Source organism: Carassius gibelio, chromosome A20 (genome assembly GCF_023724105.1).
Source record: "Carassius gibelio isolate Cgi1373 ecotype wild population from Czech Republic chromosome A20, carGib1.2-hapl.c, whole genome shotgun sequence".
NCBI lineage: Eukaryota > Metazoa > Chordata > Actinopteri > Cypriniformes > Cyprinidae > Carassius > Carassius gibelio.
In genome coordinates, this window is record NC_068390.1 from 4,163,493 (window position 1) to 4,235,581 (window position 72,089).

Here is a 72,089-nt window from a genome sequence, read left to right on the forward strand (position 1 = left end):
ATACCTAAAAGGACCACATGGAAATGACAAAAAAGCCTAAACCAACCACCTTCTGACTTCATATATCTACTACAGTACACGGATCCATTCAGAACTACTCAACACAGCAAAATACACATGACAAATCAAAACATTATCTTGAATATGTGTGTAAACGGAGAATGTACGGAAATATCTGTGCCTGTGCATAAATACAATGTGCGATCAGTGTGTCAAGAGCACTCAGACATGCATTATTATAACAGTGCATACTGTACGACTCCTGTATGCCACAGCAGTTGTCTTTACCTTGATTGCAGTCTTCATCCATCAGAACTTTACTAGTGAGAGTGATTATCCAGTCGAGAAAACGTAGTTTGTGTCTCATCTGGCCATACAAAGGTGGGATGTGTCGATAATCCGTTCGGTCTGTACTTCACACAGCACGACGTGTGAGGGCCTGTGCTCTTCAGAGGCAATGACAGAATATGACAGAGCTCATGTTTAAAAGCAAAACACACTGGAATTGATAATTCACTGAAAACGCCTTTTATATTAGCACTGATTGTTTGAATGCATCTGCTTACTGTATCATTGGACCAAAAACTTGCCTGGAGTTTAGCAGCTTAAAATGATTTGATCGCTAGCAGAGAAGCAAAATTGGGTAGAAGAATAGAAATCATGCTTCAGTAATTTTGCTTTAATTGGGTAAATTATTTGAATGCATTAAGGATTTTAAAATTAATCACATGCATTAACGTGTTAACGTTCACAGCCCTAACGTGTATGTATGTATGTATGTATGTATGTGTATATATATTAGAGGTGGGCATAGATTTATTTTTTTAATCTAGATTAATCTCACTGTGATCTTGAAATGAATCTAGATTAATCTAGATTAAAATGGCTCATTCGAATTCTGCCGAAGGCATTCAGAATATGTGTGTTACCCAAATAAAATTGACAAACAGTAAGTCTTTGAGAAGGGGTTTATCAAGCTAGGTGGTGCATTAGAAAAGGGGCTCATCTCCTGTTTCCAAAATGTATCACAAAGTGCTTGGAAAAGCTGTAAACTAATTCCACATTGCACAAGGTGCAAACAACATTATGCCTATTTCACACCAATGTTTAAGTTTTTTTCAAGTTTGTTGGTGTCAAGGTACAGAAACCAAATAATTAAATGTAAAATAGCACTGGATAGTATTCAATGTAAGAATTAAATATATAATCAAACCTACATTTATAACCTACAAATTATACCTGGTGTCTGAATAATTTTTGGTTTGACTGTTAAAACTACAAAGTAATTCAGTCAAGAGCAGTGAGTGATTTTCTCTCATTTTCTTGGATTAACATTACAGCAGCCAGTAGCTAAATTAGACGCGGTCACTTTAAGAGAAGATGAACGCATCCAATATAATACACATCACATTTTTTCCTCAACTGTTTACTGTCACTTAAGAAATAACTGACAGTTTTTTCGAGCATAATTTCCAAGGTGGATATTTTGACATATTTTGTATGTATTTGTCGGCACAAGAGCAAAAATAAGCAGATTCGATGTTCAAGTGATTTGAGACGTCTTTCTCTTCGCAGAAGAGAGCTCGGTTCAGTGTCGCGGCCTGTGACACGCTGCTCTCTCTCTCTCTCTCTCTCTCTCTCTCTCTCTCTCTCTCGTGTGATTAACGGCGATATTTTTTATATCGCCCGATAAGAGTCTCGCGTTAACGCAGCACGTTAACGGCGATAACGGCCCACTACTAATATATATATATATATATATATATATATATATATATATATATATATATACATATATACATACACACACACACACACACACTGTAAACAGAAATGCAAGGAGGTAAAAAAAGTGTTTTAATGGCATTTACATGCCTGTTTCCCAAATTAAACAAAAGAGCTGTTGGTTGTGAGTGATTTGTGTAATGTAGAGAACTGCTTAGTTTTGCAAAAAGTTAGTTTTACAATAGCAAACTGAGTTCAAAGCACAGAATTATACATGTATTTTTGCAGACTCGGTCTAAAGATAAGGTATATGAGTGAATGGTTTTACTGTGTGGGCCTCAAGAACCATTTTTTGTGTCTAAGCAATTTAAAAACAATTGTTTTTATTTTTAACTCTGGAGTCTCATTTCTGTCTAATCTGGAGATTAGTAATAATGATAGCATTTTTTTTCCTACAATAGCAGAATGGTGCAAAAACGGTGCAGTATGGTAAAGAATTAAGTTCATTTGTTGACAAAGGGAAAACAACCTTTATTAATGTTATTTGGAAATTTTACCTCTGAATTGCCTTTTTTTCTTTTATCCATCTTGTAAGCCAAAGTGCAAATATTCACGTAGTGTCTGAAATCAAGCCTAGTATTCATTGTTGTTTTTTCATTTCTGTGGGCTCCAGATGTAATGTGCATGCCAGTTTTCGGTGTTACTTTATACTGCATATTTATATTTGTTTTAGCCTATACCCTACACAGGCTGTGTGACACAGCTGTCTAATACTGAACTATTTACTCAAATCAGTTGATGACTGTATATCCCTGTGTTATCTATATTCCAACCAGAGTTTTAATATCTTACCAGTATCTCAGTGGTTCCTCCTCATAAAGACATATTTTTGTCTTAATATAAATTGTACATTTACCTGTTCCTATTCTTTGTTTCTTATTCTAAAATGTACTTTTAGCATATACAACAGTTGTTTTTAGTTGTAGTGTTGTAATTCTTTTAGACACCATAATGGTTCATTTCTGGCTTATAGATATTAGCCATAAATATTGTCGTATTCCTAATTTTTGTAATCATTTAATTTCACTATATGTTCCAAAGCATTGTCTGCAGTAACCCGTGTCCTCCTCTAGGGTGATGCCTTGAGTAGGGCGTAATGATGCTCATTTTACTATGGAATTGACCCCTTCTCTCTGTTTCTCTCAGAGCTGACTCTAGAGCAGGCTTTGCACCAGTCTGTGTTCATGCCGTGTTCCAGCCCATCTCCCAGCATGCCTCACTGCTGGGATCAGCACAGCAAGCTGCTTCCAACAGTGGCAGGCATCACGGCCAGTAAAGTGGCAGTGTGGAGCGTGGATGAGGTACACAGTGAATCTGCATATTAAATTCAAGACCGTTTTTATTAGATCAGTTGATCAGTTTTGGATTCAGTTAAGTTCAGCTGTTGTCCCTCCTCTAATCCTCATTGTTATTCTGTAGGTGATTGAGTTTATCCAAGGACTTCCAGGCTGCAAGGAGCAAGTGCGCACCTTCAGAGAGGAGGTAAAGTATTCCTTTTAATCATGAGTGAAATCAGAACGACTGAATCCTCTGGGAAATATTTAACTAGTCCTCTATCATGAGGTTTGGCAGCCGAGTAACTGAAGCATTTTAGGAACAGAATATAAATCATAAGGAAGAGAGCATGGGGCATGTTGGGATATGTGAGGAGAACTCAATGAAACCATTTATAGGCATGTCAAGTCATCCCACGATACAGCATTATGCATGTTTACTACTAACAAGAAAGTAAAAGAGGCCGGAGGGATGCTGCTTTAAATAATTCTGCTCTCGGAGCTGCTGTCTGTCTGCTCTTCTGCTCTTATCTTCCATCTCTCTCTCCTCATGTTTACTTTGTCTTGTCCTGTGTTTTCTAATTTTATGTGCAAATGGGAACTGGGTTAATGAGTCCTGTCATACAGTGGGGTGTAAAAGTTAGCATGTTTTACTCAAACTTCACCATGCCGTTAGAGCTGCTACACTGTTGTCACTTGCAAAATCAAAATGTCGGCACCATGGGTATAAACTTACAGATTAGGGGGTGGTAATATTATAATGAGATCCCTTTGCAGCATCACTGGGGAGCACACTCTTTCTCAAACGCTTGCAGAAAAAAGGCTTACCTAAGCAAAGTGACTGGGTTAATCTTTTTCACATTTCCTTGGTTGGTAGATGCACCAGGGACCTGATTATAACACCTAAAACCTGGAAAAGTCAGATTTCCATGATGTCACCTTTAAATTATACAAGATACTAATATCAAATGTAAGGCCATAAAAAGTCTTAAATGGTACAAGAAAGTCTTAATTATGCTTAATTAAGAGGTTTTATATTGGGGGATAGATTAAGCTTCAAACGGCAATGATTTCATCAAATAAACATGAGCAGTGCAGGTTTCAAAGCTTTGTGTACAGTACTGTGACCAGGAAAACTGCCGCTCCAAAAGCTCCTCCTGCTGGCAGAGAATGAATGTGCATTTTCAATCAGCCCTTCTGTTTTTGTTCTGACCAAAGTGAAAATGTACCCATATTTTTACGCACCAAACACTCAGAATGGTACATTTTAACAAGTGCATAGACAAAAGGCTAATGCTAATACACTTTAAAACTCTAAACTATTAACACATTAAGAAATGGGTAGTTCATCATTTTACAAGACTTTTTTCTTGTGTGAAAACCTGTAACTGAACTGTAAACCATGCTTTTTAGACATTACCCTACCCCACTTATATGTTATTTATTTTATTTGTTTAGGTCTTAAATTTGAGTTTTGAGAATTTTGAGTTGATTACCTGCAGCCAATCCATTTCTCACACACACACACACACACACACACACACACACACACAGCTGATTGTGATAATGTTTTCAATGCATACAACCTTTTAAAAAATATATATATATATAAAATTAACATAACAGTTTGAGTTTAAAATTGAATTAAAAAAAAACAAATCTTAGTATTTGTTATGTGCCCTTTTTTAATCAGCAAAAAAGCAGCAGCTCTCAAAACTGCATAGACATTTGATTTGCAGAATCGTTCGTTTTCTCTTAATTTTATGGTATAACCATTATTTGTTTTCAGACTGTAAAGTTTCTAAAATGTTGTTTATCTCCAGGCCTCAAACTTGCGTCTTACACTTTTGAACCCCATGAACATTTATCTGAAAAGATCTTATAAGATGACAGCAGCTTTGGATTTACTGAGATTGCACTTGTCTCACATAATCACCCATTCCATTCAGTCACTGTGCTGTGATCTCGTTAGATTTATTGCAGTGGTCTATCTAGTAATATGTTTGTTCCTCTCAACTGAACCTTTAAGTTGAAACAACTGCTTAAATCTTCATTTGAAACACTGCGTCTGTGTTGAAAGTGACCAACATAGCATTGTGATGCAGCAGCTGGATGTTGTCTACACTGGATGTGTCAAAGTCAGAATATGTACTTAAAACTATCCTGCCTTATAACACGGTGATGTGGAATACTTGATTCTAATTGGTCAGTCGCGACATTCCAAGGTCTGTTATCCCTCGATAACAACCAGTAAAAGCCGATAACACAGGCTCACCTGGGTAACTGATGCTATACTCTTGATAGGAACAGGGTTTTTTTGGTAGAAGCTTTATGTTTGGTTTGCTAACTAAATATTAAAACTTCATTCTGGTATCTGACTCGCTCTCTCGTTTCATACAAACATAGCTGCTGCCATTTTGCAATGATTGTTTTGTACACTGTAATGTATAACTTAAAATAACTTGTCTAATTATTTACTAATGTAGCAAGTAGATGTTTAATAAGCGGGATAAAGTACAGTACATCCAGCTGGTTGTTATCGCAGAATAACCCCCTTCAGTGTGATTCAAGTGCTGATCACCCTGTCGGGGGATACCCCTCATATATTATTATATTATCCCTTGCTGAAGTCATAGTTAATTTTTAGTTGAAATCCAAGGGTGTAAAAATGGTGCAACAAGACACTTCCGGAGGAAACAGATCTGCTTATTATAATGAGAGGATGTGGATTTTCATTGTAAGGAACAGATGCAATGTGTCACTAATTATAGGCTAATACAAGGGTTCCACTGTTTGCATAGTTTCAACGTCATTGGCACCTGGAGTACATTACCACATCATCTCACACACTTCACTTTCACACAGTACAGTACATCCCATGCAGTGCAGATATGTGTGAGCTGCTAGAGATTCTGCCGTGCCGTTGATACTGCGGTACATGTATCTGCATGGAGTGCTGCTGCTGCTGTGTGTCAAACCCCATAAGACTAATTCACCATGGGTTACCTTCAGATCTTCCTATGGGTTTGTATAATGGGTTTTACAATTTTTAAATAAAACAAGGTCTGTGGTAAATATAAATAATATGATAACTTTGAGTTTCACCATACAACATCAATTATACACACCCATACTGAAACACAAATTTTGATTTGGAAGTTATACAATTATTTTTAAAAACATGTTTATAATAAGTAACTGGGACTACATGTGAACGTTTTGGGGCAGGAGCAGTCGCGTTTCCACTGTCACTTCCGGGGCTTGATCGTGCCTCGCCGGGGCTTCCTCGGGAATAAGTTGATATCAAAACTCACTCTTAGTCAGCAGCAAGTGTTTGAAATTACTTGATCAAATGTGGATTATGATCACCCATACAAGGCAGAAATATTTAAAAGCGATGTAAAAGACTATGCACGATAAACATTAACATTACCATAGTAAACATGGTAATTTCTTTAGTAAGAGAACTACATAGTGATCACTAAATTTTATACAATACCAAATGTCTGTTTGTGAACAGAAACAGTTTTTTCTATTGCATGAATTTCAGGAAGCATTTGTTTAGGACATTTTGTTGTAGAGCAAAACACCTTGAAATTACACCGAATCAAAGAATTCCACAAGCAATGCATCTTCTGCACTGACAGCTGTGTATGATTATCAGCTAATTTATTGTTGTTTGGTTTCAGCAAATTGATGGCGAGGCCTTCCTGTTATTGACTCAGGTGGACCTGGTGAAGATCCTCAGCATTAAACTAGGGCCGGCTCTAAAAATATATAACTCTATTCTAATGTTTAAAACAACAGAGAACTCTGCCTGCAACGAACTCTGACCAGACGGCCAAGAGAGTTCAGAACTGCTTCAGTCAAAGGGCTCGTCATGGAGATTCATACAGTACACACCACACTATCATACATCATCAACACAATCTAGTTTATTTCCCAAATCTAATGATCTTTCATTGTAATGTTGTCTGTTAGAATGTATATTTACTGAGGGGTTAGCGGAGAACTAGCACTTTTCTAAATTCAGGTGATAATTGAATTCAGCTACATGCACTGAAGAGCCGCACAATGTCTACTTATGACTCATTGTTTCTTTTAAAACTCATATTGATATTACTCCTTTACTTCATAGCTGTAGATAATTTTAGTGTTTGGAAAGAGTTCCGGATGGAGGACTTGTAGAAGGGGGTTGAATATCAGAGCATTAGATGAACACATGGATCCTCTTTGATATTCTTGTTTCCAGTGTGCTGTGATGTCATATTAATGCATCATGCCACATTTCTTCATTACGGTTAGGGTCATTGAATGTCCTTATTTTCTTTCTTTCTTTGTTTTGATATAATGGATGTAGGAATGGAGAATTGAGGGTAAAGCTACACTCAAGGCACAATAATAATAGTGAGAGCCATATTTGGTTATTTTGTAATAGAATGTAATAATACTCAGAATGCCTTCATGTGCACAGTGTACGAAGAAAAAAAAGTGCAATACGTATTGAAACATATTAATTTTATTTCGATTGCTGATGTATTGCAGCATTAAAATACATGAAATTTCACATCTATTTATTGAAGTTTAATACTTTGATTATATAAATAAAAATGTGCTTATATGTCATTGTGGATATGTATGTTAACAAACCAAAACAATTTGTGTTGCTGTTTTTACTCGCTTTTTAAAATGAGTAAACATGGTGCTCAGCTGTATGATTTCCCATTTTCAGAACTCATTTATCATGTAAATTTTCTTTTCATGCCATGAAAGTGTATAATGAACAGGTAGATTGGGGCTTTCAAATTTAAATATAAAATGTGTAAATAAGCAGTGGTTTAGTGTCAAAGTGCAGCACTGTTGAATGGACTACTGAAAGTCAATGTTATTCATTTGAAAATAAACTTGGGTCTTTTCAACACAATGGTCTTTTTAATGATTGCATGATTAGTATTGTAATGTGCCATTTATTTTACTGGTGGTTTATTTATTTGATAACATTTGCATATGATACTGCATTATACCTTTTTTAAATTATTTCTTAAAATGACACCTGTTACAAATTAGTAGATAATGATTTAAACATTGGCTGTGTTCAGAATAGCATTCTTCTCATATTTACAGTGCAGTTTGTACTTATACTGTTTGTACTGTACTACATTTGCAGTGTGCACCATTTAACACGGTATCCCACAATGCAATGCACCTGATTTAGTATTTCCAGTGTGATAAACAAACATGAAGGTCATATCAGCAGTAGTGTTCTCCTGAACCCATGATTTAATTGGACTGCATAGACTATACAAAACTGGCTAAAAACAGGTACTGGTAGAATAGATATCATAGGTAAAATATTGAGAAGAAATACCAATACTGCCACAAATGTTTACTATATATATGAGAACATGTGACCCACTGATCTGATTATAGACCAGATTGGATTGTTTGGTTTTGTCAACACTAAACCTACCCTAAAATAGCTTTATACTAAAGAAAGGAAGATCTAATTTTTTGATGCAAAGTTGCATAATGGCATTGTGTAACATTGCAAGAACCTACTGCTTGCACCATACTCTTATTATACTTATGTAGCCTACACAATATCATTATTTTACACTGTATTTTACACCTTTTATTGTTAATATTTGGCATGTTTGAGTGCTGCTGCGTGTTCCTGTGTGTAATAAGCAAAGTAATGCATTGTGGACCCAGCCAGAGGCGCATTTTTTACAAACGCACTCTTTAAATAACAAAACAAATATTGCACCATTGACGTTAGACTTTAGACCAGGTTTGAGTAGGTCTATGGCGCAGTTTATTTTCTGTTCCTCAAAACAGTAATGTGCCTGAACACACCTCTTTTTTTATACAAGCACGGCCATGGGCGCACAAATGCATTTGCTATTTAAACAACGTGGTTTATGACGGGAAAATGAGAACTACATATTGGGTTGAAACTAGCAAAAACAGTTGTGCTGCGCCTTGTGCTGCATTGTGCCGGGTGTATGATTGGGCCCTAAGTATGGATGCCGGCTCAGACGAAGACTTTGTTGCCATGGCTTTTTTGCTTCGTTCAATAAAGTCTAATTGAAGTCATTTACTACATTGAGAAAACCATTGTTTGCTCCACGGGGGAATTTTCCACTGGGTACAGTACCTGGTACCTGGTTCTTTTTTTTGTACCACCTCGGTTGAGGTTCCAACTTGGAACTTCCACCTGGAACTTCCAAGTGAACTGTACCATTACCAAAACCTGACGCGTAAACTCTGCTCAAAAAGGATTGGCCAAAGAGAATCATCACTACCTGCGTCACTGAACACAAAACACAACAGAACCGCTAGATTTAAATCAGCACAGCCAGCGAAGGATCAAACCGAGTTTTGAACAAATGCACTTTTTTTTAACTAACACAAAGTGGTTGTTTCGTTGTCTGTTGAGGAAGTACAGATGTTCCTCTCATGGATAGCAGAGGAGCGGATCCAGTGAGAGCTTGATGGAGTGACATGGAATGAAAACGTTTTTCAGGAGTTGCGGCAGTAGAGGCGGCACAATTATAATGAATGTGAATAATCCTACCCACTCTTAAGTGATTCTAAACTGCAGTGGAAACGCAAACTAAGCTGTGCCGTGCTGAACTGTACCGAGCCGAGTCGAAAGTCATTTTATTAAAGTAATGCTTTTGTGCTTGATTTGTTTTTCTAAAAGCTTGACATTTATTTTAATTCCTCATTACTTTTGACATTGTAAAGGAATTGGCACTTATAATTCCATAAGTGAGCCAGAGTTGCCATGCCATAATTTTCCTGCTACTCCAGTAATAAGTCACGTGGCATTTAGAGCTCAGGAACCCATGAAGAAAAGATGAAAGATTCCAAATATCAATCTTCCATTGGGTTCCTTTCCATTCCTGTGCTACTGCAGCAATTGCCTTTGAGATGGATGTGAATCTTAACAGACCGCTTTCTCTCAGTGGCATAACCAGGGGCTTTTTGTTAAGCCAAAAATCTAAGCATCAATTCAGATTGTAATAGACAGCTCAAAACAACATAATGTCCTTTAGTTTGAATATATTTGCTCCATTTAGGGGTTTATTGACAATCAGCATTGTACTATTAAGTGACATAAGAATTTAAGCTATGTGGCCCATTTATGAGCTGGACACTGCACAATCCCAAACACAACATTATTTAAAAATACTGATTTCATTTAAACTAGCTAGGGCTAATTCATCATTCTTATGATTACAATCATGACAGAAAGCAAGTAGACAGCACATAGTAGCTGCAGAAAAGACTGTACGAGTTCAAATCATGTTTCCTCTGTCTGAACTTGTTTCCCTTCTTCAGCGTCACGGCAACATGCATCAGCGTCACCATGGAAACCTCACATTCTAAATCTTAGTGTTCTGAAACTGCTGGTGACATTCTGTGTGCTCAAGCATATTCAGATATTAACTGCAGGTCTTTTTTATTGCTGTATAATTTGTTATTTTCTACATAGTAAACTTTAGACAAGTTTTTTTGTCATTTTGGCAACTGTATTTTGTCATTTAAATATTTAAATATACCATTTTGTCAACACTATTAGTTTTTTTTTTTTCAACTGCTTACATTTTCAAAACTTGCCTCTTTTTAAAAAAAAAAAAAAAACGAATCCAAGAATTACACGCACAAAATGCCTCACATCTCTCGCAAAATAAAGTACTGTTTTCAAAATATCACAAACACATCTCAAAAGCAAACATTTGTCTTGCGTTGCAAACACCTTTGCCATAATATTTCATTTACACACAGTTATTCAAAACCTAGTTCTTCTAGGTTTCTTCTAAGTTCTTCTTTCATGTGCTCCTATGTACATTTCTTTTCAAGATTGAAAGTAATTGGCAGTGAGATGTTGAAAATTCATGGTAAACACAAAAGCATGTTTGAAACCAAACTTTTTACTGTAACCATTTTTGGTTGGGAATACAGTTACACAGTACAAAAGAAAAGAAATAGATCAACCATGTGTATTTATAGGCCCATTCTAATGCCATGATTGCTTGGTTTTTCAGTAAATCGATGAGTGTTTGAACATGTGAGGAGTTTGTGTTAGGCACTGATGAATTTGTGTGACATTTTGACTGGTTGTATTTGAAAAAGGAAATCTCAAAACTTCCTAATAGATTTTTGTGTGTTATAGAGAATTGTGTGTTGTTGTATTTTATGAAATTTAAAACTGAGTCAAAGGCTGCAAATTAGTGTATGGGTTTGCAGATTTGTTGTGTGTTTCTTGTGTTACAAGTAAAGATTTTGTAAGTATTTGAAAAAAACTGTAAGTGCAAAGTAAAGGTTAAACCTAACTGTAACCCGTGACACAAAGCAAAGGGAACAATGGAAGGCTACACAATGACTTAACAAGTTTCAGCAAATGTTGCCAATAATAAGAGGCTAATACCAGGGTAGTGTCGTGGACTAGACGTCAGAAGGTATTACGCCTGTTGTCTAAAGAGTCTGGAAATTTATTTAAAATAATGGTGCACCATGTTTGCAACCTTACATTGTCAGAGATCATTTCTTCTTTTAAAAACCACTTTATGATCTCAGTACCTTGTAAACAGGACTTCCAGGTGGAGGTTTCCAGGTGGACTGATTAAAAACATGTGGGTGCCAGTTATTTAAAACAATCCAATCAGATTAAGCAGGGCCACTGTCCAGCAGTGTTTAGGATTACTTTTTGAAATTATAGACAGAAGATATAAATTAAATAAATTAAATAGTAAATGTAATGCCTTATAGGACAAAATAATAATAACAATAATGATAATAGTAATTTATCATTAATTTTAAACAACTGAAAAATATGACACATTTTTATCATAAAACATATGTTAGAAACAGATTTTTACAATATTGTACAGAAAGATTTTTACATATTATTGTCTTTCAAAATATGAATGTTGTTCTAAATTAGGAGTTAGATGCTGGTTTGGGGTGAGCTAAGCACTGTGTTCCTATTAAAGAAGCCAGGGTCATGTAGACATGATATGTAGCTTTAATGAGTGCTCTGATGGACAGTTTTTTTGTCCGTCACTTATACAGTTGTAACTCCCACATCACTTCCTCATTCATCTTCTGCCTATCAGCAATTCCCATCACTTAGGGATTTAACGATGTACTCAACTCACGATTTTTCAATTCACAATTATTATTTTTTTACAAAATGAATTTTAAGATAAATTAAAAATTAAACGTGTCCTTTTATTATTGCTTGAACAAAATACTGCACGTTTCTTTGTGAAAATGAAATATAACACTATAACACTTATAGTATAGCACAACAAAATAAGGCTCAGTCTGTGTTCTTTGCATTTAACGGTAGAGGCAACCACTTCTTTTTAATCATGATCCAAACAAAGATGCTGCATACAAGCAACATGAGCCATTTTTAATCTAAATTAGATTGTGAAATTATACAACTTCAATTATACAACTGGTTTGACTTCAGTTTTGTAAAACTAAACATAAAATATATCTGCACGAGATGCATATTCACTCTCTTCCAGCAGGTGGCGCTTAAAGCGTTTCCTTGGTTACTGCTGTAAACAAAGCAGCGCTACACTTATGAACTTTAATATGCATTATACAGATGAAAGGAAAAAAACTCCTACCCCTAATTGGATTACAACCAATTTGAATTGTCACAGTTTGAATCCATTTTCAACCAGCTCACAGCTAATCGTTACATCCCTACCATCACTTAGTTTTCTACCTTGTGGCGAAGTCCCTGTGAAATCTAGCACTTGTTATGGATAAGGAAGATATATTGCACCCCTATACAGTGGGAAAAGAGAAGAATCAGCCCCTATATTCCTATTTTAAAATTCCTATTTTAGTCGTATTATTGAAGTGCAGAATAGACATGTACACAACTTTTCACAACTTTTAGGACTTTTCACCTCATTTGACAACAAACAAACGAATGACGGCAAACAAAAGAATGGCTTCAACAATGCATTGTCTGTTTGCATGTATACCATGCACTGGAACCTTTCAGTAAATTAAAACAGAAACACCCGAAGCTGTATATAGCATCATAATGAAGATTAACTATATGTTTATATGTGAAATTCTGGAGGGGACGTCAGATAGTGTCATGTAGTGACGTAATGACATGTGCCATTAATCGATCTACAAACTATAACATGTAAAACGGAACCATGAAAGTTTTTTTTCTTAAAGCAACTCATGCAAACACCTTAAATGTATTATTTTCTTATTCAGAATAAGGTAAATAATTTGATTAATGATGTCCATGTAAACATAGTCAATGACACACAAAGCCATTTGAGTTGATCAGCTGTGCTCATTTTGATGAGCTCAGCATGAAATGAACTTACCTGGAGCATTTCAGGCTCTAGTAGAGCAACTCAAGCAATCAACTATGAGTGGCAAGGCACTGTCAAAAGATCTCCAGGATAAAGTTGTGGACACACTCAAGTCAGGAGATGGATACAAAAACATTTCAAAGGCTTTATCAATGCCTAGAAGCACAGTGGAGTTTATTATTAAGAAGTGGAAGGTACTTGATAAAACACAGATCCTCCCTGGATCAGGACGTCACTCCAAACTGATGAAAGAGCTGGAGAAATCTGGTCAGAGAGGCGACCGAGACCTACAGCAACTCTGAAGCAGCTGCAGGTATTTATGTAAAGAGTCTTGTGTGCATGTGACAACAATATGACAAATTCTCCACAAATGTGGCTTGTTTGGGAGGGCTGCAAGATAAAACCACTCCTCAAGACAGACAACATTCAGTCAGACTGAGCCTTGCCAAAATACACCATGAAGATTCTGAGGCAGATGAGACTAAAATTGAATTATCTGGCCTCAGCATCAAACAATATGTCTGGCAGAAATTAAATACATCTCAATATCCAAATAACAGCATTCTTCCAGTAAATGATGGAGGTGGTGATATACTTCTTCTGATGTTTCTCTGCAGCAGGGACTGGAGCATTTCTCAGGATAGAAGGAAAATTAATGGGGCAAAATACCATCAAATTCTTGAGGAAAATCTGCTTCCCGCAGAAAGTTGTCAATGGGAAGAAGGTTTACATTCCAACATGACAATGACCCAGAGCACACAGCAGAACTACACACAGTGGTGAAAGGAGAAAAAGGTGAATGTCCTTGCATGGCCTCGTCAGAGACAAACAATCACCATCAAATTTAACTGAACTTGAGCAGTTCTGCAGAGAAGTCTGGATGTACAACATCAGCATACACAAATCCCAACAGAATAAAGGTTGTAATTAAAGACAAATGAAGCTGCACTGAGTAAATACAACTGGATAAATCAAAAACTGTGTCCGTCTTCATTTCAGGCTGCAAAGCAACATAATGTGATTATTCTAAAGGAGTTGATTCTTATGAAGAGTAAATCTCCTCAGTTTCATTCAGGCCTTTGGGTAACACTGAATGCGTGCACACAGCTCATGGGCTTTCTTGTTGTTTGCCGTTTCTTCCATTGGTTTACCTTGTGTAACTTTCACCAACCTGCAAAATAAAACTTGCAGTTGCTCCTGTATTCTAGAGTATAGAAGATTCATTACAATAATCTCTCACCAAATACGATAAATTAACTTGAAATTAACAAATGAACAGGATTATGTCCCATTTTATCCTTTTTTTCTTTACTTCTTTAAACTAATATTTTAACAGTTCCGTTGTAGCATCCAATCAGACAAATATGCAAATATATTTAACAAATAATATCTAACGCCCCCTCATCTAACCAAAGGGTCTATTCCCCTGAAATGCAACTATTGCCTCAAAAAAGGCAGAATAGGCCTCTGGTTCCATAGCAACACATAATGCACATTAAAAGGGACTTTTCTCTATTAGGTTCAAAAGAAGACCTCTCTTTGAATGATCACACATATCCTTCAGGTCAATGTGTATATTATTGCTGCTCTGGTATATTTTCTGTTGAATTTGACTGTTTTATGCATGCTTATGATAGAACCACTCATTTATGTAATCGTACCATGTTTAGTATCTATGAATTCGTCTTCTGATGATCTAAACAAGAGTGTATATTATACATTGGTACATAAGCAATATATTAGTATTCTAAGAATCTTGAGGGTTCATCAAGCCCATCGTGAGAGGCGTGAACCATCTCAGACCTTAAAGGCCTCACATCAGTGACTCGCCTTCAGTCTCCAGATCTTTTAGATCCTAACGGAATGAGGAGGATGAGAACTCTCTTGGACCCTAAGTCTGCGCAGGCCTTGTGCCTTGACTTTCCATTCACCAAATATCTTAGGATCTCAGCTGATGTCTTTCTTAGCTCTTTCCACCTTCCACTGGGAAGAGACGCCCAATCACCATCGAGTCAGGAATTCATCACTCTGGTATCTTCCATCAAGTCTCAAGTGCCCTTTCCCCTGTATGAGTGATTGCATGTTTGTTTGTTAGACTAGTTTGCATTAGTGTTTAGTTAGAGTAATAAAACTCTTGTGCACAAATTACATGAGTTTCTGATTACGTCTTACAAATCAATGTCCCTTTATGATTTCGATTTTGCTACATGCTCTATTGCATTAATAATAAACAATTATGCTAAATGTTCGCTGGACAAACAGATTAGTGATGTCAATTACATTTTGCTACAGTTAATATTGGCAGCCCTTAAAATAATTGTAATTAATCATAATTAATTGTAATTATTTTTATACATTTCCCTTTTAAGCTTAAATTTACTACACCTTGTTAGTATTTTTTTCTATTAGGTTAACATTTGTAAATGACTGCAGTTGTCAGTGTCTCCAACTGTTTGTTAAATGCATATGGAAGAAATGACTTGCCTTTTGGATTGGAAACAGATGCTATTCCATGTTTGGTGTTCTGCTGGAGCAAAATATGTTTTGAGGAGAAATATCCCAATGCCTTAACATTAGACACAGATGCACATGTGCTGTGATGAGATGGACACACTGCCTGAGACCAGCTTCATCCATTCACACTGCAGTCCAAATATCTCAGCCAACAAAGAAAAGAATGAAAAGAATACATTAGAAAGGAGATATTTCACCCTATCACATCTACAGTAAATTATATGTAGATGTCATTATGTAGATCAGTTTTACATGTTGACTTCATTCATTTTTTTCTTCATTAGCACTTCACGAGCCTCTCATCTGAACCATAATCGCCACACTCGAAAAACTATTGCATTGTATAACTTTATTGTCCACCAGAGTAGAAAGAAACAATTCAATCTGCCGGTTATTAAGCCTCTCTTTAAGAAACCACAACTAGATCCTAGTGAACTGGTGAATTACAGACCCATTTCAAATCTTCCATTTGTGTCTTAAATTTTAGAAATAGTTGTGTCTGCTCAACTGTTCTCCTTCAGGCAAAAAAAAAACAAAAACAAAAAAAAAATGGATCTCTATGAAGAATTAGTTAGTTAAGATTAGTTTCCACTGTTATGCTGATGATATTCAGTTATATATCTCAACGAGACCAGATGAAACTTCTCAATTATCTAAGCTAACAGAGCGTGTTAAAAATGTAAAAGATTGTCTCCAGTTAAATTCGGATAAGACAGAGATACTAATTATTGGACCAAAAAACACTACACAGAATCTTGTAGATTACAATCTGCAACTAGACGGATGTACTGTTACTTCCTCTACAGTCAGAAATCTGGGTGTTATATTAGACAGCAATTTGTCTTTTGAAAATCATATTTCCAATGTTACAAAAACCGCATTCTTCCATCTTAGAAACATTGCCAAGCTACGAAACATGTTATCTGTTTCTGATGCAGAAAAGCTAGTTCATGCATTCATGACCTCTAGACTGGACTATTGTAATGCACTTCTAGGTGGTTGTCCTGCTTCTTCAATAAACAAGCTACAGGAAGTCCAAAATACAGCAGCTAGAGTCCTTACGAGGTCAAGAAAATATGATCATATTACCCCAATTTTACAGTCTCTGCACTGGCTACCTATTAAGTTCCGTATCAGTTACAAATTATCATTACTTACCTATAAGGCCCTAAATGGTTTAGCTCCTGCGTACCTAACTAGCCTTCTACCACGTTACAACCCATCACGCACCCTAAGGTCACAAAACGCTGGACTTTTGGTCGTTCCTAGGATAGCAAAGTCCACTAAAGGAGGTAGGGCTTTCTCTCATTTGGCTCCCAAACTCTGGAATAGTCTTCCTGATAATGTTCGGGGTTCAGACACACTCTCTCTGTTTAAATCTAGATTAAAAACACATCTCTTTCGCCAAGCATACAAATAATGCATCTCATAATCTTGTACTGCAGTTATATCTGATCAAATGCACATTATTATTCTTTAGCTTGGGTTAAACTAATTAATTTTGCTTGGTTGGAACAGCAGCTATGCTAATTATGTCTCTATTTGTTTCAGTGTTTTCTGGATTGGAAGCACAGATTTATACCAAAAATATCCCTCATCACCTGTAGAAAACATAAAACTAAACAAAATACGTTTAATGATAATAAAAAATAAGTTTAGAAATACTCCTACAATGAGAAAGCACTAATTATATATTTTCCTTAACCTTAACTGTTATAGTTATTAGGTTTTTGGCCAAACATGGCCATCTGTTATTACCACTGTTTAATTCAGAAAGAGTCGTAGGTATAGGTGGTTCAAACTACCTAAAAAACTGTAACAAACACTATATTCCAATGGCTAAGGATCGGTGTGATAACCCTGTAGGTGTTTGTTTAGCCAGTGTCTTCTGGTTGTGTTTATGCAGTGACTATTCACCAATAAGCTCCCAACAAACACCTTTCTGAGGGTTTTATATGTGTCTGTCAACTTCCCTGTGTTGGCACATAACATAAGATACTGTGTATGTACATGCTGGTGTGATAGATGAAGGGTAATCCATGTGTGGTCTGAATTTCCCTGATCTGTACTCATACATTATGTAACAGAAAATTATGGGAACAGTATTCAACACTGTCAACATGTTATAATGCTTCCACCTTACATAATCATGCTAAAAATTAGTTAAAAACTGAATGACTGTATGTGTGGTTCTCTGTGACATGCTAATGTAAGAAGCATGCATGCATTCCTCCACAGTGAACACATATCTAGGATTCATGACAGCATCAGGCTTTCCTCAGCTTTCTCTTAAGATGATTGTCTTTTCATGAATAATGAAATGAGAGAGCAACCAACAAAATCCTGCGTTAATGCAATGGTGGGATTATTCATTTTTTCCCCCAGTATGTGCAGAAATGCACTTATTAATTGAAAAACGTTTCTATTCTTAGACTCTCTTTGACTATATTGTTCACACCTACGCTGTCTGCCGTGCTAGATTCATCCTCCATTGCTCTTAAGACTCACATCTCTATCCACCTCCTCTGTGATGCTGGCTCAATTACACGCTTGTGGAGGAGATGAAGATGTTGTAAGATGCTCATGATGAGCACTCTGCCAGCGTAAGGCTTTGTACACATTTTACTGATAATTCAATCTATCATCTGGTCTTAACACATTTACAAAGAATTTTTCTGGAGCCATTCAGTTAAGAAATTTAAATAATCCACGTTACTTCAAATTTATCAATCAACTTTCTTTCTTTCCACGGAGCACAAAAGGAGATGTTAGGCAGAATGTCTAAGCTGCTATTTTCCATGCAACAAAAGTGGATGATTTATACCTCCAAGCTACAAAACTGATTAAAATAAAAGCACAATAGAAGTATCATAAATATCAAAATTATCACAGTTGTGTAACTTTTTGCTACTGACTGAAACTGTATTTCTCCACTATAGCTCTCAAATGTTATGCTCACATCCAATTTTGCATATTCAAACTTGGCAAGTCATGTTTGTTTGTGAGCTGGGTGGGAAAATTATCACCGTCGCCAGCCAAATGTGGATCATTTTTCACAGGGGCGGGTAATTTTGTCTTAATTACCAGCCGGATGTGTCAGAAGACTTGTGTTCGAATGGCCTTTGACAATAAAATGCATTCTTGTTGAAGTAATGTGTTTTAGCCTGTCACTAGCAAAAACAGAATCTGGTTCTTGGTCACTTCACTTAATTATCTTTAAGTGGAGTTTAAAGTTAAAGTTTTTAAAGTAAAAAAAATAAAAATAATAAAAAAATAAATCCACAAGATTTAATGCTCTGTACAGTTATTCATATATTTGGTAAATTGTGTTATTTAAATTCTAAATTCTAGATTAAAAATGTTTGGCAAATGTTTGGTAACTGGCATGATGTAAATAAGTTTATGTGTGAGTGAGATTTTAGAGGAAGATTATCAGTGAGCAACAAATTCAAGTTATTCTACCAAACGCCATTGTATTAGAAAGGCTTTTTATAGTGCGGTTTGAAACATCGCCATTTACATTCTGCATATTTTTTGTTTCATGGAAGAAAATAACATGGGAACTGAAAAGCAGAAATTTCATTTTAGATTAACTATTCTCTTTAAATAATGTGATTTTAGGCTAGCCATTCTCCAGCTTTGAGTGTAACGTCGAGAGTAGTCAACGCTATCTCACGACCAGTTCGTACGTATTTTACAAGGTGGCTTATTCGTACGATTTTATACGATTTGTCTAAACCCCAGTGACGGTTAGGTTTAGGGGCGGGGAATTGTGCAACTCGTAAAATACTGTACGTACGATTTGGCAAAAATCGAATGAATTTGTACGAGTATGGTCGTACGAATTTGTTCGAATAAGCCACCTCGTGAAAAATTTACGAATTGCTGTGAGATCGGGTTAGAGTAGTACCAAGGTGAGAAGAGGCGCATAATAACCATATGAAAGTGGCAAACTGGCAGCTCTAGTAGTAAGATTAAAGGATTTATCTTGGACTCTGTCATGAAAATTATGTATAAACCCTTATTTAATTGAAACCCTTGTTTGATTAATTACAATTAATTTATAACTGTATCATATTATGCTGTACGCCGTGGACAAGCGCTTTGTAAAATGAATGGATAGATGATTCAGCATTGGGCACTATCTTCTGGTGAGACATGGGAAATCATTTGGCGTGCAACTCTCACAGTGCATTATGGGTATTCTCTTGAGCATGCTAAAAACACGTTATGAAACTTTACACAGAGAGCTGCTGTCTGCTGGTTAAAATGCTCAAGCTCAATAAAGCAGAGTGGATTCTGACTGACTTTGAGTGGTTGTATGATTCATCAGCTTACAATCGTTTCTGTGTCGTTATTGTTATTGTTGTGTTGTGAACTTCCCCAGTCCCAAAGAATTAGAATGACAATTAAAACATGATAGTTATCATCCTTGTTGTAAACAGCCCATGAGACTGTGAGAATATGTGTGGATGTCGTGTACTCGCCTGAAACATCTGTCGTGATGACAACACTGAAATACACATTAATACAGCAGGAATATGTTGTAGTGCACTACACAAGCTCGCAGCTGCCATGCTCCGCTTGAATGAAATATTCATTAGACAGACTACACAGGCTATGCAATCTTGCTCATGACTTCAATTTTGAGTAGATTCCAGCTATGCTTTCAGGAATACCAAAATTACTTATAAAAAATTCTAGAGAGGAAACCAAAGAAAACTCATTCCTGTTAGGTGAGATGTATGCATGCATGTACAGATGCTAGAAGAGAGGACAAAACATCATTTTAACACGATTAAACTGTCAGATCTGCTCCAGCCAGTAGGTTTATTAGACATGCCTCCCTCTTGCTGTATAACAATGCTTTATTTCCTAAAAGCTCATTGCATTCCTGTTAACCACAGTGTCAGCTAAATAAACAAGGATCTCAGAGAGCTGTGTGTGGGGAGGGTGAATAGCAGCAAAGAGTGTCACCTCTCCACAGCAGGAAGACACACGCAGACAATAACTCTTTATGTATAATTAAAATTAAAATAGTTAAGGGTGGGAGTTTACAGCTTCATGGGCAGATCTCTTGTTTCACTTTGCTTGCTGTCAATTATCTGTATGTTTTCTCCCAATTAAGTAGTTTGTCTGATGCCACTGTTTCTGGGTCAAAACTCTCCCTCAGATGCCAAAAACCAACAATAAACCATGCTCATCTATATCATTTAGTTTTAAAAGCTCAGCTTAAAGTTGTGCTATACATGAACAGTGGTCATAAATGGCTGTGGAGATGTTTTCACTTCAGTATTTGATACGTCACAACAACAAATGAACTAAAAAACAAATCTTTAAAAACCATTCAAGAATAACAAAACATATATTCACAAGAAAAGGGTGCAACATTTAAAAAGAAGAAAAATAGCATGTTGTCATAAAAGCCCTTGTTAAGAGAGTGAGAGAAAGAAAGAGCGAGGAGAGAGAAAGATTATATATTCATGTGTGTGTGAGAGAAAAAGCCTTGTGAACTCAGTTATGCACAACATAAACACAGGAAACCAGAGAGATGCCGACATCTGTACTCTTTTAGATAAAACATTTTAGTACATTAACTCTTTAGCTGCCATGTGGAGAAGAAAATCTGCCTTAGGTATCCCTGGGCAGACTATAAAATAAGAAAAGCATTAGTCTAATTCAATGACGTAAACAAGCGTAAACATGCAACCCCAGCCTAGATGAGAAGTAACACAAAAGTAACTAACACAATTAGTTAACTTTTTGGGAGTAATGCGATATTGTAATACATTAATTTTAAAATTAACTTTCCCAAACAATGTGTATAATTAATAAAATATATATATATAATATTCTGCACCTAGTCGCTAGTAGGCCTAGTAGGGAAATTTACAGGGTATGTTTCTAAAAAGTGCATGTACAACATTAGTATGACTGCAACATTAAGCTTAGAGTTGATGTATTGAGATTAAATTAAACATGAATTGTTGGTGTGTCCTTGTTCCAGCCCATATCATCCAAATCTCACTCCAGCCAGCTAATCCTTATTTCTATATAATATAGAAAGTGACAGGGTTGTCAGCTTTTGCAAAAGAGTTTATCTTCTGAAATAAAAGATTTTAATGACAGTAGGTGTGGTTAAGTACCCTCTGCAAATAGCCAACAGAAATATTTACATCCAAGAAATTATCATGTCAGCTTTGTTTTGCTAACTCGTAGCTTGTTTGCAAGGTTTTTTTCAGTTCCACGCAAATCATCAAAATTCGCAGCGCTCTCTCTCTCTCTGTCTCTCTCTCTCTCCCTCACTCACACTCTCTCACTTTCTCTCAATCTCAATTTAAGTGTGCTTTATTGGCAAAAACTATTCATCTGTATTGCCAAAGAAATTGCAGCTGAGTTGCTTACAAATAGTGCACATGTATAAACAGACAGAAAAAGAGAATCTCTCTCTCTCTCTCAGTCACTCACTCGCTGTCAATGTGCGTCATCTGGAATGGCGTCACGTGGGAGTACAAAGACAACGCTCGCGCTCTGCCCGTTACAAACGCTTCGCGTCTGGGTCTCGAGCACTCCGTCTATGAGGATATACTTCTCAAAGAACATCGGTATTTGTTATTTATTAAATTATACAATTAAATATGAGCGACTTTTACTTTTTGTCGACGCGAAATCGTCTGTTTGTTAGGATTATTCAAATATCTGAGTGAAATCGTGGAAATAACGGTCTTTCTTTGTACTGTTTATTATGAATTCATAGACTGGAAAGGGGAGCTGAAAGAAAACAAAGGAAAGGGGGAAAAACAGACAAACTTCCGTTTAGAGATATTCTCATCCACACATATTTTCTTTCTTAAGAATCGTGGAGTTTGTCTCGAGCGCGCGCGCGCTGGGCTGAGATGGAGGACATGAGCGCGCTCAGATGGAAGTTTTCTCTCCAGACAACCAAGCAAAGATCATCTCATCGACTGGATCACGAAACTACAGAAAAACAGCTTTCAAAGCAAAGTATTAGCGAAAGTGTCTTCCCCTGTGAAGCGGAAATATGATGCTGCGCGTGACATCTTCTTGTGCGTAATGGACACATAACATCAGGAGGAGGATCTCAGCAGACAGGTGTGTGTTATCGCTCAATTACACTTTATGTTAGGCTTTATCATTCACTGAACAGCAAACCAGTAAAAATGTACGTGGATATAGTGAAGTGTCTTTAGATCACAACAAACACGTTTTCGTCAGTACGCACAGATTTCACATTTATTACTTCACTTCTGCCATTTTCTCACAGTTATTATTATCTACTTGCATTAGAAGTGGTTCTCTTCATCTGTATGATGCTGTAAAGGAAATGTTCAGCAGGTTTCTTAAAGGTCAGTATCTCTCCATCCGACAGATGAACAGATGAAAACAAGACCAATATTGGAGAACATATGATCGATATGACTGGGCCACAGAGGACTTTATTACTTCTGCCTCCCACACACACACACACACACACACACACACATAATGATCTGAGCTTATGAACAACAGATGATCGTGGGTAGTCATATATATTCATACAAGAATCTAGTCAGCCTTAAGACAATCTCTCAATTTATTTATTTATTTTTCAAAACAAAATGAATAAGAAACATATGTACTTGTACATCATACATGTGCACACACATACACATGTTGTGGGGATGGTTTAATAAAGTCCTAAATCCATAGAAATATATATTCCATGGTTTAACACAGAAAGATTAGATTAGATAAGTAACTGTTTTCTCTTTTTATTCATTTAAGTTTTTAGTATCAAATGAAAATTGTCCGTCTACTTTCTTAATCCAAGGTTTGAGGCTTCCTGTAGGATTCTGCAGGGTTTTGTGATCATTTAGACAGTGTTACTGATTATAGCAGGCAGTGGAGGCTCTGGGAGAACTGCTGTTAAAGCTCAGGGCCATCCTGAAGTTTCTCAGCACTGTCTCGACCAAGACCAGATCTGCATGCCTAAATACAGCCCTGAGAAAGCTTAAGAAACCACTCAAGTGTTACAGTACTAGAACAAGGCCAACAGCTCACTGGCAAAACTACAAAACTTGTTAAATGCTTTAGCTTTCTGTCCACAAATGTTTTTTGAAATGAACTAAGTTGTCGCACTTTAAAGGATCACCTGCAAAGTGTTTACTGTGAAATGAGCCACCTAAAACAGTTAATTATGAGCCACATCTTTTGGGCTGCATCTTCACAATGCGTGAACACGTTCGGTTTGAGATTAAACGTGAAACGCTCTCTACCCACAGACCAATGCAGAAAACACATGGCTTAGACTTCTCTCTAAACCAACATTTTGATATTGGATATCTATCCCAATAGCTAATTTTTCATTTGTTTCTCAGCCTTAAAAACTAGCAGGAATTGTATGGCCTTGTCCCCTTAGCGTTGAGTGTTTGGCAGGTCCATTGACTCTAGACTCAAACCCAGGGAATGGTTCATTTTTCAGACTTATAGCCATGATGCAATGAAGGCTTTTTAAACTTTTTAATAAGATTGGAGTGCCTTGGACTATTATTAACATTATCTTTGCATATGAATTTAGCATTACATGTGGAGCTCTCCATTAGAAACTTTTACTGTATTTTTACTAAAACAGCCACCAAGATGATAATCTTGAAAATTGTGGATTACAGCATTGTATTTAGAGCAACTCCTGATGTATCAAAGTTTACAGATCTGCACTGTAGCTGAACATGTCTACTGAACACATGATGCTCACAATGATCTCCTTAATGCATTATGATTTCTGCACTCTCACAAATACTGTAATCATAAATAACACAGTGAAAACACATTGCATCTGTGCATGAGTTATTACACATCACACCCATCACAGATAATATTTATATAGTGTTTCTCAGGGTTAGTTTATAAAGTTAGCAAAAGTTATTTCGGTCTCTAACAGCAGTATTGATATTGTGATTGATGGACAGATGTGAGTTGCTCAGAACACTCCTTGATTACAGATGATGATGACACGTGTTCAGAGGATGTCAAGGGGAGATTTTGTTGTCACGATGGCCCCGATTTCAAAACAGGGTGTTTCAGAGGAGTAGAAAAGTATAATTCATACTTTAAACTGCAGTTAGTTTTAGGTTTAAAACCTGCATTGTATGTTTTTATTGTAGAATAATAACTTATATGTATAAATGTCAAGAGTGTTTTGATTCTTAATTTCAGGACCCCTATAGGTCATCCATTATTAAACTGGTTCAGCTGTGTTGGCACTAAACTCAGCAAGACAGCAGTTCTCCACAAGCAGGGTTTAAGTTTCAAAGAATTGATTTTGACCATGAATTTGTACTGATGTGTTCGACACATGCACAGCTATGACTGCTTTGTAATATTTCACTAGACTCGGCAGAGGACCATGTAGAGTTTCTTCATCTTCACACTAATTTAAACTCTAATTGTACAAATGTGGGTAACTTCTGACCCCCTTCCAGATCCAGTAGATTTGTCTTCTGTTGTTTTTATTGGCATTTTCTTCCACTACTAGTAGTAGTTATGCCTGTTTCACATTGCAAGTGCCACATATTTTTCATGCTGCTCATAGTATTGCCATATTGCAGAGCTGTTAAATTAACATTTAAGTATTCATTGATTTTAAAATATAAAAAAGCACATTCAAGTGCATGATAGTATCAGTTTTGCCAAGATGTATTTCTGACATACATTGTCCATCTCCTCAGTGTCATTTCTGATAAAAAGGGAAGTTAACAAAAGTTAGTTTTCTTATACTTCAGATTTTATTACAAAGATGAGACGAATATGCACATCATGAATGTAATTAAACTATTTGATTAAAACATACTGTTGATTAAAACTTTTTGAGAAGAAACAAATAACACCACAATATTTTTGAATAAAAATACCCTGAAAAGAATAGAATACTGAGCTACTGCAATAATGTGTGTAATTTTTCAGCTATGATAATAGTCCTGCTACTGTTTAGTTCAGTGGCTCTCAGCCAGGGGTCTCTCAGCTGACTTCCAAGGGCTCCTCAAGATGACCTTAAAATCATTTGAATAATAGTAAAGGCAAAACAAGCATTAAAATAATAAAATAAGCATTAAAATTTAATTTCACCTTTTCAACAACCTTGTTTCTTTTTCTTTGTAGAACCACTCTACCCACCGTCTTGTAAAACCTGGATATTAGAGGTAGCCTAATTTTCTAAATGTGATATAGCTAATTCAGTAAATCTGGGGCAGGGAATGAGAGGAATGTGTTTAGTGTTTAGAGCAGAGTATCATTTCTGCAAACATGGTTGCTAGGTGTGACATGCCCTGCGAAAATGTAGCTTTGAAACCCCTTGCCTGAAATAAAATATGCATACAGAGATAACAAGCAATGAATGTCTTTTGCAGTCGGTGGAACACAGAGTTACAGATCAGATGTTTGAAGCTGCTGATAAGCACACAGGCAATACGTAACGGCTCATAGGGAGTTAAAGCATTCTTTAGTTTAGAGCAAAGTGCCTGTTTTCTAGACTGTAGCAGACAATAGATAACTGCTGGCTATGATCTCATAATGTGTGCTTTTGTTCTCATGTTTGTTTATATAATCTCCACCTCTTCTATTCTGAAGAACTGAAGCCTCCAACTCTTTTAACATTCTGTGGCTTCATGGCTTTGTTTCCTTTAGTAGAATAATAACTGTGTATGTGCACCACTCGCCTTGTGTCATACATCAGCAGTCATTGTCCTGGATTATAAATACAACACCACACCAAGGCCAACAGCCTCTGAAGCATCACCTGTTTAGTGATTAGATTAAAATTTGATTAGGCATGAAACTGATAAAGATGTTTATTAGTGTGTTTGCTTTATGGATAAAATCTTTCTTCAGTCTTTGTATTGTCTCCTTCTTAAGGATTTTATAATGAATGGATGATTTCATGTATTTGTAAATCTATTAATTCATTTATTAACATATCTTACTTTTATCAAGTAAAAGTACTTTTATTTGGGTACTTTTATTTACCCAGAGAGTCAATGTCAGAAGAGAAAAACACCAATACCTCTTGCTGTGTGTGGGTTCACCTTTAACCTCCGGGATCTGATTAGTTCCTCTGTGATAACATTTAGCCATCATTTTGGTTCTCAATTGCTTTTACTAATTGATCGGTAACAAATGATCACTGGACTAAAGCTTACCTTTTATACATGTTTGGCTGTTTCATCTGATGAAATTTGAAAGATAATGAAATTAATCCAAATTATATATAATACTTTTTAATAATACTCAATATATACAGTGGGTACAGATAGTATTCAGACCCCCTTAATTTTTCCACTCTTTGTTATATTGCAGCCATGTGCCAAAATAATTTTCCCTCATTAATGTACTCACAGCACCCCATATTGATAGAAAAACACAGAATTGTTGACATTTTTTGCAGATTTATTAAAAAAGAAAAACTGAAATATCACATGGTCTTAAGTAATCAGACCCTTTGCTATTCAGTAGAAGCACCCTTTTGATCTAATACAGCGATGAGTCTTTTTGGGAAAGATGCAACAAGTTTTTGACACCTGGATTTGGGGATCCTCTGCCATTCCTCCTTGCAGATCCTCTCCAGTTCTGTCAGGTTGGATGGTAAATGTGGGTGGACAGCCATTTACTCTTTCAGCTTGAAAATATAATTGTTTAACAGTATAACCTGATATGCTTAAAAATGCTTAAACAAACTGCCAAAAGTGAGCTCACAAAGAAAAAAAGATGTATTTTTAAAGATATCTTTTGCTATTGTTTAAAATCCCTAACATGGACAGGACCTAAAGCCAGGACTCAAACTCAGGTCACCCATATTGATGGGAAGTTTGGAGCATTTGACTATACTTTGATCTTTGAAACTGGTTCAGCAAAATGAACAAACCCTTTTTCATATCATTTTATCCATTCTGTTGATTTCAGCTGAATATAATTACAATGTTAAATATGAATATGCAAATCCTCAGCATCTAATTACGCAAACATCGATCTCATTATATGATCTATAATGCACCCAACTCCAAATTATAAGAAAAAATAAATGATTAATACATTTTCATTAAAATTGAAGACCAGAAACAATACGTAACTTTAAAAAAAAAAAATATATATAATAAACTATGCGCTTTTTTGTAAGGAAGGTTAGAATTATTAACATATTTCTGTATCTATTGCTGCTCTCGTGTCATGTGACAAAAGAATGAACAACTTGAACCCGAAGACTCTGGAGATGAACTAATAATTTCTCTTTCCGGTAAAAATCTATTAGAGTTTGCACATGCGTGGTCAAAACGAAATGAATGAATCCCTTGCTGAGACAACTCAATGTTCTGAGTCATGTTGTAGACTCATCAAAATGAATGAATCATTTAAGAGCGACCATCAGTAGTCGACCAAATCTTTGCTGCGTGATATGACCCATAAGGCTGTGTCTTCAATATAAACATGTTGTTAAAGTGTTTAAAAAAATATGTAGGATTGCACATTGAATGTGTAGGATCTAGTGACCCTTCTGAGAGAAGAGCATTGAGCCTCAAGGGGAACTTCTATCTGAAAACTGTTAATCAACATACAGTATGCCAATCTTTACTACTAATAATTGCTTCTATGACCCAATCATTTAGGCTGTATTTGTGAAATTACACTTCTTATTGTTGTCGTTTACTTGCTCTTTCCTAATGACAGACAAACTAATGAAATTCTGTTGCTTTGCAACCCTAAATTAAGACGGACACAGTTTGTGTTTTAGCTGTATTTCCTCTGTGCAACATATACAATTCAAGTAAAAAATAAAACACCAACATGTCAAAAAAATTAACAAAATAAAAATAACAGTATCACTGTTTATAAAAAGAAACACCTTCTTGTTTTAGTATTTTGTTGAACCACCTTTTGCTAAAATTACAGCCTTTAATCTGTTTGTATTTGTCTCTACTAACTTTGCACATCTACACATTGCAACACTTGCTCACTCTTCTTTGCACGACTGCTCAAGTTCAGTTAAATTTGATGGTGAGTGTTTGTGGACTGCAGTCACATATTTTCAGTGGGGTTTAAGTCTGGGCTCTGATGAGGCCATCCAAGGACCTTTTTCTAATTTAACCACTGTGTGTAGTTCTGCTGTGTGCTCTGGGTCATTGTCATGTTGGAAGGTAACATTCTTCCCATTGACAACTTTCTGGCAGCAGATTTTCCTCAAGAATTTGATGGTATTTTGCTCCATTTATTTGCCTTCTATACAGAGAAGTGCTCCTCTCTGACCAGTTTCCTCTGGCTATTTCATCAGTTTGAAGTGACATCCCAATCCAGGGAGGATCTGTGTTCTACCAAATACCTTCCACTTCTTTATATTAATCTTGACTGTGATTCTAGGCTTGGATAAAGCTGTCTTTAACTTTTCTTCTTTCTTTTTTGAATTTTTTATATACCCTCTGTTGCTGTTCGAGATTAGCCATTTTCAGAATCAGAATCAGAATCAGAATGAGCTTTATTGCCAGGTATGTACACATACGAGGAATTTGTTTTCGTGACAGAAGCTCCGCAGTACAACAGAATGACAGCGACAGAACATAAAACACATAATAAAAGAATAAAAAATACAAATAAGTAGATAGTGAATAACAATATACAAATGACAATTGTAGGCAAGTATATTACAAAATGAAGTTATGTATGTACATATATATTGTGTGCAAAATTTAAGTGTATACTAAGTATGTGTGTTAGATAAATAAAGTGTGTGTGTATATAAATATAAAGTGTAGTGTGTCCGCCGTTATTATCAGCTGTTCATAAGATGGATTGCCTGAGGGAAGAAACTGGTCCTGTGTCTGGTCGTTCTAGTGCTCAGTGCTCTGTAGCGTCGACCAGATGGACACAGTTCAAAGAGGGAGTGTGCTGGATGTGAGGGGTCCAGAGTGATTTTGACAGCCCTTTTTCTCACTCTGGATAAGTACAGTTCTTGAATAGATGGGAGAGTTGAACCGATGATTCGCTCAGCAGTCCGGACTACTCTCTGTAGTCTTCTGAGGTCAGATTTAGAAGCTGAGCTGAACCAGACAGTTACTGAAGTGCAGAGGATGGATTCAATGATGGTGGAGTAGAACTGTTTCAGCAGCTCCTGTGGCAGGTTAAACTTCCTCAGCTGGCGGAGAAAGTACAACCTCTGCTGGGCCTTTTTCACAATGGAGTCAATGTGATTGTCCCACTTCAGGTCCTGAGAGATAGTGGTGCCCAGGAACCTGAATGACTCCACTGCAGTCACAGTGCTGTTCATGATGGTGAGTGGGGAGAGTGCAGGGGGGTTTCTCCTGAAGTCCACGATCATCTCCACTGTTTTGAGGGTGTTAAGCTCCAGGTTGTTGAGACTGCACCAGACAGCCAGCTCTTTTACCTCCTGTCTGTAAGCAGACTCGTCACCGTCCTGAATGAGGCCGATGAGTGTGGTGTCGTCTGCAAACTTCAGGAGCTTGACAGAGGGGTCTTTAGATGTGCAATCATTAGTGTACAGGGAGAAGAGCAGTGGGGAGAGAACGCAGCCCTGGGGAGCTCCGGTGCTGATTGTACGGGTGCTGGATGTGTATTTTCCCAGCCTCACTAGCTGCTGCCTGTCTGTCAGGAAGCTGTTGATCCACTGACAGACGGAGGTGGGCACGGAGAGCTGATTTAGTTTGGGCAGGAGGAGGTTTGGGATGATCGTGTTGAAGGCCGAGCTGAAGTCCACAAACAGGATCCTCACATAAGTCCCCGGTCTGTCTAGGTGTTGCAGAACATAATGCAGTCCAATGTTTACTGCATCATCCACAGACCTGTTTGCTCTGTAGGCAAACTGAAGAGGATCCAGCAAGGGCCCAGTGATGTCCTTCAGGTGGGCCAGCACCAGTTTTTCAAATGACTTCATGACTACAGACGTTAGAGCCACAGGCCTGTAGTCATTTAGTCCTGTAATTTTGGGTTTCTTAGGGATGGGGATGATGGTGGAACGTTTGAGGCATGAAGGGACTTCGCACAGCTCCAGCGATCTGTTGAAGATCTGTGTGAAGATGGGGGCAGCTGGTCAGCACAGGATTTCAGACAGACTGGTGTAACACAATCTGGGCCTGGTGCTTTTTTCCTTTTCTGCTTCCGGAAGACCTGGCGCACCGCATCCTCGCTGATCTGAATTGCAGGTGTGGGGGAGAGGGGGGATGCAGGAGGTGAGAATGGTGAGAGTGCTTGATTGGAGAGGTGTTCAGGATGGGTTGCAGGAGCTGTTAATGGTGTGAACGTTTGTTTGGAGAGGCATTCAGGGCTGGTTGCAGGAGTTGTGAAGGGTGTGAATGGTTTTGTGGGGAGGCGTTCAGGGCAGGTGATGGGTGTTCTTTCAAACCTGCAGTAAAACTCGTTCAGATCGTCTGCCAGTCGTTGATTCTCTACGGTGCTGGGGGGTGGTGTCTTGTAATTGGTGATCTTCTTTAGACTTTTCCACACTGATGCGGAGTCGTTGGAAGTGAACTGAGTCCTTATTTTTTCAGAATAATTCCTCTTTGCCAATTTGATCTCCTTTTCCAATGTGTATTTAGCCTGTTTATACAAGACATTGTCCCCCTTCACGTAAGCATCTTCTTTGGCCTGACGGAGCTGTCTGAGTTTTGCAGTGAACCACGGTTTGTCATTATTGTAAATTAGTTGAGTCTTTGTAGGAATACACATATCCTCACAGAAACTGATATATGATGTTACGGTCTCTGTGAGTTCATCCAGATCGGTGGCAGCAGCTTCAAAAACACTCCAATCAGTGAGGTCAAAACAAGATTGTAAATCCTGCTCTGCTTCATTAGTCCATCTTTTTACAGTCCTAGATACAGGTTTAGCTGATTTTAGTTTCTGCCTGTAGGACGGTATAAGATGAACCAGAAGGTGATCAGAACGTCCCAAAGCTGCTCGTGGAACAGAGTGATATGCATCCTTTATTGTGGTGTAGCAGTGATCCAATATATTACTGTCTCTTGTGGGACAAGTAACATGCTGTCTGTATTTTGGCAGTTCACGGGAGAGATTGGCTTTATTAAAGTCCCCGAGAATGATTAAAACAGAGTCCGGGTGTTGTTGTTCTGTCTCTGTGATCTGATCAGCGAGTTTCTGTAAAGCTGAGCTCACATGCGCTTGAGGATGGATGGAAACACTGACCAGAATGAACGAGTGAAACTCCCGCGGCGAATAGAACGGCTTGCAGTTAATGAAGAGTGTTTCGAGATTTGAGCAGCACGTCTTCTTTAACACAGTTACATCTGTACACCACCGTTCATTGATGTAAAAGCATGTCCCGCCACCACGCGATTTCCCCGTTGATTCTGTGTCACGATCCGCTCTAAACAGCTGAAAGCCCGGCAGATGGAGCGCGCTGTCCGGTATGGTGTCATTCAGCCAGGTAATGACACTAAATACATTTTCAGATACTAAATATATTTTAGATTTGATGACATAATTGATTTGTGGGTGGTGGTATTGGTGCAGTGGATAAGACACATGCCTTTGGTGTGAGAGACCTGGGTTTGAATCCACTGTGAGACACCATTAGCCGCATTTCCACTGTCGGGCCAGTGCGAGCCAGGGCTTAAAGCGGGCCGGGCGGGGCTCATAGCCTCGGGCCAGTAGCACCGAGGCCAGAGTAGCGCAGGGTTTCCACAGTGGAGCTTGAAGCGCCGCTTCACGTCACTAAAACACGCCCTTTACACGCCTCTCAGAACAACGTCATGCAACCTCATAATTTCACTAACAAAGAGAAGTTATCAGAAAACTAAGAAATAAGTCACTGGAACATGCGCGATCACAAAACGAACATGATAAAAGCGGCCGTTTGTTTGCATGCTTTGTTATTCAAATTCAAAAGCATGGATGTTTTAACTATAGAATAAGTGATACATTGATCATAATGATTTAATTTATCAAGACTCAAAATTAATCACACATAAATACACTTTATATTTTATTTATTTATTTTTAACGCTTATGAAAATAGCCTGCTTATTCAGTAGAGTCTGTTTCTGTTTATTTATAGTCACAGTGGCCTATACGTCACATTAAGAATGAATGATATCTTTATTTTTATAAAGGATCCCGAACAAAAACATTATTATATTTTTATAATAGGCAACATGAACTAAACTCTCGAGACGAGGCTTGTGATAGATAATATAAATTAGTAAATACACGATTGTGATAGAGAATAAGAAGCTGACGTCTGATTTCTTCAAGCGGTCATATTTTCCATGTTTAATGTTAATGCCCAGCGTGCATAGTCTTTTACATCGTTTATAAATATTTCTGCCCTGTATGGTGATTATAATCCACATTGGATCAAGTTATTTCAAACACTCGCTGCTGACTGAAAGTGAGTTTTGAGCTCAACTTATTTAAATAAAGCGTTTAATGCTGGCGTTATAGCAGCTATCTTTCTGAAATGATCCACAGCGCAGACTCTCTATTTTTATAAAAGCTCCCAAACAAAAATCATTATTATATTTTGATGATATAACGTGGAGCTAAACTCACGAAACAAGACGACAGATAAAATGTTACTTAATAAATACACAATTGTGATAGAGAATAAGATGCTGACGTCTGATTTCTCCAAGCGGTCATATTTACCATGGTAATTGTAGAGGTGGAACCTCTGGATTGTTCTGATAGACCTTGGAAAACTGGTGACTCCGGTTAGAGAGTAAAGGGCTCAGAGAGTAACATCCAAGAAAGCTTTAATGAGTTGGGTTTTACAATCCACATTGGTGAGTATTAAGGTATACAATACAGGCAAATGGCATTGGAGTCTGTATCTGCATTTATGTGTGGTCTGAAATAAAGAAATTGTGGAAATTAGTTATAAAGAATATTACAGTCTTTCCATTAACTTACTTAAAATGCTAAACACTTCCATTCTGAACAGATGCAGATAAACAATCATCAATGGTCTTAAATTTACTGACAAATTCACAACCATGATAGCACAGCATATCAAAACGATCTCAAAATAGCTAACAGATCAAGATTTATATGTAAAAATAACAACAACACATTGCAGCATGTGTCTGTGATACTAGCATGTTAGCTTCCCAACACAGATCAACAAATAACCGAATATTGTGCAAATATACGCTTACAAGATTAGTGTATCATCAACACAATAACAGCAACATTATTAACATTCATGTTTCCGCTAGAGAATGCAACATAAACTTACTTTTCTGCATGAACGCACACAACTTTAAAGTTCGGTTGCTCACCGTGACCCAGCACTTGTAGTGTATATGCTCAGTGTCTTAAAGGGAAGGTATCAGTGTATAGGTATCAGTAAAATGGAACATATGCACCCTCTAGTGGTAAAAGATGTAACTGAAACTAAAGGAAAAGACTTTTCTACATTGCCGCCCCCAAATTTAGTATTTAATTTGTTGGTTAGTTAGGAAAGTCTCCGTGTTAGTTACTGTTTCCTTCCTCATCCTCCCACGATGGCAACTTAACTAACCGGGCAACAGGCCGTAGATAAGTGCGCCCTTTCACTTGCACTTCTGCAGTACGTATGCGATTATCTACTCCTGCAAATGTTTTAGCCACTCTGCCAATAGGCCACAAAGCTCTGGGCAGCTGTGGATCAACTATCATAACGATCTGTCCAGTACTCAGATTGGCAGTGTCCTTTTGCCATTTCTGGCGGGGCTGAAGGCTTGGTAAGTAATGCCGGATAAAGTTTACCCAGAAGTGATCAGCTAGAATTTGGCTGTGTCGCCATCGTCTTTTCCCTAACAAATCACTAGAGGAGTAGATTGCTTGTGGGAGTGAGGCATCTCGACGACCCATCAGTAACAGATTCGGTGTAACAGGGTCTGGGTCGGCAACATCTGATGAAACGTAGCCGAGTGGCTTAGAGTTGAGAATTCCCTCAACCTCTACCAGCACTGTACGCAAGAGTGCTTCAGTCACTGTTTGATTGCCCAAGACTACCTGAAGAGCACTTTTCACTGACCGTATCTCTCGCTCCCAGGTTCCTCCAAAGTGTGGAGCCTGTGGGGGATTAAACTGGAAAGCAATTTCCTGGCTGGCTAGATGCTCCTTAAGTGGACCTTGTAACGATGTGAAGGCTTCCTGGAGTTCAGTGGCTCCTCCTCTGAAATTTGTGCCTCTATCAGCCAGTATCTCATATGGCTTACCACGACGTGATACAAATCTTCTTAATGCCATCAGGAAGGCATCCGTGTCCATGTTCTCCAAAAGATCAAGATGTATGCAACTTGTTGTCATACATTTGAATATGATACCCCAGCGCTTCTCTGTGCGTCTGCCTATCTTAATAGTGAAAGGGCCAAAACAGTCTATACCAGTAGACCAGAACGGTGGTTTGTACAGTCTTAGCCGTGCAGGGGGCAAGTCTGCCATTTTTGGAATTACAGGACTTGCTCTCCATTTTTGACAAGTCTCACAATTGTACTGGTGTTTCTTGATGGATTCTCTGCCACGCAGGATCCAGTACTTGCGTCTGATCTCACCTAAGACTCGTTCTGGACCTGGATGCAGAAGCTGGTTGTCATATTCTTTGATTAAGAGCATTGTAATCTGATGTTTAGGCTCTAATATTATGGGATGTATTGTGTCTGGATCTAGGCCCTCAGCTCGGCGGAGTCGTCCCCCGACTCTAATTAAGCCAAGTGTCTGATCATACTCAGCGGAAAGTGAAGCAAGACGACTCTGGGCCGATATGGATTTACCTTTAGTCAGCGCAGCAACCTCTTCTGGGAAGCTGTCCCTCTGAGCTTGTCTTAGTAGGTGTAGTTCAGCTGCTATGGTATCTGCTGCAGTCATGATAGCAGCCGCCCCGTGAAGGGACTGGTGAGTAGCCTTCAACAATTCCTTCCAACTCTTAATATTGGAGATGTCAGACTGAGACTTGACGAGACATGCATTTCCACAGAATAATAGTTTTTTCAGCTCATCATGGTCGTCAGGAGCTGCGAATTCAGGCAGTGATGGCCAAGAGCTAGGATGTTGATGGAGGAACTGTGGACCTTGACTCCAGCGCTGAGATTTGCTTAACTCTAACAAAGTCTTCCCCCTAGTCAGGTCATCCGCTGGGTTATCGGTGGTGTTGACATATCGCCAATTTGACTCCAAAGTCATGTCCTGGATTTCAGCGATGCGTGTCCCTACGAAGACTTTGTAGCGACAGGATTCTGATCTCAGCCAGCTTAAGACTGTCGTTGAATCAGTCCATAGGATAATATCGCTTGCAGGAATCGACAGCTCTTTACTGAGCAACTTTGCCAGCTGCGCTCCTGTGAGAGCTGCACAAAGCTCCAAACGGGGCATTGATATCTGTTTGCAGGGAGCCACTCTGGACCTTGCCATCACAAATGCTACATGGATCTGATTTTGCTTATCTTGAGTGTGAAGGTAAGCGACCGATCCGTATGCCCGTTCAGAGGCATCACAGAAAATATGGATGGTCTTCTGTGTGCCCACTGTATCAGCGCATGGTGGTATGTATGCTCTTGGTATCTCAACAGTGTGCAAGTTGGCCAGTTCGGCTTCCCAGGCTTGCCACTGTACTAATAGACTTTCTGGGTGGATGAGGTCATCCCAACCAATCTTGAGCTTCCAGAGATCTTGAACCAGTATTTTTGCTTTGGTTGTAAAGGGTATAAGATACCCAAGTGGGTCATACTGTGTGGCCAGTACTTTATACACATTTCGTAATGTGGGTTCAGAGTAGTCAACAGGACGATGTTGATATCCAAGGTGGTCAGTGAGACAATTCCAACGAAGACCTAAAGCTGGCTCTTGTGGGTCTAAACTATGCTCTGAAAGCCACAATTCCGTACTGGCTGCTCTGGCTTCAACTGGAAGGTGCTGTACTACAGCAGGTACATTACTGGCCCACTGGCGGATTTCAAACCCACCAGAAGACAAATGCTCACGCATCCTGTCGATAAGGTTACGGGCCTTCTCTGGGGAATCAAGACTCTGCAAACAGTTATCAACATAGAATGCCTGTTCTACAGACCTTTGCACATCTTCATAGCCTTCACTATTGTCTTTCACATGTCTTTGTAGTGCATATGTGGCACAACAAGGACTGCAGGTAGTCCCAAATGGGAGAACCTGCCATTCAAAGACACTTGGCTCTTCATCCCTCTTCATGTCCCTCCAGAGGAAACGTAATAGTGAGCGATCCTCTGGCAAAAGTCTGATCTGGTGGAACATTGCTTTGATGTCTCCACTGATGGCCACTATGTGCTCACGGAACCGGAGTAAAACACCAAGAAGGGAAGGACCCAGGATGGGACCAGGAATAAGTTGATCATTCAGCGCTTGTCCATTTTACCGATATGAGCAATTGAAAACAAGCCTTGCTTTGTTATTGTGGTGGACTAAGTGATGAGGGAGGTACCATGTCTCAGCAGAGGAATCTACAATCTCAGGTGTCAATCTCTTTACATAGCCTGCAGTTTCCAGCTTCTGAATCTCTTGACAATAGGTCATGGCTTGTTCTGTGTCATTTACGATTTTTCGCTCTGTACTTCGAAGCAGTGAAAGGCAAGCGGATTTAGGTGCTTTCAGACAAGGACTGTCCTTGCGTCTAAGGAGTGGTGTAGCATATCTCATTATGCCATTTATATTCAACCTAACAGTGCGCTTCTCAAGCAATTCAAGTGCTTGCTGATCAAACTTGGATCGGGTAGCTGCTTTCTCACTGATATAAGGCAAAGTGTCAATTTGCCACAGTTTCTCCACATGCGCTTGAAGATCAAAGTTGGTGGGTCCAACTGCAGTAAAAAAACACTGCTGCTCATCCGAAGGAAGATGAATCACACTGGCAGGACCTTGGAGTGTCCAACCAAGGGAAGTGCATATTGCCACCGGTCCCCCCGAAGGGCCAACTCGAACAGGCTGAGTAGGGATAAGCAAATGTGGAAAGTCAGAGCCAATGAGTAGCACAGGCCGCACTTTGTCAATTGCTGGGATTGGCAGTCCCTGTAGGTGCCTGTACTTCTTCACCAGTACTCTCACTGGGTAACTATGCTCGGAAAGACCCAGGTCATCAGCAGTGAATGCATGATTAATCTTGTATCTATGTTTCGGGTTGTCAGCTGGGGAAATTTCGAAAGACACAGATGCCCCTTTCAGGTGAACAACCTCATGCCGTACGGTTTTTAGAGAAAGTGTTTCTGGTTCTTTCTGTAGCTGGAGATAATGTACAGCAGTAGAAAGGAGGATAGTCCGCTCAGAACCATCGTCCAGCAAAGCATATGCCTCAAGTGAGTGTTCGGCATTGTGCAAAAGTACTTTGACCACCTTTAACATGACCTGTTGAGGACGGTTAGGACGGTCAAGATAAATGGTGTTTGGAGAGGCACTAACCATAAGGATCTTGTTGGGTTCTTCTATGTTCACATCATGTAGCACTGTAAGATGCTGCTTTTGACATATTTTACAGGGTTTCTTGAGGGTACAAGCCTCAGGTTTGTGATTACGTCCACAGCGGTAACAGCTTTTGCCTTTAAGCCACTCTGCGATCTGGGTAGTTGTCAGTGACTTGAATTTTGAACACAAACTGAGATAGTGCTCTCGTGTGTCACAGTACGGACAATAAGGTTTAAACTTGTCTCTCGGCTTTGGTGGGAAGGTACAGTGAGACGGAGAGGTAAGGGGTGTTTTATCTGGACTACTACTGGTGTTGTAGTATACAGATTATGACTGACTCTGACTTCTCTTCCCTTTCCTGTGAGGATTCATCTGCTCTTGAAACATGTCAACAGCTCGGCTGGAGATGCGCTTTGCCTGTGATTTTAGCTGGAGCCATGCTGATAGGTCCAGAAGAGTGTATGTTTTGTCTGTTCCAGTTATAAGTATACCACGACTTAGACAATGTTCAACAAACCCATCACGGTAACTGGCAGGCAGTTTGGCTAAAAGTCTGTCTACGTGTGAGCCACATTTCAGTTCATAACCATTCTCACCTTCCAAAGAACGAAGCATGCCCACAAGACCATGTACTGAGAGCGCAAAGTCATCAAATGCTTCAGCATCTCCTACTCTGACTGGTGAAGAGTTCAATATAGCTCCAAGTTCACTCTGTACAAGCTGACGGGGTTGCCCATATTTGTCTTGGAGGGCTTGCAATGCCCTAGTGTAAGGGGTGGGGTCATGCATGTAGGCTTGTGCTAATTTGTAGGCACTTGGTAGCTTTAGTCTGTCTAGCAGCACTTGATATTTGAACTGCTCTGTAAGATGAGCATGGCCACCCAGGAGACTATCTAGTGCCATTTTGAGTAGGGCAAAGTCAGACTCCTTTCCACGATCAAATTTAGGCAGAGCTGGTTTGGGTATACCATATGAGCTGGCAATCAACATGTCCATCATATTTACCGGGGTTTGTGGCTGTGAATGTGGCTGTACACACGGGACAGTGGGCGCTAATAATGGCTGTGGGCTAAACTGTAGTTGCCTAACAGGCTGTTGAAACTGACCTGTTGGAGGATGAGGTTGAGTGTCTGCTGGAACTAAAAAGGTAGGTTGTTGGGCATAACTGGTCCGTGCTGAATCTTGAGACATATTTGGTTTAGCTGAAAATGTAAGGTTGGCACCTGACTGACCTAGACTATAAGTTTGTCTCTCAAAAGACAAGGATGGCTGCACCGTTGTAGGAGGGTAAACATCTGCAGTCTGCAATTTTACCACTTGGGGTAACACGTTTGGCAATGATACAGGATAGATAGGAGAAGGAACAACTGTTAAGGGTTCTGCATGTAATGATTTGGATGTACAGAGAGAAGTGATGTGCTCAGGAACAGAATGTGAAGTTGTGTACTTAGTAGTTACAGGATCACTCTGATGTATGTGAGGTGTAGAGTGCTGTGTATTATCAGATAACTGATGTGGTGTGTGGTGAGCAACCTCTACCTTCTGTGAACAAAGTTTATCAGTCTGTACCTGCCCTGAGTCAAGTTCACGTCTGGTTTGTGGAACCGTTGCTGCATTTTCAGTCTCTGATTCTTGAAGAAGTGATGCAATGAGACGTGCTTCCTCCAGCTCCATCTCCTTCTGCTTAATGCGGCGCTGCCTTTCGAGCTGTTTGGTGATCAGTTCTTTGGTCTTATGTGCTGCACGAGCCTCATCATCTAAGTGGCGACTTCTCCTTTGCTGCTCTCTGAGTAAATCTTCTTTCTCAAATAGTGCTAGGCATGCTTGTTGATCCAGAAACTCGCACTGCTCTTCAGCTTTGCTCTCCTCCACCATCTGTCTCTGCATCTCCGCAAGCTCCATACTCTTCAGTTTCTCCTCTACAATAGCTGCCTGTATCTCTGTCAGTTGTGAAGCTGTGGTCCGGCTGGATCTGACACTTCTGCTGGACTTTGTTCTGGATTGGCTGTGACGTGAACTCGCAGATGAAGGTGCTGAAGGTGTTCTGCAAGGCACAGGCTCTTCGTCTGATCGTGCAGTGGGAATGGTAGCCACTGGCGTCATACTACTTGCATCTGCACTGGAATCTGGAATGTGGCTTGGTTCATACCCAACATCATAATCACTTAAGTAGGCTGGTGGATGTCTCTCCCGCTTAGTACGAGGCCGCACAACTGGGCTGCTTATCTCATTCTCTGACTGCATGTTGTCTTCAAGGTTACTACCATCCGGCTCGAAGGACCATTTGTAGAGGTGGAACCTCTGGATTGTTCTGATAGACCTTGGAAAACTGGTGACTCCGGTTAGAGAGTAAAGGGCTCAGAGAGTAACATCCAAGAAAGCTTTAATGAGTTGGGTTTTACAATCCACATTGGTGAGTATTAAGGTATACAATACAGGCAAATGGCATTGGAGTCTGTATCTGCATTTATGTGTGGTCTGAAATAAAGAAATTGTGGAAATTAGTTATAAAGAATATTACAGTCTTTCCATTAACTTACTTAAAATGCTAAACACTTCCATTCTGAACAGATGCAGATAAACAATCATCAATGGTCTTAAATTTACTGACAAATTCACAACCATGATAGCACAGCATATCAAAACGATCTCAAAATAGCTAACAGATCAAGATTTATATGTAAAAATAACAACAACACATTGCAGCATGTGTCTGTGATACTAGCATGTTAGCTTCCCAACACAGATCAACAAATAACCGAATATTGTGCAAATATACGCTTACAAGATTAGTGTATCATCAACACAATAACAGCAACATTATTAACATTCATGTTTCCGCTAGAGAATGCAACATAAACTTACTTTTCTGCATGAACGCACACAACTTTAAAGTTCGGTTGCTCACCGTGACCCAGCACTTGTAGTGTATATGCTCAGTGTCTTAAAGGGAAGGTATCAGTGTATAGGTATCAGTAAAATGGAACATATGCACCCTCTAGTGGTAAAAGATGTAACTGAAACTAAAGGAAAAGACTTTTCTACAGTAATGTTAATGTTTATCGTGCATAGTCTTTTACATCGCTTATAAATATTTCTGCCTTGTTTAGTGATTGTAATCCACATCGGATCAAGTTATTTCAAACACTCGCTGCTGACTAAGAGTGAGTTTTGAGCTCAACTGATTTTAAAAAGTCTTTAATGCTGGTGTTAAAGTTGTTTTCTTTCTGAAATGATCCGCGCTGACGCTCTCCAGACACCGAGAAACTCCGCCTTTGTTCGTAACCCCTCCTCTAGCCCCAGCTGGCCCGCTTTGGCCCAAGGATTTCGTCGGGCCGAAAAAACCTGGCCGTTGGCCCCGAGGAAGCCCCGGCGAGGCACGATCAAGCCCCGGAAGTGACAGTGGAAACGCGACTGGCCCTGGCACGCACTAGCACGCCCGGTCCTAGCTCGATAGTGGAAACACGGCTAATAATGTGTCCCTGAGCAAGACACTTAACCCCTAGTTGCTCCAGAGCAGTGCGACCTCTGATATATATAGCAATTGTAAGTCACTTTGGATAGAAGCGTCAGCTAAATGAATGCATAAATGTAATGTAAATGTGCATTGATTTTATTGTGTCCACATACTCGACTGCCCTTGGCTTCCAATATCACATTGCCAGACTTTTCCTTGTACATATGCAATCACTTTTGACTAATGCTTCATTGTTTTATTCATGGAGTTAAACTTTCAGATAATTTTAAACTAGCATTAACAGTGTTAGAGAGATCAAGATATGGGGAGATATTCTTTAACAAATCTCCATCGTGTTATGAGTTGTCTCTTAAATAATTTTTCATTTTCTCTCATGTACTAATTATGCAACTATCATGGCTTTGTTTTGCTTGCTCTTCATACAAAGCGAGAAAAGGATAACAACATAATACTGGGATCTAAAAACATTAAAAAAATATCAACAACAGTGTTTAGACTAGAATCCAGTGAACAAATTTCTCTAAAACCTAGAGTTAGACTTTGAGATCAAAGATGAGACCGTTGAATCAAGACCGAGGTCTCCGGCTTACTTTAACACTTGTTTTTTCATTTATTTGCAGGCTTGTATTGCCATAGCAATGATTGCAACAGGTGGGGTGATCACAGGGCTCGCAGCATTGAAAAGACAAGACTCCGCCCGCTCTCAGTATCATCTGCCAACCCAGAGCTCCACCTCTGCACCTGAGAAGAAATGCACTAAGCGTAAATCTAGAGCTGATGTGGTGGTGGTCAGAGGGAAGATCAGACTGTATTCGGCGTCAGGATTCTTCCTGGTTTTGGGACTGCTGATTCTCATGGCAGGAATCGCAATGGCTGTTCTAGGATACTGGCCTCATAAGGACCACCAGAAGGCACCAGAAAGCAAGTTGTCCGTAAACAATACGCAGGTTGGCGAGGAGAAGGTGGGTTCTATTGCACAATTCTTGGAACAGCACCTGCATTCAGAAAAGATGAAAATGTTGGGTCCTTTTACAATGGGAATTGGGATTTTTATCTTCATCTGTGCTAATGCCATTTTGCATGAGAACAGGGATCGTGAGACAAAGATCATCCACATGAGGGACATGTATTCGACAGTCATAGACGTTCACAGCTTGCGGATTAAGGAGCAGAAATTTATGAATGGTGCTTACATGGGTCCCTATGTGGACACAAAGATCTGTTCCTTTGGTCTGGACAGTCACTTTGCCTCACGGCCCACAGCAAACACACTAATGTCCTTCTCTGGTCTAGAGGGGGATGTCCGATTCTCCCACAGGACCAGCTCGGCTGAGGATGAGGAGGGTCTAATGAGTGAGGCCAGAGGTGGATTAGGCCTGTTGTCGCCTACCTACAAGGAACGTTCTGAATGTATCTTTGGGTTCCAAGATGAGGGTAATCGTCGGTGGGAGGACAAGCGTGGTGCGCTCAAGAAATGGCAAACACGCTCCATTGTTTCCTCTTCCATCAGCGCCTTCACGCTGCCTGTCATCAAACTCAACAACTGCGTTATTGATGAGCCAGACATTGATAGCATCACGGAAGATTTAGAGCAGAACAGGGTGCACTCCAGAACTCCGTCAATGGAATCGTTAACAGTCCCTGTTCCCAAAGCTTTCAAGCCTCCGGGTGCCCACCTGCTCCGGAGCAACTCAGCCACTGAGTCCCCGAGCTCCACATCATCCCAATCTTCACTCTCTCCTAGATCCACCAGTAGTAGATTCCTGTCACCTGGAGCTGCACGGAAAGACTTTGGCTCCAATAACTCCCTCCACATGTTATCAGCCCATTCCAAATCTCTGGATTTAGAGAGAGGGCCCACAATGCTGACTGTCCAGCCTGAACAGAGGAAACACCCTAGCTGGCCCAGATTGGACCGCAGTAATAGTAAAGGATACACTAAACTGGAGGACAAAGAGGACCCTATGGACAGGCTAATAGTGCCCCCAGTGGCTGTGAAGAAGGACTACACTAAAAAAGAGAAGCTTCTTATGATCTCCAGGTCTCACAATAACTTGAGTTTTGAGCATGATGAGTTTATGAGCAGCAGTCTGAAGAGAGGCACCTCAGAGACTAGATTTTAAAACTGTACTAGTGTCAAATGTCTATCCAGTGGCTTTAGGCGTTCACAATGCACCTGCAATACAGAAGACAGTTCCTGCTCAGTAATGCTGCTTTTTGTGTTGCAGAATGGTATTTCACCATGAATTAGAAATACAAAAGCTGTAATGGTAAATAAAAGTATGGGTACAGCAAATAATTCGGTAACTGACACAGGTTAGTCAAATTTGTAAAAATGTGTTTGCAGTGTTTTTGTTAACATTCAGACAGGATCTATTATCTGTTTGAGCACAGTATGTGTGTTGTACCAGCACTGCTAGTTATTTTACTTCAAATAATGTATTGTTTAAAACACACACACAGATACACACACTGATATTTTCTGTGTTGAGAACTTCTGTGTGTAATTTATCTGTTTCTCAGATTAAACAAAACCTTTTCAGATAATGTTGCTGTTTGTAGTTACATTTTAAATCTCAGAAATGAATTACCAAATAACCCTGAATACACCAAGAGCATTTGGAGCAGTTGGGAGTTCAGTGTCTTGGTCAAGGGTGATAATTCAGTTTTGGTTTTAAAGGTGGAAGAGAGCACTGTTCATTCACTCCCCCTACCAACAATCCCTGCCGGTACCAAAAACACTTGAAAAAGCAACCTTTGGGTTACTCGTTTTTAAAAATATGCACAAACATTTTGAAACGCCTACATCCTAAACTATAGGATACAGCCTATTCTGTCAAATGTGGAAATACATTTTTGTTGTTTAAACAACCTTAATGACCATCTCAGTTGATCTCAAATGTGTGCTAGACGCTGTCGCCCAGCTAGAATGTTTTTGTTCTAAAAATGTTCTAAGAACATTACCATGCATTGTTTTAGCAATGTTTTTATCAGGTAGTTTTTTTTTTTGTTCCGAGAACGTTCTCTCAAAAGATAGGATAACATTTTATAAAAACATTCTATAAAAAATGTTTATTAATAACATTAGAACATTATCCACTAACATTCTAATTAATATTTAAGTGGGAAACTTTTCATTGTACATTGGATGTGGGCTCAAATGTTGCTCAAATGTCAAATTTTGGTTGAAAGTAAAAACCCAACATTTGCCAACTCCATTAAATAACTCCAAAAACAGTATTTCCATCTTCACTTTTTATAAACCAGGTTGACTTGATTTCTGTCATATATTTAAAACAATTTTATTGAGATTAACAGAGGTTTAGATGTGGATGTATGTTTAAAGTGATAGTTTGGTTTCATGTCACCATAATGGTGATCAGTGTTAGTTTTAGTTGGGAAATTTGAGTTGACTTGTCATTGATTTTCTCTAGCTACTATAAGATCTAAACCTATGTTAAAGTAAGAACTTTTTTAAATGTATGAAAGAAATAAAGTAAATCTTGTTTATAGTAAATTAAGTTTGTAATGCTGTTTTTGGATTTATTTACGCTGGAGCTTGACATCAAACAAAGGTTGGGTTTTCACTGTCAACCCAAAATTGACTTCTGAGCAATGTAAGTCTTGAATCTTTATTAGAATGTTAGAAGATAATGGTCTAACAATGTTTTTAATACACATTTTTAGAATGTTTTTAGAGAATGTTATCCTACCTTTTAGCAAAACATTCTGGGAACTAAAATAAAACTTGCCGCTGAAAATATTCCCAGAACATGAATTATTCCTAGGTGGGTGTGTGTATCTATGGAATTTACATCACCTAAATTCATAAATTTCTCCCGAAATACATGAAACTGGCCAGTGAACTGGGAGTAAACTTTATGGTTACCTGCACAATGTGTATTTGATGTTGTCAAATTTTAATTTAAAAGTTTTTTATTGACGCTTTCCATAGAAATCAGTGTGTATTTAACAAACTATAAATTTCTTTTTTTGCTAGTACTTAATTGAAATGTCCATTTAAATGTCTGAAATCTTAAATTAAATTAAACAAAGCTTGAATACAGTTGAATATACTGAACAGTTTTGATAAACATTAAAAGTACAGAGCGCGTCTTTCTCTGGCTCAGCCAAAGTCAAGGCAAGTCAAAGATTTAAAATTGATCTTATTTCGAGGGTGGAGGGGGAACACATTGAACCTGGGGTGGGAGGGCCTGGCTGACTAGTTAATTAGCATAGCCTATGTAGGATATCTTCATGTTTGATTAAACATCCGTAAATAGCCTTGACATCATAATATAGCCTATTATAATAGGCTATTTTACTTAGCTCATTTTTGATTAAAGTTTTTGTCTTCTGTGTAAAAAACTTTCCTGTGTATATATTTTTGTAATAACAATAAGCTTATTTTTCATAAACTTGGTGCTGATAACAGCTTAACATTATTTACCTTTGCCTACTTTTGGGGTTTTCTATATTCCAATATCATTATGCTTCAATTAGCTAGTTATAGATTAAGAGTTGTTGTTTTGGATGTGTTTAATTATTTTTTGTTAAAATAACATTCTGTTCCATAAATGTATTGTCAGCAGGTTTATTTAGCTACTTTTCACTACACTACACAGTACTGTAGGACTTCGAATGTTAAAGTGCAAAATAACCCCTGACCACTCTTGTGGGTTTGCTCTTGTGACCACTCTTATGGGTTTGTTACTTTTATAAATAAAAGATAGTAGAAGGGTAAAAACACTGATACAATAAATAAAATCGATACTGGGTGTGTGAATAATCAAGCATTGCCAATAATCAGAGCCTAGGTCCATGTCAAAGTACCTGGAGAAAACACTGAGCAGTGCTCGTGTGTTCATCCGAGGAAACTCTTAAGAGTATCATGGGAAGTGCTGCCAAATTCTGCTCCCAGTCAGTGAAGATCCATCTGGAGTAAAACTACCAGTCAGGGAGTGACTGACAATTCATTCCATCCTGTTTCCATGGAAATCAAAGAATACTCCATATTACAGCTCATGTTTGATTATATTCTCCAGCCACAAATGTTCACACATTGTTATTACTTGATATCAGTGCATCATAACATGATAGACTTATTGTGGTGTTGTGTGTTCACATTTAATATTCTGCACGAATATTCAGCAAACTCCCTGGAAACAATTGTAATAAAAAAATCTGAAGTTATAAGATTTTATGTAATAAGACAACAAATTTAAACATTCAAAATTTTTGTTGTTGAAAAATTGCAAGCAAATCTATATCCAGGTGAGACAGCACAAAAATAATATTAATTAAATAATAATTAGCAGAATTTTTATTTGTATTTTTTATTAACATTCCTTTAATGTTACCTTTTGACGTTTTCTCTGTTGTAACTACAATAATAGATATAATTAGTGGTGTCTCTTGGAGAGAAGAACCTTTGTTTGCTTGCGTGCCTCATTAAGGTCTTGTCGTACCAACACCCACTGTGACTTGGGTAACAGAATCTCACCATGGCAACAAAAGAACCAGTACTGCCAGTTAGCAAAGTGACGTCAAAAGACCCTCACAATGGAAACACCAGCTGCAAAGAAGATCTTGGTCATCTGGACCGGCTTACCGGTTCATCACTATGAAATTCCTAGTAACAATTCGGTACTTGTAATAAATTTTATATAGAATGCTCTGGTTGTGATATACATATTCATATTCATATATTATATGTATACATATTCATAATATTCACTCTGCATCTGTGATGATTCCCAAAAATTGAAAAATTTTCTTAAAAAAAAGTTTAAGCTATGAAAATGGAAATACAATAAAAGCATATCTTTCCTAAAAAATAAATAAATAAATAAAAGATCTTGTCATATGCAAGAATGTTATTATCATGGTGCACTGTTTAACCTTAACTAAATGAATTATGTGACACCAAAAGCAGTATTTTATTACTAAATATATATATGAAATATAATTTTTTAATTATTTTTTTTTAATTTATATATATATATATATATATATATATATATATATATATATATATATATATATGTATGTATGTATGTATTTTTTTATGATTATTATTCTTTTTTATGCATTTCATAGCCAGAAAAACAACAGCCAGTTGTATTTCATAATGGGAAATTGACTGGTCAGCAGTTAATTTCATGCAGAAAATTGTAAACCCAAAACTGATTTTGTGCATAAAATTCAGGTTAATGTACTTTTCAATTCATGAACAAAAACTTATCCCTTAACATAACATACAAAGCAGCTAATCAGATTTTAATATTTTCATATTTCACATTCATATTATAAATTCCCCAATTTAAAATGAGATTACAATCTTTATGTTTTTAATCGAACACCAGAACAACAGCTTTATTTGTTACCAGTTACATTCCCACCAATTAACTACACAACATGTCTGAGTTCATATTTTTGGTCTGAATCATAATTAATATTTAAAGTGCTTAAAATCCCCAACACAGGCACACAATCCAGGACAGAGCCCACTCAACTGAGAATACAAATCCCTATCACGCCACACTATTTAAATATTTTATCACTCTGTAAATATTTCAAACTGAAAGCCCTCTTATCTGAGCAGGTTGCTTATGGATTCGGAGAATATTATGCATGTACACACACACACACACACATGGTCAGCTGAGCTCTGCCAATATTGGTACTTAATTAGAATTTGCTTTTATTTAACTAATTTATTTATAATTAAATTATTTTTCTTTCTTGACCACCAAGCCGTAAGTGTAAGCACAAAATCAGATGTATGAGTATATTGTGAGCTGTAAACAGAAGGAGCCTACTTCTATCCTAACAATTTGTTCATTGTAATAGTGCAGTCATGAAGATAGTGGTTGACATTTTCTGAACTTCTTCCACCCGGATGTAAGTCCTTTAACTGCCCTCATACATCAGGTAGGGGAGGCGGCTTGTTGTCTATTTTTAATGAATGTGGCTTGGGAGACGAATCCGTCGATAGATGTACGACAGTCCGGCTGAGTTAAAATTCTGCACATTACCCTAAAGGAAACACTTTCTCTTAATATATTTCTTTAATATTCATATATTATTTTATATTAATACAGCAATCCCTTTATATTATGGTCAATAGTGTTCATGAACAAATGTTTACAAGCAACAGTAATTGTGTGAGAGGGGAGAGGAGGATGTTTATCTATTGTGAGCGTGTTTGCCTGACGGAGCGTGAATTTGCATCTCTTTAAAAATCCTGCAGTGTTTCTGTGGTCCTACCTAAAGATGACACAAGAGTATACCACTTAAAGGATGAGCACGGGAGAAGGCAGAGAGTGGTGGAAGAAAGAGAGTTAATTTAAAAGAGGCAAGAATCACACATTTAATCCTCTTTACACTCAGTCATTAAGCAAATGTGTTTTTAAAACCAATTTACAGGCAGATACATCAATCATTGTGATGATAAACTGAGCTTTCTTCATGTCAGAGGTGAGAATGGTGGCTAGAGAAATAAGGAGTGAAGGGGAGACATGAGTGTGTGGGGAAAAAAAGAGAAAAACAGATAGAAAAAGAGAATGAAGACAAAGAGGATAGATGTGGACAGATACACACACAGTGAAAAACTACAGAACACCGAAGAGATTGAGAACAAGAGCAGAGAAAGTGGAAGATTTATTCCGATGCTGTACAAATATCTAATCGATTAAGAGAGAAAAACTAGTGCCCATTGGGAAAGCAATAAAATAAAAATATGAAGAAGAAAAAGATACATTACTATAAATAAAATTAAGGGCACAATGCATTAATTTGTTATAATTAAAGTTAAATGTTACACCATCCGTGTTCAAATAACTGGCTTTTTTCTTAGTCACATAATGATTCAACAACAAGTGGGCCTAAGGGTTGGTGGCAGGTGAACTCTCTTGGTTCTCTGATGAGCCACGCCTGAGAAAAAGCCACTTACCTTTCTTGTCTAATTTTTCTACTAAATATTTGATTATGCTGGTATGTTAAGTGCATAAATCCTTTCAAAGTGCACCATTTCATGTACAGTAAAAACATGCTACACTCTCAGAAAAAAAAATGTAGAAGACCGATAAATCCATGAATGAACAGCACTCTATTCCACCCTCAATACACATGACTGAAGTAAATAAGACACTGAACCATCAGTTGCTACCCGGGCGCTGGATATACAGTGGGTACGGAAAGTATTCACACCCCCTTACATTTTTCACTCTTTGTTATATTGCAGCCATTTAAGTTCATTTTTCTCCATTAATGTACACACAGTTGACATTTTTGCATATTTATTAAAAGATAAAAACAGAAATATCACATGGCGCTAAGAATTCAGATCCTTTGCTCAGTACCTCAGCACCCTTTTGATCTAATGCAGCCATGAGTCTTTTTTGGAAAGATGCAACAAGTTTTTCACACCTGGATTTGGGGATCCTCTGCTATTCCTCCTTTCTAGATCCACCACCATGCTTCACTGTTGGGACTTCATATAGCCAATTTTTTTTATTCTACTTCTTTTTACAAGTATCGAAGAACCATCACTTCTACCACAAATTCCTTAGCATATCCAAAACCTCAGAACAACTTGATGATGTAACAGAAACTATGGACTCTCTCTTTTCTAGCACTTTAAATACAGTTGCTCCTTTACGCTTAAGGAAGGTTAAGGAAAACAGTTTGACACCATGGTATAATGAGCATACTCGCACCCTAAAAAGAGCAGCCCGAAAAATGGAGTGCAGCTGGAGGAAAACAAAACTAGAGGTATTTCGTATTGCTTGGCGGGAAAGTAACCTATCCTACAGAAAAGCAATAAAAACTGCTAGATCTGATTACTTTTCTTCTCTTTTAGAAGAAAACAAACATAACCCCAGGTATTTATTTCAAATTCAGAAAAAACAGAGGTGTTAATTATAGGACCTAAAACCTCTGCATGTAATAACCTAGAACACTGTCTAAGACTTGATGGCTGCTCTGTCAATTCTTCGTCATCAGTTAGGAACCTAGGTGTGCTATTTGATCGCAATCTTTCCTTAGAAAGCCACGTTTCTAGCATTTGTAAAACTGCATTTTTCCATCTCAAAAATATATCTAAATTATGGCCTATGCCCTCAATGTCAAATGCAGAAATGTTAATCCATGCATTTATGACCTCAAGGTTAGATTATTGTAATGCTTTATTGGGTGGTTGTTCTGCACGCTTGGTAAACAAACTACAGCTAGTCCAAAATACAGCAGCAAGAGTTCTTACTAGAACCAGGAAGTATGACCATATTAGCCCGGTCCTGTCCACACTGCACTGGCTCCCTATCAAACATCGTATAGATTTTAAAATATTGCTTATTACTTATAAAGCCCTGAATGGTTTAGCACCTCAGTATTTGAATGAGCTCCTTTTACATTATACTCCTCTACGTCCGCTACGTTCTCAAAACTCAGGCAATTTGATAATACCTAGAAAATCACAATCAACTGTGGGTGGCAGATCCTTTTCCTATTTGGCTCCTAAACTCTAGAATAACCTACCTAACATTGTTCGGGAGGCAGACACACTCTTGCAGTTTAAATCTAGATTAAAGACCCATCTTTTTAACCTGGCATACACATAACATACCAATATGCTTTTAATATCCAAATCCGTTAAAGGATTTTTAGGCTGCATTAATTAGGTAAACCGGAACCGGAGACACTTCACATAACACCCTATGTACTTTCTACATCATTAGAAGAATGGCATCTACAGTAATATTTGTCTGTTTCTCTCTTGTTCCGAGGTCACCGTGGCCACCAGATCCAGTCTGTATCCAGATCAGAGGGTCACTGCAGTCACCCGGATCCAGTACGTATCCAGACCAGATGGTGGATCAGCACCTAGAAAGGACCTCTACTGCCTTTAAAGACAGCGGAGACCAGGACAACTAGAGCCCCAGATACAGATCCCCTGTAAAGACCTTGTCTCAGAGGACCACCAGGACAAGACCACAGGAAACAGATGATTCTTCTGCACAATCTGACTTTGCTGCAGCCTGGAATTGAACTACTGGTTTCGTCTGGTCAGAGGAGAACTGGCCCCCCAACTGAGCCTGGTTTCTCCCAAGGTTTTTTTTCTCCATTCTGTCACCGATGGAGTTTCGGTTCCTTGCCGCTGTCGCCTCTGGCTTGCTTAGTTGGGGTCACTTCATCTACAGCGATATCATTGACTTGATTGCAAATAAATGCACAGACACTATTTAAACTGAACAGAGATGACATCACTGAATTCAATGATGAACTGCCTTTAACTATCATTTTGCATTATTGGGACACTGTTTTCCAAATGAATGTGTATAAATAAAGGTGATTGATTGATTGATTGATATTGGTGATGAGCAGTGCCTGGTTTTCTCCACACATACCGCTTAGAATTAAGGCCAAAAAAGTTCTATCTTGGTCTCATCAGACCAGAGAATCCTTGAGGTGTTTTGTAGCAAACTCCATGGGGTCTTTCATGTGTCTTGCAATAAGGAGAGGCTTCCGTCGGGTCACTCTGCCATAAAGCCCTGACTGGTGGAGGACTGCAGTGATGGTTTACTTTCTACAACTGTCTCCCACCTCCCGACTGCATCTCTGGAGCTCAGCCACAGTGATATTTGGGTTCTTCTTTACCTCTCTCACCAAGGCTCTTCTCCCCCAATAGCTCAGTTTGGCAGGATGGCCAGCTCTAGGAAGGGTTCTGTTCTTCCCAAACTTCTTCCATTTAAGGATTATTGAGGCCACTGTGCTCTTAGTAACCTTAAGTGCAGCAGAAATTTTTTGTAACCTTGGGCAGATCTGTGCCTTGCCACAATTCTGTCTCTGAGTCCTCCAGGCAGTTCCTTTGACCTCATGATTCTCATTTGCTCTGACATGGACTGTGAGCTGTAAGGTTTTATATAGACAGGTGTGTGGCTTTCCTAATCAAGTCCAATCAGTATAATCAAACACAGCTGGACTCAAATGAAGGTGTAGATCCATCTCAAGGATGGTCAGATGAAATGGACAGCACCTGAGTTAAATATCTGAGTGTCACAGCAAAGGGTCTGAATACTTGGAACCATGTGATATTTCAGTTTTTCTTTTTTAATAAATGTGCATAAATTTCAACAATTCTGTGTTTTTCTGTCAATATGGGGTGCTCTCTGTACATTAACGAGGAAAAAAAATAACTTAAATGATTTTAGCAAATATAACAAAGAGTGAAACATTTAAGGGGTCTGAATACTTTCCGTACCCACTGTATAGCTTCTAACTGCTCTGGGGGTTCACTGTTCACTACTTACTGCTGTGTGTGTGCAGAAAAACACATAAATAAATAATTTAAACTTTTAATTTAAATGCAGAGCACCAATTCTGAGTATGGGTTACTATACTTGGAAAATGTCATGACTTTCACTTTTTTTACTTTCACTAAAATGGGTCAGTCATTAAGTATGTCTACATATAAACAAGCTACAGTTGTGTGAGTTTGTATGTGGTAAAGCTACAGTCTACATCTAAGCATAAAAAACACATTAATTATACAGACCTTTTGAGATAGCCAAGCTATAAAGATGCAGATCTGTGCCAGATAAAATAACTTAAAAAGGCCATTAAGCACCTACTTCATTGGTTCTAAAAACAAGACAGTCTTTACATTACTAAAGATTTAGCATAAGCATTAACCATGACATCTAATATCCTTCACATCTTGCTGCTGAAGAGCTCTTTGGCTCTAATTTACACCACAATAAATTAGAATAACACAGCTGTTTAAATGTATGCCTCAACAGAAAGAGCAGCACAGCTTGTTGGTACATGATATTTTAAAACAACAGTTGTGCATTAAACTAAAAACAGGACTTTGAGTTCAGCTGAAGTAGTTATGAATTTAATGAATGTATACTAGAGGATAATTTACTCCGTAGTTTAAGATTATGTTGGGAAAAAGAATCTCATTTGTTTTGGCAGTCCCTTGACAGCGCTTTCTTGTTACATCAAAACACTTTAATCACAGTTTTAGTTTCAGATGATCTAAATGCTGGTAATGAGAAAAACACATTGTTTTAACAGAGAGAAGGAGAAGCATTAAAAAAATTTCTGAATATAATAATTGATCTTTTAAAAACTGGAGTCCGCTGCCACTGGTGTTATTATGCATGCATTTCAAACCATTCTCCCAGAATAGAGCTGGATTCTACCTGACAACTGCTACCACAGCACTTCTCAGAACCAGGGGAGAACGAGATTCTTAAAATTATCTTTGCAGTTTGATATTACATCTTAACATCAGTGCATAATTTATCAGTTAAACTCAGTATAGTACATTTGCTGTTTAGTTTTATATGCACAGTGGTTTGTAAAGCTTAAACTGTTTTCTGAATTTATTTATACAACAGTTAGGATTATCAGTTTTGATATGAGTGCAATTTTAAGAGATCTGATAAAACTACTCAGAATTTTCACTATTTTTGTTGTTACACTTGTCTTTCTTTGGTCAAGACAGACTGAGAGTTTGTGTGTCAGTGGTGGGAATTTTACAGTGACTCTTTCTGGATGTCACATCATTACACCAGTAGGTGGCGACAAGTGACTGGCTTTGAGTCATAGAATTATGAACTTACTCAATCAAGTTATTCACAAAACTATTTGGATGTGGATGTTCTGCTTGATTTCTGCTTTCACACTGTTTTGAATTTTCTAAAAAAAAAAGAAAGAAAGAAAGAAAGAAAGAAAGAAAGAAAGAAAGGGCAACTGAAAATATTCACAGTTCTCAGTCACAGCACACGCCATCACAAGAGTACTAATCACTCACACCTGCACCTCATTTGCACCCTCATCAAATGGACTGTGCAATCCAGTGTCCCAAAATGATTTGTAGATATGTATTATAGTTCCTTTTTCTAGACTGAAACATTAGATTCTTTCGTTTGTGAGTTTTCTAAATAAAAAGCAGTACAAATTCTTCCTGTTTTTAAAAATTTTTCAGAATTTTTTTTTTTCTGAAATAAATGACACCTTGCACTTGAAGATAACACACTGTGTTATAATTTTATAGTCATAAAAAACAAAATTAGTGAAAACAGCCTATTTTAGGGTTAAGCACACACCTCACAACACTCCAGTGTCTGGTCTTGTTCATTTGAAGAGGACTCTATGTTACTTCAGATTCTCCAGTGTGTAGTCCAATCCAACGTCTGTCTTCTCCTAAAGTCTCCTAAAGTCACTTACCATTGTGACTGAGGTGTGTGCTTTCATCCATCCTCCATCCGTTTCATCCTCTATCTCCTGTAAGACAAAGACTTATATATTGTTATATAATATCATCAAACTTCTCCATTGAACTTCATACTCACCTGGCACTGCTTCCATTTACCCTGTTGCTGATAATAAACCCTTCTGTTTCATCATATTCCTCTGTGCGTCTCCTTCCATTACAGAAGACTGAAACAACAAACAAGAATTTAGCAACAGGAGTACACCCAATCAATTCCAGGAGATTGTGGATTCCCGCTGGTGAATTCTCACAACAACAACAACTCTGGTCTCTTCCATAACTCCAATGTTGCTTATTCACCGACAGTTGTAGCCGGTCTCATGCCTAAACCAGTGCTTTCCTCTGGTGTGCCAGAGGAGTGCAACAGATTCCTTCTGCAGTTCTCGTTTGCCCTGGAGATGAAGCCACATGTTTACACAATGGACAGAGCGAAGATTGCTTTCATCACACCTTTTCTGACAGGAGGAGCGCTCCAATGGGCCAAAACCATCTGGTCACAAGCTGGTAGCGTAATAAGATCACTTAATTTCACCAGTCACTTCTGGGAAGTTTTCAGGAGACCAGTGGGTGATTGTTCTATGAGTGATTAATTATACCATTGTTGTCAAGGTTCTATGTCTGTTAATGAATATGCTCTCCAGTTCAGGACTCTTGCTGCTGCCAGGGGATGGAATAAGTGCTCGCTCCTCACCACCTATCGCCAGGGATTTAGAACCCAAAGTACGGCTGCATCTCACTGCATATGTCGATTCATCCAACTTTCCATCAGATAAGCCAGGCGTACGCAGTCATGTTTTGAAGAACAGCAGAGTCAACCAATCACTCCATTACTTCACAAGCCAGAGACAATCAGCAGTCCAGAACCATGCCCTGAGCCTATGCAAATGTACACTACATGACTTATGCTGAGCAGCAGAGGCGACTGATCCAGGGCTTGTGTTTGTACTGTGGTGCTGTTGGGAATGTTATCACTGCATTCCCAATTCACTCTCCACAGCTCATGCGGAGTGTTTTTAGACCATCTGTTGTTAATACGGAGCCACTCATCACTATTTTTATGCTTACTGCCTCCGAAATCTCCATTCCAGTACGTGCCCTCCTCTATTCATGTTCAGCCTGGAATTTAATCCATGGAGCCTCTGCCTACAGCTCATGCAGCCTACCTCCCAACTTTGGCCACCAAGACCATCTACCAGGTCCAGTCGGTGTCTGGAAAACCACTTAACCAAAGACACGCCTGATTTATCGCTGGTCTCTTCCATTTACATATTGGCTTGCTGCATATGGAAACTCTCCATCTCTTGGTTCTGGAGGATTCATAGGACTGTGCACTTTATCTGATTCCAGGTTAGCCAGTGCCCCATGGGAAGATTTACCCACTCTCATTTCCTGAACATAAAGCCTTACAACATGGCTACACTGAGGAGGCTTTACAACATGGCTACATTTGCCCATCAATGTCCCCTTCTGCTTCGAGTTTCTTCTTTGTAGCCAAAAAGGATGGACGCTTGCAGCCTTGTATAGATTACTGCTCATTCAACAAAATAACTGTAAAGTTCAGTTATCCACTTCCCCCCGTTCCAGCGGGCACTATGACATCTCTGTGGAGCCACTGTCTTTACCAAGTTGGACCTCCGTAACACTTACAACCTCATTCAGATTTGTAAAGGGAAAGAGTGGAAGACAGTTTTTACATCAATGAACTGGTGAGCAGTCAGGAGCAATCTGCAGCCCCTGGCCTCACCCTACACAACTCACAGATTAAATGCCTGCTGTATGCAGACAATCTCGTTCTGCTGTCTCCCACTCATCATGAATTACAGCAGAACCTGGACCTGCCAGACCTGGGCCCTGACAGTCAACCTGAATAAAACCAAAATCATGATCTTTCTGAAAAGATCCAGATCCCAGGAAACACAACACACATTTACATTATGCATTAACCAGATACAACACACATCCAACTACAACTACCTGGGTTTTAAAATCACATCAACAGGAAGCTTTAATCATGCTCTGAATAAACTGAGAGATAAATCACGCATGGCCTTTTATGCCATAAAACGGCAATGTGCTATAGAAATCCCTGTTAGAATTTGGCTGAAAATGCTAGAATCAGTAATTGAGCCTGTTGCCCTCTATGGCAGTGAGGTGTGGGGTCCACTGACAAATCCAAATCAAGATTTCATCAAATGGGAAAAACATCCAATTGAGACCCTGCATGCTGAACTCTGTAAAAATATAAAATATGTAAACTGGCACATAACAAATAATGGAGGCAGGGCAAAATTAGGGAAATATCCTCCAATCATAAAGACACAAAAAAGAGCAATAAAATTCTGTAAACATCTGAAACTCAGTTACCCCCTAAAACCCTTTCCCTTTTTGCACTTAAGTTATATATCAGAGTAGAGAGGGCAAGGCTTGATATTAACTTAGGTAAAGATAAAAAGACTAGTTTGCTTTGGATTACCCAAACATATTTCTGAAAAATCAGACCCAAGCTTTTATGCTTATCTATATTCACCAACCCAAAATCTCAAACATTTACATTATAAAAAAAAATAAACAAAACAAATTAATAAACAAGGTAGAAAACAAGAAAACATCAGTTACATCAGTCATCAAACAAGAAGAGGAAAGCGTTTGGGGATCTATACTGGAAAAGTGAATGATTAAACCTAGCTGATGGTGAAGCCGACAAAGCTTGGTAATGGCTGAAATGTCCTTGCAAAAGTCCACCCTTTTAATTTGATAGTCCCAATGTTGCAGACAGGAAAAAGTCTCCTCCAGTCTTCCACAAGGGCAATCCGAACTTTCTAGTGCTCACGTTAAATGTCCAGGCGTCATAATCCAAACTCTCAACCATAAAGCAGAAAGTTAGCTGAAGCAAGTACTTTCACCCATGTAAGAAAGCACAGGAATAAAAAGGTCCATTGATTGACCAAAAAGCACATTCCTCAATCATGGGACCTTATAAAGTCAAACGGAATAGCCCAAGGAAGCCATTGCTTCCTCTATCCACATGCTTGCCTACTTCTTCAGGTATAGTACCTGGCTAAATACTCATCTGTAAAGATTATCAGCGCCTCCTAATGGTGTGGAAAAATAAGGTAACAGAGTTAAAGCGGTTACACTCCAATCATATCATTATTAAGCCCTGCAATACCAAGAGATGACTAAATAAAGCAAGCCCCTCCCTCAGCTGATACAGAGCTTCAATCCTGATGCTTCACTAACATCTACTGATGCTCTGAATCACATCAGAATCAATCAGATTACTGCACAAATCAAACAGAACTACATCACTCTTCCACTGAGTCTGTATCTGGTCAACATGCTTCTCAGTATCTTATCTGACACTGTGTACAAATACTCTGCCATACTATACTCTCTCTTTAGGGCCGAATAGCATTGCATTTTACTCTGTTGTTGTGCTTGGGTTTGCCAGTGAGTGATGTAGTTCTGTTTGATTTGTGCAGTAATCTGATTGATTCTGATGTGATTCAGAGCATCAGTAGATGTTAGTGAAGCATCAGGATTGAAGCTAATTGTGCCATCAGTGGCAGCTGCGATCCATTTCCAGCTCACTATTTATTGCCATTTCTTTTGTCTTGTGTTTGTCAGATCGTTGTTGCAGTCTCCCGTGTTCGTGCCTGGTTTTTTCGGCCTTCCTAGTTTCCTGTGTCACTCAGATGGATCGCTCACTTCTGTTTCATCATGGGATCTTCACCTCCGTACTCACTTCAGGATCGCCCATCTAAGTCCCTGTGACACTCTCTCCTGCTGTCTGTTTCCAGACCTGATCCCTGGCTACCGGAGTTCTACCCTGTATTCATCGTGTGGCCTTGTTTACTCTCTGACGTTCTGTGTTATCTTTATTTATTAAACTTATTGAACTTGCATTTGCTTCTGCCCCTTTTCGCCGTGACACATATAGACAGTGTTCTATGATAAAATACAGATTCATCAGACATTTAAAACTCTTTCAAACCAGGAGAAACTGCTGTATCTGTTAGGAGAAAACAAGAACTGTGTGGATAAACTCATAGAGCTGACCATTCGTGTGGATGCCAGATTAAGAAGGCGTGGCCAGCAGAGGACACCACGGAGAATCCCTGACGTCACTCAGTTTAGTAACCTGTCATCAGTCACTTGCGAGAGTGAGCTCTCTTTTCCAGATCCCGAGCCCATGCAGATGGGTAGGTCTCATCTTTCAGAGCAGGAGAAGCAGAGACGCAGAGAGAAAGGTCTGTGCTTGTACTGTGGAGCCGCCGGTCACATCGTTCTGAAAGGTCCAGTAAAAGCCACTGCCCGCCAGTAGATAAGAGGTTACTGAAAGGTGGAGAAACTTTAAATAAATCCTCTTTTTCAGTCACTCTACTATCAGTAAGGCTGATATTACATTCACTAACTTTTGACTGTGAGGCTTTGGTGGTTTCGGGGGCGGAGGGTAATTTTCTAGACATTAATGTTGCAAGAAAACTCAAAATACCTATGGTGGAGCTCTCTCAGCCCATCTCCATGGTGGCACTTAATGGTAAGCTGTTACCCTCCGTCACGCATTCCACAGTCTCATTAAAACTCATCCTCTCTGGAAAACACTCTGTGAACATTGACTTTCTCCTTACAGACACTCCTGCTGCCCTTTTGGTTTTGGGGCATCCCTGGTTGGTGCTCCATAATCCCCATTTAAACTGGGGAAAAAATACTGTCTTTTCGTATAGTGAATATTGTCATGCTTCATGTCTGTTGTCTGCATGTACTCCTGTGTCTTGTTCTGTGTTTCAGGATGATTACACCAACCTGTATAACGTGCCACGTGAGTACCTCGAGAGTGTTCAGTAAGTCTCAGGCTGCTTCTCTACCTCTGCATCTTCCCTATGATTGTGCTACAGAATTATTGTCATGTACGTCTCCGCCTCAAGGCAAATTATATTCGCTATTATATTCGCTTTCCAATCTGGAGAGGGAGGTCATGGAGAAGTATATTTCCGATTCTCTTGCAGCCAAGATCATCCGCCCCTCTTCCTCTCCAGCGGGTACAGGATTTTTTTTCGTAAAAAAGAAAGACTGTTCTCTTCATCCCTGTATTGACTTTCAAGTGCTGAATGACATCATGGTGAAGAATACTTATCCTTTACCATTGATGTCATCAGCTTTCAAGCGCCTGCAGGGGGCGTCATTTTTCACGCAATTGGATCTCCGTAATGCTTATCATTTGGTTTGCATAAGAGAGGGGGATGAATGGAAGACCGCTTTTAATACCCTCAGGGGGCACTTTGAATATCTTGTTCTTCCTTTTGGCCTTTGTAACGCCCCCGCAATATTCCAAGCACTCGTCAACAATGTGTTGAGAGATATGGTAGATCAGTTCATTTATGTCTACCTGGATGACATACTGATATTTTACCATTCTCTCCAGGAACATGTTCAACATGTCAGGCGAGTGCTTCAGAGGCTGTTAGAGAATGGGCTTTTTGTCAAGGCGGAGAAATGCGTTTCCATGCACAGTCTGTTCCTTTTTTAGGATACATCGTCTTGGCCAAGGGGTTGTGCATGGATTCCGACAAGATCCAGACTTGAGCCCTTAGTCACTTAAATCAGACTTAATAAGCTTTTGTTTTTGCTAAAAAAATCTTTTATCTGCACTGTTGTTCACTTCATTCATTTGCACTTTATCTGCCATTTGCCTTGCGCTGCTTTATTTAACTTTATTTTTAATTTTATTATATGTATTTTTTTTTTTTTACATTCCCTTATTGTATAGTTGTATCTACATTTTATATTTGATCTAGATTTTTAGGCTTTAATGTTAATGTTATCTGTGTTCACCGGGGGTCTGAGAGTAACACAATTTTGATTCTCTGTATGTATGTACTGTACATGTGGAAGAATTGACAATAAAGCAGACTTGACTTGACATCTTCAGATACTATGGAATTCCTGAATATATTGTCTCAGACCGTGGACCACAGTTAACATCAAGGGTATGTAAAGCAGTCTGGTCAGAAGGTCTGGCTGTCAACTCGGGTCATCAGCAGTGGCGGCTCCAGACAATTTTGATTGGGGGGGCAATGGGGGGTCCTGGTCATTTCAAGGGGGGTCTCATGAAAACCAACAAAAAATACAGTGGGCACGGCTAATAACTGAATATTACTGCATTGAAAATACATTTTGGTCCAAAAATAGCAAAAACTATGACTTTATTCAGCATTGTCTTCTCTTCAGTGTCTGTTGTGTGAGATTTCAAAACACTGAAGTGATATCCGGTTCACGAACGAATCATTCTATGTAATCAGATCTTCTTGAACCAGTTCACCAAATCGAACTGAATTGTTTGTAATGGTTCGCGTCTCCAATAAGCATTAATCCACAAATGACTTAAGCGGTTAACTTTTTTAACGTGGCTGACACTCCCTCTGAACAGGGCCGTGTAGAGACCTTTGGAGGGGCAGGTGCTCAAAGTATTAAAGGGGCACATGGAACAAGGCTTTAAATGGCATTGTTCAAAATATCAATACAGCAATATATTGTGATGCATTCCTTGCTGATTTGTGTATCGATATGGATGGTTATGTATTGATACAACAGCAAATGCTCTGATGCAGATTTGAAAAAGAAACAATAGAGAATACAATTTTAAGTTTAAAATAATAATAGCTCTGGGATAAGAAACTGAAATGTCTTAAATTGTGTCAACCTGATGGCTTTTTCTTTTCTGTTCTACAGAATAATTAAGAACAGCGGTTATAGTAAAAACTATAGAAAACACTTGTGGCTCTACCTTTTCCTCTTTCTCGCCATTCTCTGTCTCCTGGCTTGCTGTTCCCTGCTCTCTTTCTGTCACTTGTGTCTCTGCATTTCCCTCTTTTTCTTCCTCTATCTCCATCTACTCATTTGATCTATTACTTTCCACTTTCTGTCCATCTAGGAACAAGGCTCAATTTACTATTTCAGCATTAATCTATTATTTTAACCATCACTACTACTCTTGCGCCTAATCAATAAGTCCACCTTAAATATTGATGCAAAACATAAAAAAAAACTGATACATTGGAATTTAGTGATTAATATTGTTATTACTGTTCTTGTCTAAAATTGAACACCTTTGCAATGTAAACAAATGGCAGGCTACATTTGTTATTCATATCCTTCACACTGCACTTTGATGTCAGGTATATTATGCATTTTTTATTGACATTGATATTTTTACATTTATTTACAGAGAGATATTATTGATTTTACAGGCTAAAGTGGTCTTGCTGTTGTAAACTCTGTTGCTATTGTAGAAAAAATATATATTTGCGTCACATTTAAAATATAATTATATAATTAATTTCTGAATTGTTTTTATTTTTATAATGATAATTCAGAGAATGAGAAAATCTGAATAAGCCTTACCAGTGTTGTGACACTCAATGTGTTAAAAAATAAATAAGTACTGTAATATAATAAAAGTTTACTCAAATAACATAAAAAAGACCAAACCCTTCGATGCCTGTGAAACTTGTCAAATTTATTGTGAAGAGGAAAACCCCTTGAGATGTAACATCTCGTTTTCGAGGGGACCTAAAAACTTCTCCCTCAAAAAGCACGCTAACGTTACTTCTACACTTATTTATTATTGTTCTGCATAGTTTGAAGAGAATTAAAAAAAAATCTTTATCCCGGATATATATGCTTTTTAATCAGGAAGAGAATTGGGGGGGGGGGGTCAAATGGGGGGTCAGAGCGTTTTTTTTTGCAGGGTCTTGAGACCCCCCAAGACACCCCTGGCGCCACTGGTGGTCATCAGGATTCGCCTGCCCAGGAGGAAAAAATATATCAGGAAGTCCCAGATATATTGGCCCCTTCACAATCACAAAACAGATAAATCATGTCACCTACCATCTCCAACTTCCCTCTCACCACAGAATTCACCCATCTTTCCATGTGCCACAGCTCAAGCATTACCACTCTCCCACTTCAGTTTCCACAGAGCCTGGGCCTAGAGAGGAAACCCGTGGAGGGGTGTGTCCTTTCACAGACCTGTCAGGCTCACTCACCACCCAATCACAGCACAGACAATTACCAAAGTACTTATCACTCACACCTGCACCAAATCTGCACCCTCATCAAATGGTATAATTAAGCACACACCTCACAACACTCCAGTGTCCAGTCTCGTTCATACAAAGAGGACTCTATAAGACTCTCTCCGTTACTCCAGATTCTCCAGATTCTCCAGTGTGTTCTCCACTTCAACGTCTTTCTCCTCCCACGTCTCCATGTGGATATGGTATACTTACCATTGAGGTGTGTGCGGTCAAAGTAAGACAAAGACTTTCTATCATATTCATCCATATCATCAAACTTCTCCCCTGAACTTCATACTCACCTGCCACTGCTTCCATTTACTCTGTTGCTAAAAATTTTAGATTTTAAAATGTTTTTACCCTTATGTGTAGGACAGAAACTAGTGCACTGAGATTGGCATCACTTGTGTCACAGTGACAATTTGACCTTCTCTAGCCACAAACAACCCTAACAGACAATGATCCACAGCACACCAATGCATCGCAAGCTCTGCTCATTATTGACAGCTCTGTGGAGCACTAGTCACAGGGAACACTCAGTGTTCAAACTCTTTATAATGGAGTGTCATTAATTATTTACTGAAGTCCTGGGTGCCACACCTCATGCTTGCTCCGAGTGAGCCTCTGGCATGGGAGGCTAAATGACTGCAGCCACTTGACTGCTGTCAGGATTAACTGCACAGCACATACTCACTGGCCTCCATTACACTTGCTTGAGTGTTTCTGTATTATATGAGTGGCTTTGGAATATAAATCGCAGCACGTTTCAGATAATGTTTAAAAAATGTTAAAATATCAAGTCAAGTCACCTTTATTTATATAGCGCTTTAAACAAAATACATTGCATCAAAGCAACTGAACAACATTCATTAGGAATGCAAAATGATAGTTAAACAGTGGACAGTGTTTTCTCTACTTCCTGTTGGCCTTCTGTAGCTAATCATAGCTCCGTGTAGCTGTTTTTATTTTATATTTTTTTCTCTATAATCTTTCTTACTATCACTGTCTGTTTGTTTGTTTTTTAAATTGTAAAATATAACTTAATTCACACCATATTTCTGATATTACCGATCAATCTTATCAGATTAACTTTGACCTTCACTCTTCCGTGACTGCAGTACACCTGCAAAGCGTTAGCACTCGTTAGCTTGTCATTAGCGTTTTCTTTTCTCCTCTCCTCTCCTCTCTCACGCTGCAGTTTTCCACAAGTTCATCAAACAACCGCAGTAAGAATATTTCATCAAGCACGGTGAGTAATGGCTTCTCCTACAATTATTATTTGCACCTCTTGCCACATGTACAGTTTATCTATCTCTGTCGCTGATGAGGGATTCACATGTGATAAATGCAGGGAAATAGTTAGGCTGACAGAGAAGATTTCAGAATTAGAGACACGCATCCAAACTTTAATTGAGGACAGTAAGAATTTTAGGGCTCTAGATATGGCTTTGGATGCGTCTAGCTCAGGGACTCCTGTACATTGTCCGGTTCCAGCAGAGCCCCTGCAGCAGGGCAACTGGGTGACGGTGAGGCAGCGTAGTCGTGGGTCAAAACACCGCTCTTCTGTTCCGATCAAAACATTAAACAGGTTCTCCCCACTCAGTGATGCACCCACTGAGAAACCTGATGAAAGTGCTCTAGTTATTGGCGATTCTATTGTACGGAACATTTATATAGAGACACCAGCCATCATAGTCAAATGTTTACCGGGAGCCAGAGCGCCTGACATCTTGGCAAATTTAAAAGTGCTGGCTAATGCTAAGCGTAAATACAGTAAGATTGTTATTCATGCCGGCGCTAATGATGTTCGACTTCGCCAGTCGGAGATCACTAAAAATAACTTTAAAGAGGTGTGTGAACTTGCAAGCACGATGTCAGACACTGTAATATGCTCTGGTCCCCTGCCTGCTTACCGTGGTGATGAGATGCATAGCAGATTGTCATCACTCTATGGCTGGATGTCTAAGTGGTGCCCACAGAATAACATAGGTTTCATAGACAATTGGACGAGCTTTTGGGGCAGACCTGACCTGTTTAAAAGAGATGGTCTTCATCCCTCCTGGGGTGGTGCTGCTCTTCTGTCTAGAAATATGGCACATAGTCTTAGTGTTTATACTTGACTAACTGGGGCCCAGGTCAGGAAGCAGACAGACTGGCTAAACCGACCGTCTGCTAGCTGCCTCCCGTCACAGAGGGCAGTTTATTCTCAGCACATAGAGACTCTTTCACCTAGATATCACACTATAGAGACTGTGTCTGTTCCCTGAACTAGAAAATACAAAAAAACGTCCAAACCAAGTTAAGGTTAACAATTTAATTGAGGTTCAACAAATAAAAAACAAATGCAATATGGATAAACAAATGATAAAGATTGGCTTATTGAATATCAGATCCATTTCTACGAAAACACTTTTTGTAAATAATATGATAACTGATCATAATATAGATGTGCTCTGTTTGACAGAAACTTGGCTAAAACCTGATGATTACATAATTTTAAATGAGTCCACCCCCCAAGATTATTGTTATAAACACGAGCCGCGTCTAAAAGGCAAAGGGGGAGGAGTTGCTTCAATTTATAACAACGTTTTCAGGATTTCTCAGAGGGCAGGCTTCAAGTATAACTCGTTTGAAGTAATGGTGCTTCATATAACATTATCCAGAGAAACCAATGTTAATGATAAATCCCCTGTTATGTTTGTACTGGCTACTGTATACAGGCCACCAGGGCACCATACAGACTTTATTAAAGAGTTTGGTGATTTTACATCCGAGTTAGTTCTGGCTTCAGATAAAGTCTTAATAGTTGGTGATTTTAATATCCATGTCGATAATGAAAAAGATGCATTGGGATCAGCATTTATAGACATTCTGAACTCTATTGGTGTTGGACAACATGTTTCAGGACCTACTCATTGTCGAAATCATACTCTAGATTTATACTGTCACATGGAATTGATGTTGATAGTGTTGAAATTATTCAGCCAAGTGATGATATCTCAGATCATTATTTAGTTCTATGTAAACTTCATATAGCCAAAATTGTAAATTCTACTTCTTGTTACAAGTATCGAAGAACCATCACTTCTACCACAAAAGACTGCTTTTTAAGTTATCTTCCTGATGTATCCGAATTCCTTAGCATATCCAAAACCTCAGAACAACTTGATGATGTAACTGAAACTATGGACTCTCTCTTTTCTAGCACTTTAAATACAGTTGCTCCTTTACGCTTAAGGAAGGTTAAGGAAAACAGTTTGACACCATGGTATAATGAGCATACTCGCACCCTAAAGAGAGCAGCCCGAAAAATGGAGCGCAGCTGGAGGAAAACAAAACTAGAGGTATTTCGTATTGCTTGGCGGGAAAGTAGCATATCCTATAGAAAAGCATTAAAAACTGCTAGATCTGATTACTTTTCTTCTCTTTTAGAAGAAAACAAACATAACCCCAGGTATTTATTCAATACAGTGGCTAAATTAACGAAAAATAAAGCCTCAACAAGTGTTGACATTTCCCAACACCACAACAGTAATGACTTTATTAACTACTTTACTTCTAAAATCGATATTATTAGAGATAAAATTGCAACCATTCAGCCGTCAGCTACCTTATCACATCAGACAGTGCACTATAGACCCCCTGAGGAACAGTTCCACTCATTCTCTACTATAGGAGAGGAAGAATTGTATAAACTTGTTAAATCATCTAAACCAACAACATGTATGTTAGACCCTATACCATCTAAGCTCTTAAAAGAGGTGCTTCCAGAAGTCATAGATTCTCTTCTGACTATTATTAATTCCTCATTGTCATTAGGCTATGTCCCCAAAACCTTCAAACTGGCTGTTATTAAGCCTCTCATAAAAAAGCCACAACTTGACCCCAGAGAACTTGTTAATTATAGACCAATCTCGAATCTCCCTTTTCTGTCCAAGATACTAGAAAAGGTGGTATCCTCACAATTATATTCCTTCTTAGAGAATAATGGTATATGTGAGGATTTCCAGTCAGGATTTAGACCGTATGATAGTACTGAGACTGCTCTCCTTAGAGTTACAAATGATCTGCTCTTATCATCTGATCGTGGGTGTATCTCTCTATTAGTTTTATTGGATCTTAGTGCTGCGTTTGACACAATTGACCACAACATTCTTTTGCATAGACTTGAACACTTTGTTGGCATCAGTGGAAGTGCATTAGCATGGTTTAAATTGTACTTATATGACCGCCATCAGTTCGTAGCAGTGAATGAAGATGTATCATATCGATCACAAGTGCAGTATGGAGTACCTCAAGGCTCAGTACTAGGGCCGCTACTCTTCACGCTTTATATGTTACCCTTGGGAGATATCATCAGGAAACATGGTGTTAGCTTTCACTGTTATGCTGATGATACGCAGCTCTATATTTCCTCGCAGCCTGGTGAAACACACCAATTTGAAAAACTAATGGAATACATAGTCGATATAAAAAATTGGATGACGAGTAATTTCTTACTGCTAAATTCAGAAAAAAACAGAGGTGTTAATCATAGGGCCTAAAAACTCTGCTTGTAATAACCTAGAACACTGTCTAAGACTTGATGGTTGCTCTGTCAATTCTTCGTCATCAGTTAGGAACCTAGGTGTGCTACTTGATCGCAATCTTTCCTTAGAAAGCCACGTTTCTAGCATTTGTAAAACTGCATTTTTCCATCTCAAAAATATATCTAAATTACGGCCTATGCTCTCAATGTCAAATGCAGAAATGTTAATCCATGCATTTATGACTTCAAGGTTAGACTATTGTAATGCTTTATTGGGTGGTTGTTCTGCACGCTTGGTAAACAAACTACAGCTAGTCCAAAATGCAGCAGCAAGAGTTCTTACTAGAACCAGGAAGTATGACCATATTAGCCCGGTCCTGTCCACACTGCACTGGCTCCCTATCAAACATCGTATAGATTTTAAAATATTGCTTATTACTTATAAAGCCCTGAATGGTTTAGCACCTCAGTATTTGAATCAGCTCCTTTTACATTATACTCCTCTACGTCCGCTACGTTCTCAAAACTCAGGCAATTTGATAATACCTAGAATATCAAAATCAACTGCGGGCGGCAGATCCTTTTCCTATTTGGCGCCTAAACTCTGGAATAACCTACCTAACATTGTTCGGGAGGCAGACACACTCTTGCAGTTTAAATCTAGATTAAACACCCATCTCTTTAACCTAGCATACACATAACATACTAATATGCTTTTAATATCCAAATCCGTTAAAGGATTTTTAGGCTGCATTAATTAGGTAAACCGGAAACACTTCACATAACACCGTACTTTCTACATCATTAGAAGAATGGCATCTACGCTAATATTTGTCTGTTTCTCTCTTGTTCCGAGGTCACCGTGGCCACGAGATCCAGTCTGTGTCCAGATCAGAGGGTCACTGCAGTCACCCGGATCCAGTACGTATCCAGACCAGATGGTGGATCAGCACCTAGAAAGGACCTCTACTGCCCTGAAAGACAGCGGAGACCAGGACAACTAGAGCCCCAGATACAGATCCCCTGTAAAGACCTTGTCTCAGAGGACCACCAGGACAAGACCACAGGAAACAGATGATTCTTCTGCACAATCTGACTTTGCTGCAGCCTGGAATTGAACTACTGGTTTCGTCTGGTCAGAGGAGAACTGACCCCCCAACTGAGCCTGGTTTCTCCCAAGGTTTTTTTCTCCATTCTGTCACCGAGTTTCGGTTCCTTGCCGCTGTCGCCTCTGGCTTGCTTAGTTGGGGTCACTTCATCTACAGCGATATCATTGACTTGATTGCAAATAAAAACAAACACTATTTCAACTGAACAGAGATGACATAACTGAATTCAATGATGAACTGCCTTTAACTATCATTTTGCATTATTGAGATCCTGTTCTCCAAATGAATGTTGTTCAGTGCTTTGACGCAATGTATTTTGTTTAAAGCACTATATAAATAAAGGTAAAAAAGGCAGTTCATCATTGAATTCAGTGATGTCATCTCTGTTCAGTTAAACATTGTCTGTGCATTTATTTGCAATCAAGTCAACAATATCGCTGTAGATGAAGTGACCCCAACTAAGCAAGCCAGAGATGACAGCGGTAAGGAACCGAAATTCCATTGGTGACAGACAGTGTTTGGAATAACGGCGTTTAAAAGAACGGCGTTAGGTAACAACGTTATTTTTTCAGTAATGGGGTAATCTAACTAATTACTTTTCCCGTCGTTACAATGCCATTAACGTTACTGAACGTTAAATGCAGTGCGTTACTATGCATTGATTTAATAAACTATGCAATCCGAACGCACCCCTGGCTCACACAGCGAGTGAGCAGGTGGCTTAATAACGAGATATTATGATTGGCTAAGGCAGAGTCATGTGTTTCATGGTAGCCAATCAGAGCCAGTGTTTTTACACATATGCCGTCACACGCGCCAGCGGCGCGAAACACACCCACACACACACACACGCACAGAGATTCGCACAGCAGCAGCAGAAATGGCGAGTCAGGAGCAATCCGATGAAAAGTTGGCATTTTCAAGGTGGATATATAAGCACTACTTCAAATTCATTGTGGTAAAGGCAAGAACGTGCATGTAATGTGTACATGTAACGTGTGACACGCATCTACAAAGCTAGTGGCCAAAAACACTTTTCTTACAAAGCTAATACTTGGAAGTGCAGGATAAATCTCTTGCTGTCTGTTGACGTGCAATAAATATCGAAAGTTATGTATGAACACTTGTCTGTTCTACTCTTTTCAACTGACTTGTGAAAACTGAAAAAAAAAAATTATCTGACATATAGCAACTTTTTTTTTTTTTTACAGTAACGCAAATAGTTACTTTCCCTGGTAACGAGTTACTTTTATTATAGAGTAATTCAGTTACTAACTCAGTTACTTTTTGGAACAAGTTGTGAGTAACTATAACTAATTACTTTTTTAAAGTAACGTTCCCAACAGTGGTGACAGAATGGAGGAAAAAAAACCTTGGGAGAAACCAGGCTCAGTTGGGGGTCCAGTTCTCCTCTGACCAGACGAAACCAGTAGTTCAATTCCAGGCTGCAGCAAAGTCAGATTTTGCAGAAGAATCATCTGTTTCCTGTGGTCTTGTCCTGGTGGTCCTCTGAGACAAGGTCTTTACAGGGGATCTGTATCTGGGGCTCTAGTTGTCCTGGTCTCTACTGTCTTTCAGGGCAGTAGAGGTCCTTTCTAGGTGCTGATCCACCATCTGGTCTGGATACGTACTGGATCCGGGTGACTGCAGTGACCCTCTGATCTGGATACAGAATGGATCTGGTGGCTATGGTGACCTCGGAATAAGAGAGAAACAGACAAATATTAGCTTAGATGTCATTCTTCTAATGATGTAGCAAGTACATCGGGTGTTATGTGAAGTGTTTCCGGTTCCGGTTTACCTAATTAATGCAGCCTAAAAATCCTTTAACTGATTTGGATATTAAAAGCATATTAGTATTGTAAGAGGGGCTGATGACCATAGGAGGAAACTTCCGTCTCTTGAGAATGGGTCCGTCGAAATAATGCAGGCATACACATTAACTGGAACTCTACTGTCTTTTATTTGACAGAGCTCAGGATTGAACTTTAACTCACAGCTCGCGTTACAGACTTTTTCTCCCTTGACAACTAGTGCGCATCTCCTCGCGCCAATTCACTGCGCATGTCATCGCGCCAACCTGTCATTCACGTCACATACATAAACCAATCAGATAATCCTACTTGTATAACAATTTACACATAATATAAATAATCAAAATAAATCTCACATTTTTCCCCCCTTAGCAAAAGAAATGTCCTCATTTCAAATATACCAAAAAAATAAATCTCACATTATGAAATGTCACAGTTAACATAAGAAATATAACATGCCATAGCACAATGTCAAACAGTGTCCCACTATTGTACAAAAATTTATATCACCTTGTATTTCTGCCTTTTTTTTTTTTAAACCTCCTCTCCATCACAGCTCTTTGAGCAGACAAAGAAGTTACCTAGTATGAAAATGCAAGTGTTTGTACATTGTAAAACAGCAAACTTCAAACCAATAACAAAAGTACAATTTATGCACAATTTTTATTCATTCATTTATTTTAACAAGAAAACTTCCTAGGCCTTTTAATAACACGCCCTGAACGAGTGACTACACATTTTGACAAAGGTTCACCACCTACTGAGGAGGTATGTTCAACCAACTGAGGTGGCTGCTGCACAGCACGAGGAACTTGCGCAATGCGACCTGAAGGCCTACGTACATGAGGAACAGAAGAGAGTACAGGAGCCTCCTTTTCACCAACCCACAGCCCTCCTGATGACAAAGGGATTGACCCAGATAAAGCTGTGTAAAATGGTTTCAACTCCTGAACCCTTTTCGTCCTTATCTTGACCATACCATGCAGCAGTAAGTGCTGGTTCTGTCCACTTAGACCTGTAGGGCTTCAAACGTTCATAGTGAACTACCTTAGGTTCTGCCTTTACATTTCTCACATTCAGCACTGTGTAAAGAATACCTGCCATGTCCACTGTAAGCACCCGATATGGTCCTGTCCATTTTGGCTCAAGTTTCTTTCTCTGTGTGGTTGGATCATTCATCCACACCAGATCACCCACTTTAAAGGGTCTGAATTTCTCATACCTATTAAAGTAGTACTCACGCTTAAGTCTCTGATCTGCACTAGTGTTAAGCACTTCTCGAAACACAGTTTCCATACGTTTGACTAGAGCTGAACCATAAGTCTGCGGAGTGTTTACGGCTCCATCTGATGGAGAATCAAGGTACATGTGTGCTGGTAAACGAGGTTCACGACCATGGGCCAAGAAGAACGGCGAGTACCCGGTACTAGAATGA

At 38.8% G+C, this 72,089-nt stretch overlaps 2 protein-coding genes across 4 annotated transcripts in view; both read left to right on the top strand.

The window, feature by feature from the left end:
* The window catches only part of LOC127938210 (lethal(3)malignant brain tumor-like protein 3), a 48,760-nt gene extending 40,777 nt beyond the window's left edge, over window positions 1-7,983 (top strand). For all 3 annotated transcript variants that reach the window (XM_052534670.1, XM_052534671.1, XM_052534672.1), the window contains 3 exons: window positions 2,932-3,086; window positions 3,205-3,267; window positions 6,749-7,983. In XM_052534670.1, the coding sequence (XP_052390630.1) occupies window positions 2,932-3,086; window positions 3,205-3,267; window positions 6,749-6,892 (362 nt within the window). In that variant the 3' untranslated portion in view covers window positions 6,893-7,983. The remainder of the gene's footprint in view (window positions 1-2,931; window positions 3,087-3,204; window positions 3,268-6,748) is intronic.
* Window positions 7,984-22,456: 14,473 nt separating this feature from the next.
* LOC127938212 (transmembrane protein 200A) lies at window positions 22,457-44,390 on the top strand. The gene is made up of 3 exons (XM_052534675.1): window positions 22,457-22,545; window positions 22,796-23,053; window positions 42,464-44,390. The coding sequence occupies exon 3, from the start codon at window positions 42,482-42,484 to the stop codon at window positions 43,964-43,966; it is 1,485 nt and encodes a 494-aa protein (XP_052390635.1). The 5' UTR covers window positions 22,457-22,545; window positions 22,796-23,053; window positions 42,464-42,481; the 3' UTR covers window positions 43,967-44,390.
* Window positions 44,391-72,089: the final 27,699 nt, after the last annotated feature.

Bases quoted from the DNA above. Each gene is read 5' to 3' on its own strand.
- LOC127938212 (XM_052534675.1), top strand. From the start codon at position 42,482: ATGATTGCAACAGGTGGGGTGATCACAGGGCTCGCAGCATTGAAAAGA.